Genomic DNA, 72,089 nt, shown 5'->3' on the forward strand with positions numbered 1-72,089 from the left:
TGGTGACGTACGAAAAGATTAATTTATGTGATCGAGCGATTTATGGTAAGGTTAATTAATTTAGATTTGATTTTTAGAGTTTGACCATTTTTGGTTTTTTCACATAAAGACATTACTAAATAACTTGCCCCCGCACGGAAAGTTCTGATCCGTTCAAATTTTCTCCATTGTGTGGGAAATGAGGCAAAAATTAACCCGTTAGAGGGTTGGTGGGAGGGGGGACGGAAAAAAACTAGTCAAAACAAAACTGGACGAAATTAAGTGTTGGGACGAAAAAAAACCTCGACGCAAACCTACCGACTGCTCCATTAGGAGTAGAGATTATTAATTATTGAGCATAGTACAACAAATGCAATTACAACCAAAACATCAAGGATATGAAATTAACACCACAAAAGACACAACACGTATTACCATTCCATCCCCTCTTCAGAAGATGATCTCTAATAAGTATACTATTTCAAAGAGCCAGCAATAGAAGCACTTTGATTTTCAGAGGAGTTTTAACTTTCCAAAGAAACTTAAAGGAAAAGTTCATCTCAGTTAAGATCAATTGGTTACAGAAAGATTTAAATGAATATTTTTTATCAGCACTAAGAGACCAGGTGGATCACATATTTTAGTGGTTGTAAAATATTGGTGGCTAAGCTATTTTTACCGCCATTCCAAACCACCCTTTGTTTTTACGAAAAGGAGGTTGAAACTCCCGGCTCTCTGCATCATTGTGATGCACACAAGCGTTATTACTAATTATTAAGCTGAGTACATAACAAATACAATTACAAGCAAAACATTAGCAAATATGAAATTAACACCTATCAGTAAGACACCTTATTAGTCCACAACAACTCCTTCAAGAAGGGATAAACAACCTCGCGCCATCGCCACGTCCGGACGGAGACAATCTAGACAAGGATTTTCATCCTGGTTGCCGAGATCAACCAACGAAGACCAGCACAACAAAAAGTAGACAACGCCTTCAACAAAGAAACAATACAAGTTTCTCGCTGCTGAGCCCGACCAATAAAAGCCAGGGCAAGAGTTTTTACTTCGAACATGAAGCTAGCGGTGTTCCTATCGACATCTTGAAAATCGAAAGTATGGCAGCTAGCCACATCTGTTTGCACTCCATACCAGAGCCACAAGGAACTCGCATATTGGTAGGACGTCTTTCCACTCTAAACCCCTGTGACGGTCGTCGGGAAAAGAAAAAGAAGAATCTTTTTCTTTCCAAACTGCCCTTACAGAACCATCTCCACGGAATTTCTGATTCCTCTACTCACATGCGTATGCGTTTCCCAGTTCTTGCTGTCTACACAAAATTATGATGCTACCTTTCGTTCTCTAAAGTAAATGTTTCGGAAAACATCGCTATGATTCTGAGTGGTCCAGATCTTATCCACTTAACTGAGCAGTAGTACTACTGATGGTGTCCTCTCTTCATAGGTCATCCATCTTATCAGGATATCACATATCATTAGCATCAATAATGCAAGCAAGCACTTTTGCCATACATACATATCCAGTCCCTATTCATTTCACGGTGACGTCCATGTCCGCCGCTCCAATCGGATCCATCTCCGCCACCCACATGTACGCGCCCGCTTCTATCCCGCTTCTCAACGGGCGGCCGTCGCCGTCGAACGTCGCCATGGCGCTCGTGGTGCACCGGCGTGGTCGGCGTCTCCGACGGCCCACCCACCCACCGAATTGATAACCGCGTCCATCCATCACAGCTCTGCTCACTCGCCCTACTACATGCCAGGTGCATGCATGGCGGACTGGCTTCTTGTCGGCGCCGCCTAGACATGGCATGTGCAGCACGTACGGCTACATGAAGAGCGAAACGTTCGTGAAATCAGGCCAGGGCAAATTTGACAAATTTGACCTATAGTCGAAATCAAATCACAGAATGAACTGTCCGTGAAACTATTTCACGCAGCTGATCCTTGGCGCCTAACTCTCAGGCGCTGCACTAGTGCAACGCCCAGGAGCCAGGCGCTACACCGTGTAGTGTGGCGCCTAGCTCTCAGGCGCTGCACGCTGACTTGGGTACATATGGGTGCGACGCTGGCCGTGTAGCGCCTATCTGTGAGGCGTTGCACAGTAGGGTGTGGCGCCGGCGTGGCGGGCGCTACACAAAAGGGTCAGGGGAGTGAAATAGTTTCACAACCAGTTCATTCTGTGAAATGATTTCGTCCCGAGGTCAAAATTGTCAAATTCATCTCAGGCACGTGATGATAGGTTTGCCGTTGGCCGACGCCGGGCACGGTGCAATATTTTTCTCCTAACACGATACGTGTAGCTTGAGATACTAGCATCTCGAACCATCTAGAACGGGAACAAAAATGCGGTGTAGAAAAAAATCAGAGGTACTGTGACATACAGACTAGATGCAGAACAAGAACAGATACGTACGGAGAAAAATTAGACGAGCGAAAGAAACACCCCCCGCGTCGCCTCCTCTGGCGGCACGGGGGAGACCCCATCCGCCGCCGCCGGGTAGCCACCCCCGTCCACCACCGCTGCGCCGCCGCCGGAGGGCCGGCCGGCAAAGCCGCGCCGCGCCCCGGGATGGTGGCGGCGGGGCGGATCCGTCTCCCCAACTTGCGTCTGCTTTCCCGCGCCCCTCTCGAGATCCATCTGCTGCCACCGTCGGGAGGCGCCCGCTTCTGCCGCGCCGTCGCCGGAGGGCCGGCCAGCTAGGCCGCGCCGGGGTGGATCCGTCCCTCCCGTGCTTCCCCAACACCGCCCCTCCCCCCGCGCCCCCGAGTTCCTCGCGTGCGTCGCGGGCGCACCCTCCCAGCTGCTGTGTTCCTGCTGGTCCGGCGACAGGTGCGGCGTGCTAGGCCATGGCCTTGTGCGCCTTTCCCTCCCCTGCGGTCCCCCCTTCCCTCGGCGTGGCCCAGTCCTCCTGGTGCTACTTGGGTGTGATTTGGGCGGACCTGCGGCCGGTCGCGGGGGTGTTCGTAGCCTGCCTTTTTTGCATTGGCGGACCCCCTTGTCTCCGGCGGCCCTTCCTCCCCTCAAGCCGCGGTGAAGGCTCACACGGTGGCCACGAGGCTACGGTGCTAGTGGCAGTCCCGGGGCTCCACAAGGTGGGTACTTGCTGGTGCTGCTCTGGCCCCGGTGACCTTGGACCCGCGTCTCTCGGGTGTCCATGGCTGACGGCGTCCCTTGCCGGGCAGCTCGGGCCTCGGTGACCAGGCAGTTGCGTCCCTTCCAGCTCGTCTGGCTCACCGACGTCCCGACGGCTATGGCCACGGTAGCATGGATCTGCGTCCCTCCAGTCTCTGCTTGCCGGTGTTGCTGATCGCCGTCGCCCCATCCGCTTGTGGCTTGCTTCGCCACTTGCCCTACTCTGTACGACTCAAAGCCTCCGTTTTCGCCAGATCCAACGCTTGTGGGTCGGGAAGCGGTGCCACCATCCGACAGCAGGTGCAGCCCCGCCAACCCCTCTTCCGACATGGTGGCTCCGACCAGCGTGGCTTCCTCATCCCGACTCCAGATACGGCGGCTATGGGATTGTTCAGCCTCAGGCCAAGGAGAAATCCTTACTCGGCTAGCCGATGCTGGCAGCGACGGCGTTTGCGGATGTCGTTTTCCTTCTTGGAGGCGCTGGCCCTCAGTTGCGTCCCTCTTCGAGCTCAGGGGAAACCCTAGGTCTGGTTCCTCCGGACCGGATGGCGACGACGTTTTGGCGTCGACTTCCTTCTTGAAGGCGCTATCTTGTTCGCTCGTGGTGTCCCCGGTTCTGGCTTAGGTGATGTTGGAATTCTTGCTGGTTCGGCATTGCCATTCTTGATTTGGGTTTGGTTGGTTTAGCTGTGATGTATCCCCTGTCCGGGCTGAGCATCCCTTGTGTCTCTGCTCCGGACACCATGTTTATGCCTGTATGCGTTCGTGTCATGTGTTGTACCTCTATTTGTACTCATTCTACTCCTTCTATCAATGCAATGATACGCAAGCTTTGCGTATTCGCGAAAAAAAAACAGATACGTACAAAGACTTGTGGAAAAAAAATCAGAGGTCACGGCAGATTACTACCTGCAGATGCGTACGTAGCTATCACTTTCAGGCCGACAATTTGGTGGGCGACGTCCACCGGATTCAGATAACCACAAACACTAAGAATAACAAGTCCCCAAAAGTCCAACATCTCGAACCATCTAGAACAAGAACAAAAAACGCGGTACAGAAAGTTCAGGGATACTATATCATTTAGACTAGACGCAGAAGGTGAACAGATACGTACAAACGCGAGTGCAGAAAAATCAGAGGTCGGTCACGGTAGTAGATCATTGCGTGAAGATGCGTACGTAGCTATCATTTTCAGGCGGACGATTTATGGGCGACGTCCACCGGATTCAGATAACCACAAACACTAAAGAATAACAAGTCTCCAAAGTCCAAACAATGACCACACAATCGATTAGCTCATCATCGTCGCAAGGAAAAATCTACCATGGCTCTATGCATGTGGGGCGACAAGTAAAAACCCATAAATTCTTGTAAAACAAGTCGACGGTATGAACAGAGAGATTCGAGCTTCAAAATTCGAATGTTCCATACAGACGGTAGAATAACAAGTTTCCCGGAAGTCCACATCATGAAAGAAGAATATCATCACAATATGTCAGCGTCGTGAGATATAGCTCGGCGAGAACAATAACTGAAAATCTATCGTTCTTGTTGGGGGAATGAAAACACAAAGTCTCATGCTATTTTTTATAAAACAAGTTGGCTTTTTTTTTTAAATTAACAAGTTGGCAATATTGAACAGTAGGGTGACACGTATGATGTCAACGAGATTTGAAAATTCAAATTCAACATGTCAGCATGCCAAGAAAACAAATAATACTACCCACCCACAGCTAAACTTTATATGCCGTGTCGCCATGCCATGCGGTCAAGTGGACTATCGGTCATATCAGATGCTATTACATGACATCTCGCGCACCGATTCCGCATATTCGTGATCGGACGGCGCACGGCTCCCTTTCCCCTTGGTGGGGAAGAGAAGTTGGCAGCACAATCGGTGGCGCGAAAGTAACGTTCAAGAGGCCGACAAGCAACTCACGCGCTCATGGCTGACTCAGCGGGAGCTCACACATAATCTTCTTCTTCTCCGCATCTTTGAGGAGATAAGATCGAGAGCTGGGCGTACGAGTGCCACCACAGACTCCTCCGTCCTCACCCCTGTCCCGAGGCCCTATAAATCCAGCGGCGTCTCAGCTCTCCTCGACGAGGACGGACAACGGTGCAACGAAAAAAGTATCAAGAACAGAGATAGGAGAATCGATGGCTACGTTCGCGACGTCGACGGCGGCGGTGATGGGATCGGCTCGCCCGGGGCGGGTGGCCGGGCCTCGGCGGTGCGTGGTGGCGCGGGCGTCCTCGACGATGGCGGCACCGGCGGCCCTGGCGACGGGAAGGACGCACTACGATGTGCTCGGCGTGAGCGCCGGGGCGAGCAGGGGGGAGATCAAGGCGGCGTACCGGCGTCGGGCCAGGGAGGTGCACCCGGACGCTGCTGGTGGCGTCGGCGACGAGGGGTTCATCCAGCTCCACGCGGCTTACGCCACGCTCGCTGACCCCGACGAGCGCGCTCGCTACGACAGCGACATGGCCTGCCGCGCCGCCGGGACGATGATGATGCGACGGGCGGGCGCGGCTGGGCCGTCGTTCCGGCGGAGGACGTGGGAGACTGACCAGTGCTGGTAGGACGTACGGCCGGCAAACGCGGCGGCCCTCCGGGCCCCCAACCGGCTGCCGCCCGGTTCGCTCAGGCACGGCGCTGGCGAGAAGATCCTGACGGCTATCCTGCAACGTACGATCAGGATTGGACGTCCCAGATCGGGCGATGCGGACGCGGGAGCTCTGTACACATCAAGAGGCGTTTTTAAAGATCTCTTGTGCGTCCGATCTCAGGTTGAGTCCGGTCAGCAAAATGCAAATATATAAATTAATTAGTTACCTACTGTAAATTAATTAGTTACCTACTGTAAATCTATGGCGTTTCTTCTTCCAAAGTTGCCTCTTTGATTCTGCACGATATTAATTATCACAGTACAATAATCCATGTCAGTCATTCCCTAAGCCTGTCATGTCATGGTTTTGGATAATTTCGCAAAAAACTGTCATAGTTCTGGATAGGTAGAAAAAGAAGACTGTGAGAACATATAGTCAGAGAGGCGAAGTAAGGGTAAATGGTCACTCATGTCAAGACAACTACTCTCACGTGTTTCTATTTCTTCAATTTAACTAGCGAAATCTATGTTATTTGCCATAAAAAAATACTTCATCTTAAGATTCATCATTGAATGAAGGTTCTAAACATTTTGTGTGTGTGTGTGTGGTGTATTTCACATGTTTTGTTAGTCAAATTGGAGATCTAAAGTATGACTGACTTATATTCCCATTCGGAGCGAGTAGTAACTCTAGCTTCGAGGTATTTCATTATTGGAGTCATTTTCCATGTTCAGTTTTAGGGTATATGCGTTTGCATGAGAGGCATGCATTGACATCAGTTGACCCCAGTTATACATTGTAGATCCACCCAAGAGCAAAATCATTTCTTAAGGGAGTACCGAGGTGGAAACAATTGTGTTGCTAACATCATGGAGCCAGAAACCAAATTAATTCCACTAGATTTATTATAAAACATATTATCGTGCCATATATAGTTGATGTTTTAAATATCAGCGTGTGTTTTCTTCAGACATGGTCAAAGTAGTTTGACCTACTATAATGCTAATTTTTTTATTAAAGTAATCAATAGTTTCCTCTGCAGAGTAAACAGAAGACAAAGAACAGAGAATTAGGAAAACAAAACTTTGGAGGTAATTCTTATTTTACTCCTCTTTTACCCCCAGGCGGTTTATTTTCTATGCGATTAGGCAAGCAATACAATCACGCCATTACAGTCATACGAACCGTTTGATACGGAAAAACATGGCCTAGATCAATGCTCTCGTTTACATGTGGATTTGAGTCATTTTTTTTCACATAACACCCCCTACGGTGACACTATGTGTTGGACTCTTCATCCTTAATCATCCCCAAATCTACCCCTCTCTTCTTCCTCTGGAAATTCCTTTTAGGGCTGCATTGTTTTTGTAGGCCAACAATGCAATATGAGATTCCTCTACCCACTGCCATGAGGTGGTGCTCCAAACGGTTAGGCTCAGGGCCGACCTAAATATAGGACAATAAGGCCCAACAGCGGAGCTTGAGCCAAAAACATTAGGGGGGGGGGTGATGAGCTTGAGGGGGCCAAACATAATTATTTTCAACTGATTTTTAGTGGAAAATAGGCATGTACAAAGGGATATATGCATGTTTATTTTGGGCGGGGTGGGGGGGGGGCATGGCCGAGGTTGGCCCCCATGAAGCTCTGCCACTAATATTGCTGCCTGCCCACCCCTTGTTCGTAGGACTCTAAAAAGTAGCATGCTTGTACATTAGCGTGATATACATTTTTCAAATTAGCAGATGAGGTGAATCTTGAAATCTTATCAAACAGAGTTGGTTCAAGCAAATTTCAGAGAGGCTAGTTCAACGATAATCTTGATATGGATGCATGTTTTAGGCAAGTCACACCATTTTTGTAGAAAAAATCCATGTAAAAAAGCAAACGATCAATACTACAACTTACTCGAATTTGTATTTGTAATACTCACGCAATCTAGACATTATGTATGCTCTAGATTTATCTAGTTAGTAATATCGAAACTTGTTAGTATTGATTCAAAGAATATCTACCAGGTTACTCGATTCATACATAATAAACGGTTTTGCCAAATTATATAGATATTGAGGATGCATTGAAAAATCAAAGATATTCACTAGCGTAAATTTATTTGTGGAGTATGATGATAATATTTGTTTGCGTAGATCTTTGGTGAAAACTATTGTAACAAGATATATACTTTGTTAATTATCCAAACTAATTAAAAATAGTTTGGCCGAAAAACTGCAAGTCACTTAGCACTAGAAGAGTATTTATACTAAAAAATACCACAATTTTATGAAGTTATTATAATTAAATATGTGAGCATGTTTAAATACTTAATTTTGATAGTTATACTTATAAAATAGAATTAATATAATATATCAAAATATTTTGTTAACATGAGAAATTCTTATTGTGGAGTAGAGAAGTTTAGTATAAATAAGGGAGAATAGCTCATCATAGTGTCAGAAACTTCATTCTTAATTAAACAACCCTTATGTAGGGAAAATAAGAGCATAAAAGTTTATGAAATCGAAAGATATTGATGTTTTAATGATAGACCAACATCTCCCAACTAATTGCAATCAAGTTTAGATCGCGCTAAAGGTTCTCTGTATAACTGTCGTGGTCGATAACATCCACCTCAGAAAAATCATGCTCCGTAGGAATAAAAGTATCATGCCCAACATCATCCCATCTTGCCGAGTCATCCTAAGATCCGTAAGAATAGATGAATAGCGGTTATGATTTTTCATCTCGCTATTTTGGTGATTTTATTAATCAGACACTAACAGAATATTATAGAAGCGAGAGCGACAACTATGAAGACAACGTGTAGTTGATTGCACCACTACTTAAAAAACTTTTTAGGAAAATCTCATCCTACTCAAGCACTCTGAGCAACACTTGGGAGCACAAACAAAAAAATATCCAAACTAAATAAAAATAGTTTTTGACACAAAATGCAAGTCACTTAGCACTAGAAAATTATTTATACTAATAACTATCACAATTATTTTAGGAAAAATTTATAATAAAATACATGACCATCGCCTCTAACATCTCTACTATTTCTACCAGGTGTCTGAACCAGGTACATTTATAGTAAGAGCTAGCATCGCTGGCCTGGAAGAGGTCGTTGAGGTGTTAGATACCCTTGGCAGCTTACTAGTGTGGGTAAAAGGATAAAAAGGAGAAGATGAAAGCCGTGAGCTTAAAAAAGATTCACTTTTTGATGATAGTCTAGGATCTTCGAGTTCTGTCTTTTGGCGTCTGGACACTGGGTAGGCCACAATCTGGTCCGTTCAAATGGGCTTTGGGATTTGGAATCTGTCAGGCTGGTGACAGGCTAGCTAGGCAACAAATATGGGTCGGTATACCCCCTATTAGAAGCCTAATAGAACATGTTTAGCCCATTTGCCTGCTCGTATTTGTCCGCTTAACCTTGCCGCATTGTCCTTCACCAGATGTCTTGGCTCATGCGTCTCTTTCTCTCTCCCCAAACGTGACGGAGGCGCCGTTACTCTCGAGCAAGATGTGTTTCCTGAATGTTGACGATCACAGCTACGTCTTTTTTCGATCCACCCATTATGACCGCGCTTAGAGCTGCTTCATATTTCATGGATTTGAGTTCCTTTACCTAAGCAACCCTGCTTCTGCAGGATTGTGTTTTCCCACTGGACTTAATATTTTGATTATGTTTTTTTTTCTTTTTGCTGCTAAATCCATGTGCCTGTTTAGGTTGTTATTCGTTTAGTTGGAAAAAGTTGTGGTTTCCCTATCGTTGATTCGTTTACTCCTATTGTCCTCATATCCCATATTTACGAGTGGATGTGTGCTCACAACAAGGGCTTTCACAACACTTTGGCAAGAGTATTAATTTCTAGTTTTTGGACTGGATTGTGATCACAGTTGCTACCAAAAACACTTAAAATAAAAATTGGCATGGGTATGAGGCCTTGATTCTTACAACTATATTTTTGTGGTCGAGATCATCACGATCTTAATTTGTGCTCCGGAAAACAACCATTAAGACGTTCTTACAATGCCTCGAAGTGGGGATTGTGTTCAAATTACATCTTCACCGAAACATGCCCTGCATCAAGAGTTAGTTGTCCAACCGTAGGCCCCTTTGATGTCACTTGAAGCTACGTGGGTATTTCCAAAAGAGGAAGGGATGATGCAGCACAGCGGCGGTAGGTATTTCCCTCAGATATGAAACCAAGCTTATCGAACCAGTAGGACAACCAAGCAACCCAATGTAAACAGCCCCTGCACACAGATAACAAATCTTCGCAACCCGATGTGTGAAAGGGGTTGTCAATCCCCTTCGGGTAGCGGTGCCAAAAATTGGTGCGTGACGGGAAAATGGTTGTAATTGATTGGATAAATAGATCGCAAATAAAATAAAGTGCAGAAAAGTATTTTTGTATTTTTGGATTAATAGATCTGAAAATAAATGCAAATAAAAGTAGATCGCAAAGGCAAATAATATGAGAAAGAGACCCGGGGGGCGTAGATTTCACTAGTGGCTTCTCTCGAGAAAAATAGCAAAGCGGTGGGTGAACAAATTACTGTTGGGAAATTGATAGAACTTCAAATACTCATGACGATATCCAGGCAATGATCATTACATAGGTATCACGTCCAAGATTAGTAGACCGACTCCTGCCTGCATCTACTACTATTACTCCACACATCGACCGCTATCCAGCATGCATATAGTGTGTTAGGTTCATGGAGAAATGGAGTAATGCAATAAGAACGATGACATGATGTAGACAAGACCTATCTATGTAGAGATAGACCCCATCGTTCTATCCTTAGTAGCAACGATACATACGTGTCGGTTCCCTTTCTGTCACTGGGATCAAGCACCGTAAGATCGAACCCACTACAAAGCACCTCTTACCATTGCAAGATAAATAGATCAAGTTGGCCAAACAAAACCCAAATATAGGAGAAGAAATACGAGGCTATAAGAGATCATGCATAAAAGAGATCGAAGAAACTCAAATACTTTCATGGATATAAAAACATAGATATGATCATAAACTCAAAGTTCATCGATCCCAACAAACACACCGCAAAAAGAGTTACATCATATGGATCTCCAAGAGACCACTATATTGAGAATCAAGAGAAAGAGATGAAGCCATCTAGCTACTAACTACGGACCCGAAGGTCTACAAAGAACTACTCACGCATCATCGGAGAGGCACCAATGGAGGTGGTGAACCCCATCCGAGATGGTGTCTAGATTGGATCTGGTGGTTCTGGACTCTGCGGCGGCTGGATCAATATTTCGTCGACTCCCCTAGGGTTTCTGGAATATTGGGGTATTTATAGAGCAAAGAGGCGGTCCGGGGGGCACCCGAGGTGGGCACAACCCACCAGGGCGCGCCTGGGCCTCCTGGCGCGCCCTGGTGGGTTGTGCCTCCCTCGGGGCACCCCCCAGGCGCAGCCAGGGCCCGTTTGTGTTCCTTCTGGCCCATAAAAATTCTCCGTAAAGTTTCATGGCATTTGGACTCCATTTGATATTGATTTTCTGCGATGTAAAAAACATGGAAAAAACAGCAACTGGCACTTGGCACTATGTCAATAGGTTAGTACCAAAAATGATATAAAATAACTATAAAATGATTATAAAACATCCAAGATTGATAATATAATAGCATGGAACAATCAAACATTATAGATATGTTGGAGACGTATTAGCATCCCCAAGCTTAACTCCTACTCGTCCTCGAGTAGGGAAGTGATAAAAACAGAATTTTTGATGTGGAATGCTGCCTAACATGTATCATATTTCTTTCTTTATAGCATGGTCATTTGGACTTTTATATTCTTCAAATCAATAGTCTAGTTTTGACATGATAATTTAAATACTCAAGCATATCAACAAGTAACCATGTCTTTCAAAATATCAACGCTAAAATAAGCTATCCCTAGCCCATCATGCTCAACCTTTGATCCATTCATGAAACACACTCACATATTAGCTATGTCCAATACTCAAGTACGATCATATTGCCTCCTAGTTGGTGCTTTTATAAGAGAAGATGGAGACTCAAATTCAAAAAAAAATTGCATAAAATAAAAGATAGGCCCTTCGCAGAGGGAAGTAGGGATTTGTAGAGGTGCCAGAGCTCAAAGCGAAAAACTTAGAGATAAAAACATTTTGGGAGGTGTATCCATCCCACCAACGAAAACGACTTAGAGTTCCCAATACTTTCCATGCATAGATATATCATAGGCGGTTCCCAAACAGAAAATAAAGTTTATTCATTTTTCCACCAAACTTTCACTTTCCATGGCTAACCGTATCCACGGGTGCCCTCCATACCAACACTTTCCAAGGAATTTATTATTTGACAACATAAAGTAAATTCATTTTTTTGCATTTCGGGACTGGGCATCCCTAATACCTTTGCCTTACTCTCGTGCAATGACAAGTGAATAAACACTCATCTTGAGAATAACACATCTAGCATGGAAAATATTAGCCACCCCTCACCGCTCCACGAGCGAAACAAACACACAAAAGAGAAGTTTATTTTTGAAAATTAGAGATGGCACATGCAAATTTGCTTAGAAAGGCAAAAGAATACCACATATTGCTAGATATAGTGGACTCATGTGGCAAAACTTGGTTAAAGGTTTTTGGATGCACAAGTAGAGATCATACTTAATGCAAAATGAAGGCTAGCAAAAGATTGAGAAGCGACCAACCAAGAAACGAATATTCTCATAAGCGAGCATTAAGCATAACTAACACCGCATAATGCACCATACGTAGGATATAATTTCATTGCATAACTATTGACTTTCGTGCTTGCATAGGGAATCACAAACCTTAACACCAATATTCTTACTAAAGCATAATTACTCATCAGGATGACTCACATATCTCATCATCATATCTCAAAACTATTACTAAGAATCAAGTTTATTTTGTGCAATGATCTTCATGAAAGTTTTTATTATATCTTTCTTGGATATCTACCACTTTGGGACTAATTCTCATTTGTTGCTTTTGACAATCTCAAACAAATATAAGTGAAGATAATGAGCATAATATTTCTTTCTCTCAAATTAATTTAAGTGAAGCAAGAGAGAATTTCTTGAAAATTTTACTAACTCTCAAACAAATCTAAGTGAAGCAAGAGAGCATTTCTTCGAAAATACTAAAGCACACCGTGCTCAAAAAGATATAAGTGAAGCACTAGAGCAAGTCCATAGCTTATAAAAAAATTAAGTGAAGCATAGAGAGCAATTCTAACAAGTCATGACATAATTTTGGCTCTCTCAAATAGGTGTGTCCAGGAAGGGATCAAGACTTAAAACACAAAATAAAACAAGCAAAGACTCAGATCATACAAGACGCTCCAAGCAAAACACATAGTATGTGACGAATAAAAATATAGTTCCGAGTAAAATACCGATGGTCGTTCCGAGTAAAATAAGTGAAGCACTAGAGCAAGTCCATAGCTTAGTTGGTCGCTCATTTTTGAATAATAGCTTGGGATGCCGGGTGATACGTCTCCAACGTATCTATAATTTTTTATTGTTCCATGCTATTATATTATCTGTTTTGGATGTTTAATGGGCTTTATTATACACTTTTATATTATTTTTGGGACTAACATATTAACCCAAGGCCCAGTGCAAATTGCTGTTTTTTGCCTATTTTAGTGTTTCGCAGAAAAGGAATATCAAATGGAATCCAAACGGAATGAAACCTTCGGGAGAGTGATTTTTGGAACAAACATGATCCAGAGGACTTGGAGTGGATGTCAAGAAAGAAGCGAGGAGGCCACGAGGTAGGGAGGCGCGCCTACCCCCCTGGGCGCGCCCCCACCCTCGTGGGCTCTCGCAACTCCACCGACCTACTTCCTCCTCCTATATATACCCATATACCCCGAAAACATCCAGGAGCACCACGAAACCCTATTTCCACCGCCGCAACCTTCTGTAACCGTGAGATCCCATCTTGGGGCCTTTACCGGCGCGCCGCCGGAGGGGGAATCGATCACGGAGGGTTTCTACATCAACACCATAGCCTCTCCGATGATGTGTGAGTAGTTTACCTCTGACCTTTGGGTCCATAGTTATTAGCTAGATGGCTTCTTCTCTTTCTTTGGATCTCAATACAAAGTTCTCCTCGATCTTCTTGGAGATCTATTCGATGTAACTCTTTTTGCGGTGTGTTTGTCGAGATCCGATGAATTGTGGATTTATGATCAAGATTATCTATGAACAATATTTGAATCTCCCCTAAATTCTTTTATGTATGATTTGTTATCTTTGCAAGTCTCTTCGAATTATCAGTTTGGTTTGGCCTACTAGATTGATCTTTCTTGCAATGGGAGAAGTTCTTAGCTTTGGGTTCAATCTTGCGGTGTCCTTTCCCAGCGACAGCAGGGGCAGCAAGGCACGTATTGTATTGTTGCCATCGAGGATAAAAAGATGGTGTTTATATCATATTGCTTGAGTTTATCCCTCTACATCATGTCATCTTGCCTAATGTGTTACTCTGTTCTTATGAACTTAATACTCTAGATGCATGCTGGATAGCGGTCGATGTGTGGAGTAATAGTAGTAAATGCAGAATCGTTTCGGTCTACTTGTCGGGGACGTGATGCCTATATGCATGATCATGCCTAGATATTCTCATAACTATGCACTTTTCTATCAATTGCTCGACAGTAATTTGTTCACCCACTGTAATAATTATGCTATCTTGAGAGAAGCCAATAGTGAAACCTATGGCCCCCGGGTCTATTTTCCATCATATTAATCTCCCGTCAACTAGCTATTTCTGCCGCCGTTTATTTTGCAATCTTTACTTTTAATCTTTATCATAAAAATACCAAAAATATTATCTTATCATCTCTATCAGATCTCACTTTTGCAAGTGGTCGTGAAGGGATTGATGATAACCCACAAGTATAGGGGATCACAACAGTTTTTGATAAGTAAGATCATTAAGGTAAAACCCAACCATAGCATTAAAGCATCAAGTCCTCTTTATCCCATACACAAACAACCTACTTACTCGGGTCTGTGCTTCTGTCACTCACGCCACCCACCATAAGCAAATCAAGAACATATTGCAAACCCTACAGCGGGGATCCCTCACGCTTGCGCGACACGGAGAGCACCATAGGACAGCACCAATAATAAAACATGCAACTCAAACCAATCTTGATCATCAAATAACCCATAGGACAAAATGGATCTACCCAAACATCATAAGATAGCCATACATCATTGGGAAATAATATATAGCGTTATGAAAGTGATAACTCAAGAGACTCTCTATATGAAGAACATGGTGCTACTCTGAAGCACAAGTGTGGTAAAAGGATAGTAACATTGCCCCTTCTCTCTTTTTCTCTCATTTTTTTGTTTTTTTTTCTTTTTTTTCTTTTTTTGGGCCTTCTCTTTTTTTGGCCTTTCTCCTTTTTTTCGTCTGGCGTCTCATCCCGACTTGTGGGGGAATCATAGTCTCCATCATCCTTTCCTCACTAGGGCAATGCTCTAATAATGATGATCATCACACTTTTATTTACTTACAACTCAATATTACAACTCGATACTAGAACAAAGATATGACTCTATTTGAATGCCTCTGGCGGTGTACCGGGATGTGCAATGATCTAGTGTAGCAATGACATCAAAAAATGGACAAGCCATGAAAACATCATGCTAGCTATCTTACGATCATACAAAGCAATATGACGATAAATGCTCAAGTCATGTATATGATGATGATGGAAGTTGCATGGCAATATATCTCGGAATGGCTATGGAAATGCCATGATAGGTAGGTATGGTGGCTGTTTTGAGGAAGATATAAGGAGGTTTATGTGTGATAGAGCGTATCGTATCACGGGGTTTGGATGCATCGGCGAAGTTTGCACCAACTCTCGAGGTGAGAAAGGGCAATGCACGGTACCGAAGAGGCTAGCAATGATGGAAGGGTGAGAGTGCGTATAATCCATGGACTCACATTAGTCATAAAGAACTCATATACTTATTGCAAAAGTTTATTAGCCCTTGAAGCAAAGTACTACTACGCATGCTCCTAGGGGGATAGATTGGTAGGAAAAGACCATCGCTCGTCCCCGACCGCCACTCATAAGAAAGACAATCAATAAATACCTCATGCTCCGACTTCGTTACATAACGGTTCACCATACGTGCATGCTACGGGAATCACAAACCTCAACACAAGTATTTCTACTAATCCACAACTACCCACTAGCATGACTCTAATATCACCATCTTTATATCGCAAAACTATTGCAAGGAATCAAACACATCATATTCAGTGATCTACAAGTTTTATGTAGGATTTTATGACTAACCATGTGAATGACCAGTTCCTGTCATCTCTATAAATAGATATAAGTGAAGCAAGAGAGTTTAATTCTTTCTACAAAAGACATTCCCACGCTCTAACAAATATAAGTGAAGCAAAAGAGCATTCTACAAATGGCGGTTTTCTATGTGAAGAGAAACAGGCAATCCAAACTTCAAATGATATAAGTGAAGCACATGAAGCATTCTATAAAGCCATACTCAAAAGATATAAGTGAAGTGCAAAGAGCATTCTATAAATCAACCAAGGACCATCTCTTACCAGCATGGTGCATAAAAGAAAAATGAAAACTAAATGCAAAAAGACGCTCCAAGATTGCACATATCGCATGAACGAAATGAATCCGAAAACATACCGATACTTGTCGAAGAAAGAGGGGATGCTTTCCGGGGCATACCCAAGCTTAGACGCTTGAGTCTCCTTGAATATTTACTTGGGGTGCCTCGGGCATCCCCAAGCTTGAGCTCTTGCCTCTCTTCCTTCTTCTCACATCGAAACCTTCTCGATCATCGAACACTTCATCCACACAAAACTTCAACAGAAAACTCGGTAAGATCCTTTAGTATAATAAAGCAAATCACTACTCTAAGTACTGTTCCAAACCAATTCATATTTTGTTTGCATTGTGTCTACTGTAATATAACTTTTTCATGGCTTAATCCACTGATATAAATCGATAGTTTCATCAAAACAAGCAAACTATGCATCAAAAACAGAATTTGTCTAAAACAGAACAGTCTGTAATAATCTGAACATTCACCATACTTCTGATACTTGAACAATTCTGCCAAAATTAGGAAAAAAAAAATTATAGAAATACAGTGCAATAAGAATCAGAACCATTTGACGTTCCAGTAAAAAATGTAAAATCGAGCACTACAGCCAATGTTTCTGTCCTGCACCGTACGAACCAACAAGCATTGTAAACATCCTAAAGGCAAACCTTGGCACATTATTTTTATAATACAATGGAATTGTACAAGGGGATAATTATTTTTGTTGAAAAGTTTCTGTAATCAAGATTCACAAAGTTTCCGTGAGCATGAACAAAGTTCAAGGCTAGCTCCCACTTCAACAATGCTCGTCTTTCTCACTTTCGCTTTTCTTTTTGAAAAAGTTTTAGGTTCCCCTCTTTATTTTTTTTGTTTTTAAACTTTATAAAAGCACTCAACAGAAATAAATGACTCTCTAAAACTTCCGGGTTGTCTCCCTGGCAGCACTTTCTTTAAAGCCATTAAGCTAGGCATATAGTGCTCAAGTAATGGATCCACCCAGATCCCAAGGTATATAGAAGCCAATTTTAATTAACAATGATTTGGCATTTAGTAGTGAGCACAAAGCAACATATATCAAGCAATCATGAAGTCTAAGTCTCTTCCTATGCATCGGCATGTCATAAAGAACAATTCATGCACACATAGTAAAGGCCGGTGCATAGTATAAACAATTTCTTGCAATTTTATCATATTGGAAACATAGAGAGGTGGAGATATAGTTCCTCTCTCATAATAATTGCAAGTAGGAGCAGCAAGAACATGCATATTATACTCATGAAAATCATCATGTGTAGTAGTAAAAGGCAACCCATCAATATAATCCTTAATAAGCAATAACTTCTCTGATATAGTGTAGTCGGGAGAATTCAAAAAGATAATAGGACTATCATGTGTGGGTGCAATAGCAACAATTTCATGTTTAACATAAGGAACTATAGCAAGTTCATCTCCATAAGCATAATTCATATTGGCATCTTGGCCACAAGCATAGCAAGCATTATCAAAAAGGGATATTTCAAAAGAATCAACGGGGTCATAGCAATTATCATAGCATTCATCCTTCGGTAAGCATGAAGGGAAATTAAACAATGTATGAGTTGAAGAGTTACTCTCATTAGAAGGTGGGCACGGGTGATCAATCCGCTCTTCCTCCTTTTGTTCTTCGCTCTCCTCCTCATCTTTTTCATCCAATGAGCTCACAGTTTCATCAATTTCTTCTTCCATAGATTCCTGCAAAATATTAGTCTCTTCTGGGACAGCGGAGACTTTCTCAATAAACGCATCAATATCGGAATTGTATTCACAATTCTCATAACAATATTTAAGGATAGCTAAATTTTCAGGTCTGTAAACAGCATCATAAAGATTTTCATATTCTTTGAACATAGATTCAATTTCATAAGCACCCATAAAAGCAACAAATTCTTCTATTTGTTCCACATCATAGTAATCATATATACCTTTAGAATAAGAAGCCAAGGTTTCATTATCATTAAATTTGCATGAAAAGGGAAGGTGTGGAGACTACATCCTAGAGCAACAAGTATAATCATATCTCAAGCATAGTTGCCTAGCATACCACTTCAACATATAAATTTGATCCCATAATATTTTCCCTTTTTGAGTCAAGCGATAATCCCTAAAGTATTCACGTTGATCCAATGTGTCCCCCAATACATAATTGAATGGGGTTTTCTCAGGATTATCAAAGTAATACATAATATCTTTCACATAACCAGCATCGAGGGTTTTAGGAGGTTCCCCATCTCCATGAGTAGCAAGTACACCTAATTTTTTTTTGGTATTTCATGTTCCATATCCATAACTAAAGATAAAGAACAACTAAGAACAGCAAATAAAAATTACTTAGTGATAAAGCAAACAAGAACACACGAGAATATTCACCCCATGCTATTGCTCACCGGCAACGGTGCCACAAAAAGGTCTTGATAACCCACAAGTATAGGGGATCGCAATAGTTTTCGATAAGTAAGAGGGTCGAACCCAACGAGGAGCTAAAGGTAGAACAAATATTCCCTCAAGTTCTATCGACCACCGATACAACTCTACGCACACTTGACGTTCACTTTACCTAGAACAAGTATGAAACTAGAAGTACTTTGTAGGTGTTGTTGGATAGGTTTGCAAGAAAAAATCACGTAAATAAAAGCTAGGGGCTGTTTAGATAAAGACACAACTAAATTAGTTTTAGTAGGGAGCTTTTTGTTACGAGAAAGTTATTTGTCCCTAGGCAATTGATAACTAGACCAGTAATCATTATTGCAATTTTATTTGAGGGAGAGGCATAAGCTAACATACTTTCTCTACTTGGATCATATGCACTTATGATTGGAACTCTAGCAAGCATCTGCAACTACTAAAGATCATTAAGGTAAAACCCAACCATAGCATTAAACATCAAGTCCTCTTTATCCCATACACAAACAACCTACTTACTCGGGTATGTGCTTCTGTCACTCACGCCACCCACCATAAGCAAATCAAGAACATATTGCAAACCCTACAGCGGGGATCCCTCACGCTTGCACGACACGGAGAGCACCATAGGACAGCACCAATAATAAAACATGCAACTCAAACCAATCTTGATCATCAAATAACCCATAGGACAATACAGATCTACTCAAACATCATAAGATAGCCATACATCATTGGGAAATAATATATAGCGTTGAGCACCATGTTTAAGTAGAGATTACAGCGGGTAAGAGAGAGGTTACACCGCTGCATAGAGGGGGGAAGAGTTGGTGAAGATGGCGGTGAAGTTGTTGGTGAAGATTGCGGTGATGATGATGGCCACAGCAGCGTTCCGGCGCCACCGGAAGAGAAGGGGAGAGGGGGCCCCTTCGTCTTCTTCTTCCTTGACCTCCTCCCTAGATGGGAGAAGGGTTTCCCCTCTGGACCTTGGCCTCCATGGTGTGGGAGGGGCGAGAGCCCCTCCGAGATTGGATCTATCTCTCTGTCTCTCTCTGTTTCTGCGTTCTTTCTGGCTGCCCTTTCACCGTTTCGTATATATATGGAGATCCGTAAATCCGATTGGACTGAAATCTTCGCCTCGATTTTTTCCTAAAAATTAGCTTTCTTGCGGCTGAAGAAGGGCATCAACCGCCTTACGGGGGGTCCACGAGGGTCAAGGGCGCGCCCCCTGCCTCGTGCCTCCCTCAGGCACCGTCTCGCGTGGATTTTCCTTCCCATATTCTCTGAATATTCCAAAAATAATATCCGTCCGTTTTTATCCCGTTTGGACTCCGTTTGATATGGATATTCTGCGAAACATAAAACATGCAACAGACAGGAACTGGCACTGGGCACTGGATCAATATGTTAGTCCCAAAAATAGTATAAAAAGTTGCCAAAAGTATATGGAAGTTGTATAATATTGGTGTGGAACAATAAAAAATTATAGATACGACGGAGACGTATCAATTGACAACCCCTTTATCGCGTTGGTTGCAAGGTTCTTATTTGATTGTGTAGGTACGAGGGACTTGCGTGTGGCCTCCTACTGGATTGATACCTTGGTTCTCAAAAACTGAGGGAAATACTTATGCTACTTTGCTGCATCACCCTTTCCTCTTCAAGGGAAAACCAACGCATGCTCAAGAGGTAGCAAGAAGGATTTCTGGCGCCGTTGTCGGGGAGTCTATGCACAAGTCAAGACATACCAAGTACTCATCACAAACTCTTATCCCTCGCATTACATTATTTGCCATTTGTCTCTCGTTTTCCTCTCCCCCACTTCACCCTTGCCATTTTATTCGCCCTCTCTTTCTGTTCGCCTCTTTTTCGCTTGCTTCTTGTTTGCTTGTGTGTTGGATTGCTTGCTTGTTACGATGGCTCAAGATAATACTAAATTGTGTGACTTTTCCAATACCAACAACAATGATTTTCTTAGCACCCGGTTGCTCCTATTACCGATGCTGAATCTTGTGAAATCAATGATGCCTGAATCTTGTCATGAAAGATCAATTCGCCGGCCTTCCTAGTGAAGATGCCGCTACCCATCTAAACAGCTTTGTTGATTTGTGTGATATGCAAAAGAAGAAAGATGTGGATAATGATATTGTTAAATTGAAGCCATTTCCTTTTTCGCTTAGAGATCGTGCTAAAACTTGGTTTACATCTTTGCCTAAAAATAGTATTGATTCTTGGAATAAGTGCAAAGATGCTTTTATCTCTAAGTATTTTCCTCCCGCTAAGATCATCTCTCTTAGAAATGATATTATGAATTTTAAGCAACTTGATCATGAACATGTTGCACAAGCTTGGGAGAGGATGAAATTAATGATACGTAATTGCCCTACACATGGTTTGAATTTATGGGTGATTATACAAAAAAATTATGCCGGATTGAATTTAGCTTCTAGAAATCTTTTAGATTTGGCCGCGGGAGGCACTTTTATGGAAATCACTTTAGGAGAAGCTACTAAACTCCTAAATAATATTATGGTTAATTATTCTCAATGGCACACTGAAAGATCTACTAGTAAAAAGGTGCATGCAATTGAAGAGATTAATGTTTTGAGTGGAAAGATGGATGAACTTATGAAATTGTTTGCTAATAAGAGTGTTTCTTCTGATCCCAATGATATGCCTTTGTCTACTTTGATTGAGAATAATAATGAATCTATGGATGTGAATTTTGTTGGTAGGAACAATTTTGGTAACAACGCTTATAGAGGAAACTTTAATCCTAGGCCGTATCCTAGTAATTCCTCTAATAATTATGGTAATTCCTACAACAACTCTTATGGAAATTTTAATAAGATGCCCTCTGATGTTGAGACTAGTGTTAAAGAATTTATGATTTCTCAAAATAATTTCAATGCTTTGCTTGAAGAAAAATTGCTTAAGGTTGATGAGTTGGCTAGGAACGTGGATATAATTTCTCTTCATGTTGATTCTTTGAAACTTAGATCTATTCCACCTAAGCATGATATCAATGAGTCTCTCAAAGCTATGAGAATTTCCATTGATGAGTGCAAAGAAAGAACCGCTAGGATGCGTGCTAAAAAATATTGCTTTGTGAAAGAGTGTTCTTCTAGTTTTCATGATAATAAGGATGAAGACCTAAAAGTGATTGATGTTCCTCCTATTAAATCTTTGTTTTGCAATATGAATCTTGATAATGATGGGACTGGAGATGAGTCAACTTTAGTTAAAAGGCGTCCCAATGATTCAGAGTTTTTAGATCTTGATGCAAAAATTGGTAAAAGTGGGATTGAAGAGGTCAAAACTTTACATAGCAATGAACCCACTATTTTGGATTTCAAGGAATTTAATTATGATAATTGTTCTTTATTAGATTGTATTTCCTTTTGGCAATCCGTGATAAATTCTCCTCATGCTTATAGTCAAAATAAAGCTTTTACTAGACATATCGTTGATGCTTTAATGCAATCCTATGAAGAAAAGCTTGAATTAGAAGTTTCTATCCCTAGAAAACTTTATGATGAGTGGGAACCTACTATTAAAATTAAAATTAAAGATCATGAATTCTATGCTTTGTGTGATTTGGGTGCTAGTGTTTCCACAATTCCAAAAACTTTGTGTGATGTGTTAGGTTTCCGTGAATTTGATGATTGTTCTTTAAACTTGCACCTTGCGGATTCCACCATTAAGAAACCTATGGGAAGAATTAATGATGTTCTTATTGATGCAAATAGGAATTATGTGCCCATAGATTTCATTGTTCTTGATATAGATTGCAATCCCTCATGTCCTATTATTCTTGGTATATTTTCCTTAGAACGATTGGTGCAATTATTGATATGAAAGAAGGGAATATTAGATTCCAATTTCCGTTAAGGAAAGGCATGGAACACTTTCCTAGAAAGAAAATTAAATTACCTTATGAATCTATTATGAGAGCCACTTATGGATTGGATGCCAAAGACGATAATACCTAGATCTATCCTTGCCTTTATGCCTAGCTAGGGGCGTTAAACGATAGCGCTTGTTGGGAGGCAACCCAATTTTATTTTTGTTTTCTGTTTTTTGGTTATGTTTAGTAATAAATCTTTGATCTAGCCTCTGGTTAGATGTGTTTTCATGTTTTAATTAGTGTTTGTGCCAAGTAGAACCATCGGGAAGACTTGGGTGAAGTCTTTTTGATCTTGCTGTAAAAAACAGAAACTTTAGCGCTCACGAGATTAGCTACAAATTTTTACTGGAGAGTGATATTTAGTTGATTCTTTTTGCAGATAATTAATAGATAAATTCCTCACGTCCAGAAATTTATTTTAGAATTTTTGGAGTTCCATAAGTATACGTTTGATACAGATTACTACAGACTGTTCTGTTTTTGACAGATTCTGTTTTTTGTGTGTTGTTTGCTTATTTTGATGAATCTATGGCTAGTATCGGAGGTTATGAACCATAGAGAAGTTGGAATACAGTAGGTTTAACACCAATATAAATAAAGAATGAGTTCATTACAGTACCTTAAGGTGGTGGTTTGTTTTCTTTCACTTACGGAGCTCATGAGATTTTCTGTCAATTGATGGGCATCTCCCTAGCCCGTTGATTAGCCGCGTCAATGTGAGACTTTCTCCTTTTTGTCTTCTCCACATAACCCCCATCATTCTATTCCACCCATAGTGCTATATCCATGGCTCATTCTCATGTATTGCGTGAAAGTTGAAAAAAGTTTGAGATTACTAAAGTATGAAACAATTGCTTGGCTTGTCATCGGGGTTGTGCATGAGGAGAGCATTCTTGTGTGACGAAAATGGAGCATGACCAAACTATATGATTTTGTAGGGATGAACTTTCTTTGGCCATGTTATTTTGAGAAGACATGATTGCTTATGTTACTATGCTTGAAGTATTATTATTTTTATGTCAATATTAAACTTTTATCTTGAATCTTTTGGATCTGAACATTCATGCCACAATAAAGAAAATTACATTGAAGAATATGCTAGGTAGCATTCCACATCAAAAATTCTGTTTTTATCATTTACCTACTCGAGGACGAGCAGGAATTAAGCTTGGGGATGCTTGATACGTCTCCAACGTATCTATAATTTTTGATTGTTCCATGCTATTATATTATCTGTTTTGGATGTTTAATGGGCTTTATTATACACTTTTATATTATTTTTGGGACTAACCTATTAACCCAAGGCCTAGTGCAAATTGCTGTTTTTTTGCCTATTTCAGTGTTTCGCAGAAAAGGAATATCAAACGGAATCCAAACGGAATGAAACCTTCAGGAGAGTGATTTTTGGAACAAACGTGATCCACAGGACTTGGAGTGGACGTCAAGAAAGAAGCGAGGAGGCCACGAGGTAGGGAGGAGTGCCTGCCCCCCTGGGCGCTCACGAGATTAGCTGCAAATTTTTACTGGAGAGTGATATTTAGTTGATTCTTTTTGCAGATGATTAATAGATAAATTCCTCACATCCCGAAATTTATTTTAGAATTTTTGGAGTTCCATAAGTATACGTTTGATACAGATTACTACAGACTGTTCTGTTTTTGACATATTCTGTTTTTTGTGTGTTGTTTGCTTATTTTGATGAATCTATGGCTAGTATCGGAGGTTATGAACCATAGAGAAGTTGGAATACAGTAGGTTTAACACCAATATAAATAAAGAATGAGTTCATTACAGTACCTTAAGGTGGTGGTTTGTTTTCTTTCACTAACGGAGCTCATGAGATTTTCTGTTAAGTTTTGTGTTGTGAAGTTTTCAAGTTTTTGGGTAAAGATTTGATGGATTATGGAACAAGGAGTGGCAAGAGCCTAAGCTTGGGGATTCCCATGGCACCCCAACGTAAAATCCAAGGACCACCAAAAGCCTAAGCTTGGGGATGCCCCGGAAGGCATCCCCTCTTTTGTCTTTGTCCATCGGTAACTTTACTTGATGCTATATTTTTATTCACCACATGATATGTGTTTTGCTTGGAGCGTCTTGTATGATTTGAGTCTTTGCTTTTTAGTTCACCACAATCATCGTTGCTGTACACACCTTTTGGGAGAGACACACATTAATCGGAATTTATTAGAATACTCTATGTGCTTCACTTATATCTTTTGAGCTAAATAATTTTGCTCTAGTGCTTCACTTATATCTTTTAGAGCATGGTGGTGGTTTTATTTTATAGAAATTATTGATTTCTCATGCTTCACTTATATTATTTTGAGAGTCTTTTAGAACAGCATGGTAATTTGCTTTGGCTATAAAATTAGTCCTAATATGATAGGCATTCAAGATGGATATAATAAAAACTTTCATATAAGTGCGTTGAATACTAAGAGAAGTTTGATACTTGATGATTGTTTTGAGATATGGAGATAGTAATATTAGAGTTGTGCTAGTTGAGTAGTTGTGAATTTGAGAAGTACTTGTGTTGAAGTTTGCAAGTCCCGTAGCATGCACATATGGTAAATGTTGTGTAACAAATTTGAAACATGAGGTGTTCTTTGATTGTCATCCTTATCAGTGGCGGTCGGGGACGAGCGATGGTATTTTCCTACTAATCTATCCCCCTAGGAGCATGCGTGTAGTGCTTGGTTTTTGATGACTTGTAGATTTTTGCAATAAGTATGTGAGTTCTTTATGACTAATGTTGAGTCCATGGATTATACGCACTCTCACCCTTCCATCATTGCTAGCCTCTTCAGTACTGTGCATTGCCCTTTCTCACCTTGAGAGTTGGTGCAAACTTCGCCGGTGCATCCAAACCCCGTGATACGATACGCTCTATCGCACATAAACCTCCTTATATCTTCCTCAAAACAGCCACCATACCTACCTATTATGGCATTTCCATAGCCATTCCAAGATATATTGCCATGCAACTTTCCACCGTTCCATTTATTATGACATGCTTCATCATTGTCATATTGCCTTGCATGATCATGTAGTTGACATTGTATTTGTGGCAAAGCCACCATGCATATTATTTCATACATGTCACTCTTGATTCATTGCCCATCCCGGTACACCGCCGAAGGCATTCATATAGAGTCATATTTTGTTCTAGTATCGAGTTGTAATCATTGAGTTGTAAATAAATAGAAGTGTGATGATCATCATTAATAGAGCATTGTCCCAATTAAAAAAGAGAAAGGCCAAAAAAAGGAAAGGCCCAAAAAAAAGAAAAAGAAATAAAAAGGGACAATTCTACTATCCTTTTTCCACACTTGTGCTTCAAAGTAGCACCATGATCTTTATGATAGAGAGTCTCTTGTTTTGCCACTTTCATATACTAGTGGGAATTTTTCATTATAGAACTTGGCTTGTATATTCCAACAATGGGCTTCCTCAAATGCCCTAGGTCTTCGTGAGCAAGCAAGTTGCATACACACCCACTTAGTTTCTTTTGTTGAGCTTTCATACATTTATAGCTCTAGTGTATCCGTTGCATGGCAATCCCTACTCCTTGCATTGACATCAATTGATGGGCATCTCCCTAGCCCGTTGATTAGCAGCGTCAATGTGAGACTTTCTCCTTTTTGTCTTCTCCACATAGCCCCCGTCATTCTATTCCACCCATAGTGCTATATCCATGGCTCACGCTCATGTATTGCGTGAAAGTTGAAAAAAGTTTGAGATTACTAAAGTATGAAACAATTTCTTGGCTTGTCATCGGGGTTGTGCATGAGGAGAGCATTCTTGTGTGACAAAAATGGAGCATGACCAAACTATATGATTTTGTAGGGATGAACTTTCTTTGGCCATGTTATTTTGAGAAGACATGATTGCTTAGTTAGTATGCTTGAAGTATTATTATTTTTATGTCAAGATTAAACTTTTATCTTGAATCTTTCGGATCTGAACATTCATGCCACAAAAAAGAAAATTACATTGAAGAATATGCTAGGTAGCATTCCACATCAAAAATTCTGTTTTTATTATTTACCTACTCGAGGACGAGTAGGAATTAAGCTTGGGGATGCTTGATATGTCTCCAACGTATCTATAATTTTTGATTGTTCCATGCTATTATATTATCTGTTTTGGATGTTTAATGGGCTTTATTATACATTTTTATATTATTTTTGGGACTAACCTATTAACCCAAGGCCTAGTGCAAATTGCTTTTCTTTTGCCTATTTCAGTGTTTCGCAGAAAAGGAATATCAAACGGAATCCAAACGGAATGGAACCTTCGGGAGAGTGATTTTTGGAACAAACATGATCCAGAGGACTTGGAGTGGACGTCAAGAAAGAAGCGAGGAGGCCACGAGGCAGGGAGGCGTGCCTGCCCCCCTGGGCGCGCCCCCCATCCTCGTGGGCCCCTCACAGCTCCACCGACCTACTTCTTCCTCCTATATATACCCATATGCGTTGTATTGTATTGTTGCCATCGAGGATAAAAAGATGGGGTTTATATCATATTGCTTGAGTTTATCCCTCTACATCATGTCATCTTGCCTAATGCGTTACTCTGTTCTTATGAACTTAATACTCTAGATGCATGCTGGATAGCGGTCGATGTGTGGAGTAATAGTAGTAGATGCAGAATCGTTTCGGTCTACTTGTCGCGGATGTGATGCCTATATACATGATCATGCCTAGATATTCTCATAACTATGCACTTTTCTATCAATTGCTCGACAGTAATTTGTTCACCCACCATAATACTTATGCTATCTTGAGAGAAGCCACTAGTGAAACCTATGGCCCCGGGGTCTATTTTCCATCATATTAATCTCCCATCAACTAGCTATTTCTGCCGCCGTTTATTTTGCAATCTTTACTTTTAATCTTTATCATAAAATACCAAAAATATTATCTTATCATCTCTATCAGATCTCACTTTTGCAAGTGGCCGTGAAGGGGTTGACAACCCCTTTATCGTGTTGGTTGCAAGGTTCTTATTTGTTTGTGTAGGTACGAGGGACTTGCGTGTGGGCTCCTACTGGATTGATACCTTGGTTCTCAAAACTGAGGGAAATACTTACGCTACTTTGCTGCATCACCCTTTCCTCTTCAAGGGAAAACCAACGCATGCTCAAGAGGTAGCACCGGGGCATCCCCAAGCTTAGGCTCTTCTACTCATTATTCCTTCATCCATCGTAAGATAACCCAAACCTTGAAAACTTCAATCAGACAAAACTCAACATAACCATCGTGAGATCTGTTAGTATAAGAATAATAAATCACTACGATAAGTGATGTATCAAACCAATTCATATTTTGTTCTTGTATTATATCTAATGTATTCCAACTTTTCTATGGCAGATCATCAAACAAAACCATAGAGCCATCAAAATAAGCACACAACACAAGGAAAACGGAATCTGTCAAAACAGAACAGTCTGTAGCAATCTAACTATTTCGAATACTTCTGTAACTCCAGAAATTCTGAAAAATTAGGACGACCTGAGAAATTTGTATATTGATCTACTTCAAGTGGAATGGTTATTTTATCGCTCTGTGATAAAAAATGATAATTATTTTCGTGAGCGCAAATGTTTATGTTTTTTCAGCAAGATCAAACAACTATCACCCAAGAAGATCCTAAAGGCTTTACTTGGCACAAACACTAATTAAAACATAATAAACACAATCATAACAGTAGCATAATTGTGCTAACACTCAAAAACAGGAAACCAAAAACAAAAATAAACTTTATTCATTGGTTGCCTCCCAACAAGCGCTATAGTTTTACGCCCTTAGCTAGGCATAAAGCAAGGATCTAAGTTTTGTCATCTTTGTCCAACTCTTCAGTCAAACACTTAGAATCCTTCAAGGATTGAGCATAAAGATTTTCAATGACAACACTTCTAGGAATAAATCCAAAGATTTCATTCTTGCAAAAAGGATCTCTTATCACTTCAACAAAATCCAGGTCGATACCAATCATCTTAAGATCTTCTTTATTATTATCACCAGAGGTTGCACCCTTGTTCTTGGAAGCTCTACCAATTTTAACGGGAGTTATTTTGATAGTTTTAGCGGAAGCGAAAGCCGTACTTAGATTACTAAAAATTTCTTCTAATTTATAAATCCAAGAAGGGCTTTCTTCTATTCTTTCATGAATTATGGTACCCTTTTCCCTTAGCAACTTAAGAATATCTCCCGCTTTTGACCCCATATTAGTGGCAAAATTATGTATCTTTTTATCTATAATTCCCATATGATCTTCGATGAGCATTTTCTTTTCCATAGCATCTAGTCTTTCCATAACATGCTCAAGAGTCAAAGTTGTTTCATTAATCATAAGGGGTGGTGAGCCCATTAAATTTCCCATAGCATTAAAGGCATCAAGAGAAGGACACATCAAGAAATTTCCACCGGTAATCGTATCAAGGATGAATCTATACCAAGTGGTGATGCCAACATAAAAACAACGAAGAAGAACAACAGTGGATTGCTTACGGGTAGATCTATTATGAGCATTGCAAATCCTATACCAAGCATATTTTAAATTTTCTCATCCCCTTTGTTTAAAGTCGAGAACCTCGTTCTCGGGAGTGCAAGCAATAGAGGAAGAACTATCCATAATGATAACAACGGCAAACAAGGCAACACACAAAAACAGATCCGGCAAGAAAATGGCGAACGGAAAAGAGGGGCAAATAAAACGGCAAATTTTTGTGAAGTGGGGGAGAGGAAAACAAGAGGCAAATGGCGAATAATGCAAATTGCAAGGAGATGAGATTTGTGATTAGGAACCTGGGATATGTTGAAGATCCTCCCCGGCAACGCCGCCAGAAATTCCTTTTGATGTCGCTTGAAGCTACGTCGGTATTTCCTGAAAGAGGAAGGGATGATGCATCATAGCGGCGGTAGGTATTTCCCTCAAATATGAAACCGAGGTTATCGAACCAGTAGGAGAACCAAGCAACACAACGTAAATAATCCCTGCACACAGATAACAAATCCTCGCAACCCGACGTGTTAAAGGGGCTGTCAATCCCTTTCGGGTAACGGTGCCAGAAATTGGTGCGTGAAGGGAAAAAGGTTGTAATAGATTGGATAAATAGATCGCAAATAAAAGAAAGTGCAGCAAAGTATTTTTGTATTTTTTGGATTAATAGATCTGAAAATAAATGCAAATAAAAGTATATCGCAAAGGCAAATAATATGAAAAAGAGACCCGGGGGCCGTAGATTTCACTAGTGGCTTCTCTCGAGAAAAAATAGCAAAGCGGTGGGTGAACAAATTACTATCCAGGTAATTTTCTTCGTTTCAAAATTTTCATGATCTTCAAAATCCATCCTCTCCAAGACATAGCGTCTTGCATGGCATGGGATAAACTATACTCGAATTGTAAAAGATGAAATTACACGTTGAAATAGTTGAAGTCATGCTTAATTATGAAAAAAACACTTGTCGTCGTTGCGTACCGTTTCAACTTCGAAGGTCTCCTCGAGCTTAATGCTGAAGCGCCGATCATCGTCCAGGTGAGGCCTGTCGCACAGACCTCGACCGTCGTGGCACCAGTCGCACTCCCCCGGGAGACTTTCGTCGTCCGATGACGACATTTCCTATGTTCATAATTCAAAACTACATCATCTCTGTTGGGTCCAATAAGATAATCCACAGTGTGGTGAAAACACGCCCTTCGAACTGGTTTGAGCAATTGGTGAATGGAGATGCTCTATGATTTTCAGTGGTAAGAAGTGAAGTGGTAATTTTGAGAGCTAATGGTTAGGATGAGTGGTTCCTCTTTCCTGTTTAGCTTTACAATAGAATATTGTTATTCATGCAGGCTTGTGCATTTTCAGCCAGGCCCAGTGGAGTTGGCCTAAAAACATTTCTTTCTTTAAGCCTGCTACATCCATCTCAAGTATTTATGGTCAAGGGTTAGCAGGGCCATCCAAATAGAATATGTGGTATGGGCTTTTTTAGTAGGTCATCCTACCAGATTAGGGTTTATCGATGACGAGCAACTGACATTAGTAATAACTATGAGTAGATATCACACTTCTATATGTATAACACAAGAGGCAGTTGATCCTACTTAATTAAGTACGAAGATACCCCGGCCCATGCATTAGTCAGAAGTGCCCCATATGTCCTATTTTTTAGCAAAGTCATGCTAAAATTCACGGAAAATTTCAGCATGACCTTTGCTGAAAATAGGACATATGGAGTACCCGAATTTGCCGGAATGGAAGTTAATCAACATTCCGGCAAACTCAAGGGCCTCTCGGGGTACCTGCAAAATCATCACGACACGATGGTCGGAGACAAAACCCAGCAAACTAGCACCACAATGTGCCTCTACTTTCATATGGACTGTGAGCAAACTACCTATTGAAGCAAAGGCAAATATCTCTGAAGTCTGAACTAAAGCACGGTTTCCTTGCTAATGATCCACAGTCCCACACTACTGAATGGGTTTTTGCAGAAACAAGACAGACATCACAGGAGAGAAGTCCCAGTGGACAAGTCAGAATGGCATAAAAACATGACTGCATACATTAGGGCAGATGTGATTTTGGTACAGCTACACTACTGCAGGCTGCATACATTCAGCCATTCTAAAATTTATTTTAGTCTACTACTAAAATTCAGCACTAGCATATCTTCAACACTCCAATTTCTTTCGGTTTTGGCAGTTTATTTCCAACTTCGAAATTTATGTGCCTCTGTATGTATGTGTGTGATGTCTAGATGCCAGCCACAGATCACAGAAAAAATCTGGAGTCACCAAGCTGGCTAACAAACTCCCAAATTCCACTAGCAGATCCAAGATCTAATTCTATTACACACAACATAGCAATTTAAGAGAATTAGAATAAGGATAGTAGGAAATGAAAAAGAATTATGCTCAAAGAACAATGGTAACAGCAAAATATTGAAACCTTTGGTAAGCATTATATTACAAAAAAAAAACAAGATATGCAGTACTATACAATATCCATAACCAGAAAACAAGACATGCATAGGCTATATTTGAAACAAGATATTCTGCCAATCTTAGTTAACTGAAACTATCTACAATTCATGTGTTCAAAAATTCAGTTACATTCAGCTGTTGTGCAAAAACTATCCTCACTTTGCTTGAGCACTGCAAAATACCTTTCCTATGCAGCAAGAGAAAGCTGTAAAGCAGGTGATCTCACCTGCAAGGCACCAGGGTTGAGAAGCAACACACAGATGTCTTCTTTTGGGGAGGAAACAGCAGCCCAATTAGTAGTGCCTCATTGTTAAGGTGCTGTTCAAGCTTCTTATATGGATGAGATGGTATGATTTGTGGTCCTAGGAGATTTAGTTTGGGGGTCATAATCTCCAACCTCATCACAAAATACTACTACCACTGCTGCATATGATTCATGTCCTAAGCACAATATACTACTACTACTGCTGCATCATATCATAGGAAATAATTGCCACTGATATCATTCCAGCCTCTCAAGTGGAAGATGACCCAGCTAACTGAATTTAGTTTCAGTAAGGTTTTCAGTAAAGCCAAGTTAACTGAATTTTCTGTGAATTTAACAACAGGAATTTTCTTGCTGGCATATCTGAGAAACTTTAATTTCTCATAATTTATCAGCATGCTAGTCAACATCAAAGCTCTCCTTGTTTCGAAAGTAACTAGAACAACAATTGTGCAGACCTGGAAATTTTTTTGCACTGCAAATTCACACTGGCATTGCAAATCGTCAGGTGTAGTACTGGCATTGCATTGCAAATTCACCATAATCCCTCATGACAGTTAGATGGAGTAGCACTCTTGATTAACAGGACAGGAACATGGTGGCAGCACTGTTAGATGGAGTAGCAACTAACAGGTGTATCTAGACTTTGTGTACTCTTGATTGCAGTGACTTTGGTAGATGGTGTAGGTGGATGAGCATACCTGCACTGGACGCAGGTGGGTAGGGCTGGAGCTCGCCCCGGTTCTGCTCGATGATGGAGTTCGTCCGATCCTGCAGAGAGAAGGGAAGGTGGAGGAGTCAGGAGGGAATGGAGGGGAGGAGGAGGTCGAGGTGGACGCCGGCGGGTCAGGAGGGATTTACCTAGCCGCCGCTCGATTTGGCGCGTGGAAGACGAGGTGGGGCGGCGGGTAGACGCGGGGGGGGGGGGGGGCGCGGGGGAGCAGCAGTGGTGGGGCGCGCGGTGGCGCGGGGGCGGCGGCGCGGGGGAGCTGCAGTGGTGGGGGGCGCGGGGGCGGCGGGGATCGGGGCGGCGGCGTCGTGGGTCAGGCCGGTGAGCGCGCGGGTGGACTGGCGAGGGAGAGGGAGGAATTAGCTAAGGAGGGAAACTTACTAATGGCGCACACGGGAGCGGTGCGCCATTAGAATGTTTTTTCTTGCAATGCCGCACCCACGATGGGTGCGCCATTAGTAATTTTTTTATATAGCAATGGCGCACCAGCCAGAGGTGCGCCATAAGTAATTTTTATTATTATTATTATTTATTAATATTTATGAATATGAAAAAATATCATCAAATTTATTATTTGAAAATATCATCAAATTTGTTATTTGAAAATATAATCAAATTTGTTTTTTTTTGCAATTTTAGTTGCATTCATTTGTGACGGTGGAGCGGGCCGGGGAGGGTGCGGGGGGTCGTCGGCGGCGGTGGAGCGGGCCGGGGAGGGTACGGTGGGTCGTCGGCGGCGGTGGAGCGGGGGAGGATGCGGTGGGTCGTCGGCGGCGGTTGAGCAGGGAAGGGTGTGGTGGGTCGTCGGCGGCGGTGGAGCGGGGGAGGGTGCGGGGGGTCGGCGGCGGCGGCCGGTGGAGCGGGGTAGAGGGTGCAGGGGGTGCTCGGCAGCGAGGGGGACCAGATCTGGCGAGGTGGGATAGCGATCGAGATGCAGGGGGATCGAGATCAATGTCCATAAAATATACACTAATAGCACACCGTGGAAGAGTGCGCCATTACTAGCTTAAACTAGTAATGGCGCACTGTGCCCTGATGCACCATTAGTATATTTGAAAAAATAAATAAAAAATGTTACTAATGACGCACCGTGTTTCTGGTGCGCCATTAGTGTCTTTTACACTAATGGCGCACGAGCACATGGTGCGCCACTGCTACATAGCAATGGCGCACCACATGTCTGATACGTCATTAGTGGCCATTCCATCTATAGCCCTTTTCCTAGTAATGCACATATCCTTTCCAAATTCATTTCACGGGGATGTCCACGTTCATGTCCGCCGCTCACCTCCGCCCCAGGCCCCAGCTCCGCCACTCATGTCTACGCGGCGCCGAGAGAGACGAGACCCCGCCCCCGGCCGTACGTCGCCGTCGACGCCGCGATGGCGCAGTTGTCGTCCGCGTCGTCTCCGACGACCCACCTGTCGAATTGATAATGCTATAATCGCCGACGGGCTCTGCCGCCAGCTGCATGCATGGCCGAATGGCTTCTTGTCGGCGCCGCTAGACAAAAGCATGTGCAACACGTACGACTATGAGGATACGTATCTGAACTCGGGTCAGCTTATTTTCTTCTACCCGGTCGTAACGTAAGTGGTGATGAGCAAGATGCTACTAGTATCTCGAACCATCTAGAAGACGAAGAAGAACAGGCTAATTCCTGGCGATGTCAAGACAAACTCGGTGTGAAAAAGTCGGAGGTACATCTATCATGTAGACTAGAGGCAGAATGAAAACATATATACGTACAAAGACAAATGAATGCAGAAAAATCAGAGGTCAGTCACGGTAGATCATTGGCTCATTGCGCTATCACTTTCAGGCTGACGAGTTGGTGGGCGAAATGCACCGGATTCAGATAACCACAAATCACTGGAATATTGTCAAGTCCCCAAAAGTCCGACCAATGAAAAATATGTGACCACACAATCAATTGGCTCATCGACGTCTCAAGGAGCTATTGCTCAGCTAGGGTGAACCTTTGAGAGCAAGCAAAGATCTACTCACCCAAGGAGCTACACTTCCGAATTCGAAATCGCTAGACAACCATAAACGCGGGAATAACAAGTCCCCCAAATGACCACACGATGAAAGAACATCGGCACCGTCTGTCCGCGTCGCGAGAACAATGATGAAGAATCCAGAATGGACAAGTGTGTGTGCGCAACAGTGCAACAAGTTAGGAATCCAAAACATATTCTCATACTATCATTTAGTTAAAACAAGTTGATCATATTGAAACCAGAGTCCACACGCACCTGCATATGAATGAGTGGATGCGGCAATAGAACATCTGTCGACACGCAATCAATTAGCTCAGCCGGCGGCTGGGACCTTCCAGAACAATGGAAAAATCTATGGTGACTCCACGTGGAGGTCCCAGGAAAGTGTCACGAATTCTGGTAAAACAAGTCGACAATATAATGTATCTAAATCTTTTTCACAAAGAAAAGTCACAATATCAAAAGAGAGAAACGAAATTCTAATGTTCCTGATAACCACAGACACTAGAATAACAAGCTACCCGGAAGCAGAAGTCCACACCATGAAAGAATATCGCCACCATCTGTCGGTGTCGCGAGACTAGTTAAGGGAGGCTGATAACGCTCGCAAAAAAAAGAAGGGAGACTGAGATAACAATAACGGTAAATTTGCCGTCCAAGTGAGGACAAGTTGGCGAGATTCAAACCATGGCCCGACACGTATGTATTATGTTATGTGACGATGATTTGAAAATTTCAAATTCGATATGTCAGCACGCCAAGAAAACAAATAGAACTATCCACGGCTAAAGCTTATACATGACTTGTCATGCCATGCCATGTGGGCCATCATATGGGATGCTACATAGCATCTCGCGCGAGTCCCTTTCAACATTGTTGGGGAAGAGAAGTTGGCACCACAATTGGTGTCACGAAAGCAACGTTCAACGCGAGGTCGACAAGCAACTCGCACCGGGTGGCTGACTCAGCGGGAGCTCACACATAATCTTCTTCGCTTCGATGGGGATAAGATCGAGAGCTGGACGTATGAGTGCCACCACAGACTCCTCCGTCCTCACCCCTGTCCGGAGCCCTTATAAATCCACCGGAGTCTCAGCTCTCTCCTCAACGAGGACGAACAACAGTGCAACGAAGAAATACTCTGCTTTGTGTCAAGGAATTCATGGCTACGTTCGCGACGTCGTCTTCGGCGGTGATGTGGTCGGCTCGCCCTGGGCAGGTGGCAGGGGCTCGGCGGTGCGTGGTGGCGCGTGCGTCCGCGGCGATGGCGGCACCGGCGGCGGTGGCCACAGGCAGGACGCACTACGAGGTGCTCGGGCTGGGCGCCGGGGCCAGCAAGGGCGAGATCAAGGCCGCCTACCGGCGCCTTGCCAGGGAAGTGCACCCTGACGCCGTCGGAGGTGGCGGCGACGAGGGGTTCATCCGGCTGCACGCTGCCTACGCCACGCTCGCCGATCCCGACGAGCGCGCTCGCTACGACCGGGACGTCACCTGCCGCGCCGCGGGGATGATGATGCAGCGGGCGGCCGCGGCCGGGCCGGCGTTCCGGCGGAGGACGTGGGAGACCGACCAGTGCTGGTAGGACAGGCGGACTCACGCGGCTGTCCCCCGGGACCATCGGCCGGTTCGATCAGGTACGGCGCATCATGGAGGCTGCGCTCGTTGGAGAGAAGATCCCGCCGACTGCCTTGGACCGCCACCGCCCGGTCAGAATTGGACGACTCAGATCGGGTGTGCGGACGCGGGAGCTCAGTACACGGCGGCAAGAGTCGTTTTTTAAAGATCTCTTGTGCGTCCGATTAGCCAAATGCAAATATGTAAATGAATTAGTTACTACTGTAAATTAAAGGCCATCGAATATAGTATACGTACTCCCTCTGGTTCATATCAACTGTCCCTGATTTAGTTCTTTAGAGCATCTCCAACGGTGGCTGTAAAAAACGCAAGCGCGCGGTAATGGTTTTGGCGCGCGCGGGGCGGTTTCGCGCGCTCCAGCGGGCGCGGGAAACTAATTCATTTACATATTTGCATTTGGCGGAGAGGAACGAGATGAGGGCGCCTATCGTGAGGACAAACGTACACGGAAGCAGGCCACGCTCTTCAACATCGAGCTAGGAGCAGCGTCGTCCTGGGACTCCGAGGACGATCGCTATCTTGACGCCTTCATTCAAACGTCGGAGCAGGACATCACCGAGGCGGAGTGAGAGTCGGAGGAGTCGGACCAGGAGTAGTCGGACGAGGAGTAGTAGTAGAACTATCTTTTTTTTTTATCTATCTATGCTAGAACTATCTATGTATCGTTTTATCTATCTATGTATCTTTTTTTATTTTAGTCTATCTATGCCTATCAATGAAGTTTCGAGTCGGAGTCGAGTGCGTATCTAGTTGGAGTAGACGGAGAAGACAAACAAATTTACCGCGTCTGCTGGAGCGACGCGCGTAGCGGCGAGCAAAAATCGGCTACACCGGCGCTGTAAAAGGTTTTTTAGCGCGCCGCGCATTACACCTGTTGAAATTGCTCTTACTAATATTAGGAATTAGTTACCTTCTAGTTTTTGCAGGAAATTAATTACCACTAAGCTCATTTGGCTAATCGTTACTTAATCATCATACCACTAAGGCTAACATGAAAATTATCTCTTTGAGATACTAAGCTCATTTGATTTGAAGCCTCATGCTACTTCGGGGAGCCTCACTTATAAGAGGATGTGTCGCTGGTTGAGAGCAAAGCACATCTATATAGCTAAAATGTGTCGGACGGTTTTCTTAGTTTTGAGAAGGTTCCAGACGATATTGTCTAGTTTTTATTTATTTTTTTGTCGGTTTTAATAGTTTTTTTATTTTCCTTTTCTGTTTCTTTCTTCTTCTTTTTTCTATTGTAACTTTTCGCATTTTTAGTCATGAACATTTGAATAAAACGTGAACATTTATAAAATTTCATTAACATTGTTTAAAATTTAAATTAATGGTTTTTAAATTTTATGATTGCTTTTTTAACATTTGTGAGTTTTTTTTCACAATTTATGATTTTTTTAATTGATAACATTTTTTAAAATCTAAGAGAGGTACATCCATTGACTAAAGTAATCACAAATACAACAAATCTACCATTTGTATTTATTTAAATGTTGCATCAACACAAATCTTGCCTTCTAGACCGTGGCCTCCCTTCCATGTGCAAAATTATTCAGCTAATTCTAAGTAATACCCCTGTTCAAGAATTCATCCAATTAACAAGTTAACTTACCGATTAATCCCTACTCATAGGGTCACCGAGTAACTGATAAATTAGTCGATTAACTACCAGATTAAGTTATTAATTTCCTGCTGACCAGCTAACCGAGCAGCTACCAGTTAACATTTTCATTTAGGTTATTAGTTTATAATTTATATTTTTAGGTTATTTTTAATTTATTATAAATTTATATTATTATTTTTATCCGGGTTACTTTAAAATTTATGTTTTATTTAGGTTATTTTCATTTGGGTTACATTACTTTTTTATGGGAAGGTTCTATTACTAATAAAACGTAGGGTGGCCAGAATGTAAGATTTGATAGAGGTTCCCGGAGTCTTTAGTAGGTGTAGTTTGGTAGTGTTGTAAAAGATCATATAATATTTTATATGAAATTGGAGGGGACGGCCCTCTTTCGCTAAAAGAGAGCACTGGATGTCCAAATGTATATCAGAAAAGAAAATATCGCCATGATTCGGGGTGGTGCAGAGCTTATCCACTGGCAAATGAGTAGTACTACTACTGATAGTGCCTTCTCTTCGCCAGATCATCCATCTTATCAGGATATCACATATCATTAGCGTCAATAATGCATGCAAGCAAGCACTTTTTCCATATATATCCTTTCCTTATTCATTCCACGGCGACGTCCACGTCCACGTCCGCCGCTCCCCTCCGGCCCAGCTCTGCCACCCACGTGTACGCGGCGCCGAGACGGCAAATTTGACAATTTTGACCTGAAAACGAAATAAATTCACAGAATGAACTGGGTGCGAAACTATTTCACACCCCTAACCCTTTTGTGTAGCGCCCGCCACGCCGGCGCCACACCCTACGGTGCAGCGCCTAGCTCCGGGGTGTTGCACCTCTGTCCACCGTGGCAGCCCATGGGCCCGCACCCAGCAGTGCAACGCCTCCGAGCTAGGCGTTGCACCTGTAATGTGCAGCGCCTAGCCGCTAGGCGCTACACGTGTAATGTGCAGCGCCTAGCGGCTAGGCGCTGCACTGTGACTTATGTGCAAACGCGCCAGCCCTCTCCTCCCCCACCCTCCCCATTGGCAGTTACAGAAAAACAGGGCGGCGGCCATCTGCACTCACCCTCTCAATCCCCTCTCCCAAATCCTTCCGATCCGACGATTTGGTCCGTGCATTTCTTCACCAATCCATCGTAGAAGGTACTCTCCTCCGATCCCCTTCTTTCTATCCATAGAAAATATTATATTTTGAAGATTTGGGGAACCCTTGTTTGAATCTTGCATGTATTAGATTTGGGCAACTTTTGTTTGAATCTTGCATATATTAGATTTGGGGAACCCTTGTTAGATTAGAATGTGGTTTGGATAGATAGGTTGACATGTTATTTATATAGTTTGGATACATAGATTGACATGTTATTTCTATGGAGAAGTTATTTGTATGAAGTAGGCCCAAGTAGGGGGAAGCACCATATGCTTTGAATCTTGCATGTAGTAGGCCTACTTTAGTTTTTTTGAATTGAAAAGATAATCGTGTTGACAAGAATGCTTTGTTGAAATTGTTAGGATGGTTTGGCTTCTCGATGATCATTGGGACAAACAACACCGGTCGTACGCTATATCGGTGCAGCAGCGGGTAATACTGAAAGTGGCCGGTGTTATGAATTTCTTATGTTTTTTCAAACACAAATGCCCCATATGTAATGTTATGATTTGTTTGTTTGTAGGAGCTTGCACCTCTGAAGCTTCGGTCTCACGGGATCAGCCTTGGAGGGATGCGCTATGATGAGCGGTACACACCTTATGTTAGGGAGGCAGGACTTCTCCCTTTCATTGAGTTGGTCCGCCGGTCGACGCCACCCAACAATGCTGCAGCACTCACCGCGCTTATTGATCATTGGAGGCCGGAGACACACACTTTCCATCTTCGGACCGGGGAGATGACCGTGACGCTGCAGGATATTGCTATGATCACCGGTCTTCCTATCGATGGCAATCCTTTATGTATGAACACCGATTCTGAAGGGTGGCGCGCGCAGATGCAAGCCCTTATCGGTATGGTTCCTCCGGAGCCTCGGGAGCCAGAAAGGGAAGATAAGAAGAAGGAAAGAGTCGCAGCGGGCGCTACTTTCACGTGGATATCATCGAACTTCTGTCATTGCCCCGATGATGCTAATGAGGACATGGTGAAGACATATGCTCGTGTCTACATGTGGTACGTGATATCGAGGACACTGTTTGCTGATGGCACAGGCAAGAATGCTCCATGGATGTGGCTGAAGGCGTTGACCGTCTTCGATAGCAAATGGAGTTGGGGTTCGGCGACACTAGCTTATTTGTATCGACAGGTATGAAGTTGTTTCCTTTTCACTTCATTGATACATTATCAATGCGCTCTTGCGGCAAATTTGACCATGTTCTTTTTTATGTGCAGTTGGACGATGCCAGTTGTAGGTACACTGGAGGTATTGGTGGTTGTCTGCTCGCACTTTCCATATGGAGCTGGGAGCGTTTGCCGGTTGGACGACCTAAGACCGTGAAGTACGAGGATTGGGACGATAAAGACGAACCACTACGGCTCCCCACTTGGGCTTACAAGTGGGATGTGTTAAATGAGACGACGGATGATCCCTCGGTAATGTACAAGTTGTACAAGAGCGAGCTGGACGCGATCACGCCTGAGCAGGTGAACCGACCTTGCATAAGTGATTATCATGCTTGTATCTTCACTCGATATCAATTTTGCATTCAATCCCATTTTGCAGGTGGAATGGGAGCCGTATGGAAAAGGAGAGAGTTTTGGTAACCCTATAGAGTTCAGGCTTAATCCGATGTGCATTAGGGATAGGGATCTCTGGCATATGCGGTGCCCACTGATATGCAACTGGGCGGTTGAGCTTCACCTGCCACATCGGGTGTTCCGCCAGTTTGGTTTGTTCCAGCCACACCCGCCGGAGTGGGAGGACACGGACAAGTTGCTACACGTGTAAGATATAATTAACCTTGAGCACTTAGCAGCTTCTCGACGGTTTCGATGATGCTAATATTCTGTTTCTAACTTGCAGGTTGGATAGGAAAAAGCAGCGGAAGATCAAGGATTGGGCCAGCCATCACAGGAAGTATGTCGTGCAGTTCGCTCTTAGTGTGGAGCAAGCAAGGGCTGGAAAACGAGCCCAGCTTCGTGAGCACTGCCCGATCGCGTTCAACAACTATCTCGCATGGTTTCTTGCAAGTACCCGCGTGGAGGTATGCCAGCCGGCGTATGCTGAGGAGATTCTGGAAGAACCCACCGTTTTTGATGAGGTAGCCCAGCACCAGTACAACGCATTAGTCAGGAAAGGCAACTCGGTGATCCCTTCAGCTCCAATGATGAACTTTGTGGTTAGCCCTTTTTGCTTTTCCATTCGCACTTTTCACATCTTCGCTTGCCTAACACTTTGATACCGTTTCTATTCATAGCGTGCCCAGATCAAGAAAGCAGCTGACGAGACCGAGACTATTCTGGAAACAACCCCGGCTGGCAAAAGCGATGGGGAAGGTGCACTTCGAGAATTCATTAAGGTTCACATCTCCTTCAAACTAGCACTTAACATTTGTTGGTACGTTCCATGTCTCATTCACTTGTACATGTTGCAGCGTCAGGGCCAAAAGTTAAGGCGGCTATCAAACCTTTTCGGTTGTCGTGACCCCGAGTATGTATCACCAGAACGGTCTAGGCCGGCGACACCATCAGATCCCGCTTCGGGGCAGAGCCATGGTGAACCTTTCGAGGATGAGGATGTGGGTGTGGTCACCCAAGAGGTATGTCATGACGATATATATCCATTTGTTGATGCATTGCTAACTATATCCTCACACACGGCCTTTCCATATCTTTTGTTGATGCATAGGTTGCTGATGATATGACCTTGGGGACGTACTGGGCTCGGTCTGTTGGGAATCGTAGCATAATTTTAAAATTTTCCTACGTTCACCAAGATGCATCTATGGAGTATACTAGCAACGAGGGGAAGGGAGTGCATCTACATACCCTTGTAGATCGCGAGCGGAAGCGTTCCAATGAACGTGGATGACGGAGTCGTACTCGCCGTGATCCAAATCACCGATGACCGAGTGCCGAACGGACGGCACCTCCGCGTTCAACACACGTACGGTGCAGCGACGTCTCCTCCTTCTTGATCCAGCAAGGGGGAAGGAGAGGTTGATGGAGATCCAGTAGCACAACGGCGTGGTGGTGGATGTAGCGGGTCTCCGGCAGGGCTTCGCCGAGCTTCTGCGGGAGAGAGAGAGGTGTTGCAGGGGAGGAGGGAGGCGCCCAAGGCTGTTGTGTGCTGCCCTCCCTCCCCCCCTTTATATAGGCCCCCTGGGGGGCGCCGGCCCTAGAGATGAGATCCAAAGGGGGGGCGGCGGCCAAGTGGGGGGGAAGGGGTGCCTTGCCCCCCAAGGCAAGGGGGAAGATCCCCCCCCCTAGGGTTCCCAACCCTAGGCGCAGGGGGGAGGCCCAAGGGGGCCGCCCCAGCCCACTAAGGGCTGGTTCCCTTCCACTTTCAGCCCACGGGGCCCTCCGGGATAGGTGGCCCCACCCGGTGGACCCCCGGGACCCTTCCGGTGGTCCCGGTACAATACCGGTAACCCCCGAAACTTTCCCGGTGGCCGAAACTTGACTTCCTATATATAATTCTTCACCTCCGGACCATTCCGGAGCCTCTCGTGACGTCTGGGATCTCATCCGGGACTCCGAACAACTTTCGGGTTTCCGCATACATATATCTCTACAACCCTAGCGTCACCGGACCTTAAGTGTGTAGACCCTACGGGTTCGGGAGACATGCAGACATGACCGAGACGCCTCTCCGGTCAATAACCAACAGCGGGATCTGGATACCCATGTTGGCTCCCACATGTTCCACGATGATCTCATCGGATGAACCACGGTGTCGAGGATTCAATCAATCCGTATGCAATTCCCTTTGTCAATCGGTATGTTACTTGCCCGAGATTCGATCGTCGGTATCCCAATACCTTGTTCAATCTCGTTACCGGCAAGTCTCTTTACTCGTACCGCAATGCATGATCCCATGACTAATGCCTTAGTCACATTGAGCTCATTATGATGATGCATTACCGAGTGGGCCCAGAGATACCTCTCCGTCACACGGAGTGACAAATCCCAGTCTCGATCCGTGCCAACCCAACAGACACTTTCGGAGATACCCGTAGTGCACCTTTATAGTCACCCAGTTACGTTGTGACGTTTGGCACACCCAAAGCACTCCTACGGTATCCGGGAGTTGCACGATCTCATGGTCTAAGGAAAAGATACTTGACATTGGAAAAGCTCTAGCAAACGAAACTACACGATCTTTTATGCTATGCTTAGGATTGGGTCTTGTCCATCACATCATTCTCCTAATGATGTGATCCCGTCATCAATGACATCCAATGTCCATAGTCAGGAAACCATGACTATCTGTTGATCAACGACCTAGTCAACTAGAGGCTTACTAGGGACACGTTGTGGTCTATGTATTCACACATGTATTACGATTTCCGGACAATACAATTATAGCATGAACAATAGACAATTACCATGAACAAAGAAATATAATAATAACCATTTATTATTGCCTCTAGGGCATATTTCCAACACGGTCTGCATACGAGTTGAAGCCTAGGAGGGGAATCAATAAGTACACACCTGAAGACTTCACCCAAAGAGGCAAAAGGACGGTCGGCACCTCGCGGTTGACGGCTTTGGATGACTATTTGGATGACGATGTCGAACCGGAGGCGGAGCCGGAGCCGGAGCGGGTTCCTCTTCCTAGGAAGGTGAAGAAGATAAGCGTCAAGAGGGGGGGAGGACCCAGCAAGCGTGGAAAGCACTAGTCATCTTAGTTTTTTTATAATGTTGAACTTCGAGTGCGATTTGTTATGTCGTTGAACATGGAGTGGTCGTACCTTTTATGTCGTTGAACTTGGAGTGGTGGTAGCTCTATGGTAAACTGGAACTTATTGTGATGGTTCTTTTCTAAGAAATGATGTCTTTTGTGAACCCTTTTTGAACCTGAATGTTTGTTATACTAATTGTTGAACTGTGGCTGAAAAAGACCCAGTAGAGGGGGGGAGGAGGCACAGTAGGTAGGCCTCAAGTTTCAGGCAAAAAAATTGCTAAGTGTTTGTGCAGCGCCTAGCACGGAGGCGCCACACTCTACAGTGCAACGCCTGCGAGCTAGGCGTTGCACTGTAGAGTGTGGCGCCTCCGTGCTAGGCGCTGCATATGTCTGTAACTAGCCATACTTCTGTTGCTTTCTGGATAGCTACAGACATATGCAGCGCCTAGCTTGGAGGCGCCGCACTCTATAGTGCAACGCCTAGCACGCAGGCGCTGCACTATAGAGTGTGGCGCCTCCGTGCTAGGCGCTGCATATGTCTGTAACTAGCCATACTTCTGTTGCTTTCTGGATAGCTACAGACATATGCAACGCCTAGCTTGGAGGCGCCGCACTCTACAGTGCAACGCCTAGCACGCAGGCGCTGCACTATAGCGTGTGGCGCCTCCGTGCTAGGCGCTGCATATGTCTGTAACTAGCCATACTTCTGTTGCTTTTCTGGATAGCTACAGACATGTGCAGCGCCTAGCTCGGAGGCGCCGCACTGTACAGTGCAACGCCTAGCACGCAGGCGCTGCACTATAGAGTGTGGCGCCTCCAAGCTAGGCGCTGCACATGTCTGTAACTAGCCATACTTCTGTTGCTTTTCTGGATAGCTACAGACATGTGCAGCGCCTAGCTTGGAGGCGCCGCACTCTACGGTGCAACGCCTAGCGCGCAGGTGCTGCACTATAGAGTGTGGCGCCTCCAAGCTAGGCGCTGCACATGTCTGTAGCTATCCAGAAAGCAACAGAAGGTATGCCTCCAGTTTCAGGCAAAAATTTCGCTAAGTGTTTGTGCAGCGCCTAGCACGGAGGCGCCGCACTATACAGTGCAGCGCCTAGCCCCCAGGCGCTGCACTGTACAGTGTGGCGCCTCCTAGCTAGGCGCTGCACTGGTCTGTAGCTACGCAGCCAGAACAGAAGGTGCTTTACAGTTTGAGGCACTTGGACTTGGACTTAGTGAATTTTTTAGCTATCCAGAGAGCCACAGCAGCTAGGCGCCACATGGTAGATTGCAGCGCCCAAGTACTTCACGACACATAGTAGTTCATAACACATAGTACTTCACGACACATAGTAGTTCTTACAACCAAATCAAGGAGGAGACATAGTAGTTCACCGCACATAGTAGTTCACACAACCAGATCGAGGAGGAGACATAGTAGTTCATGGCACATAGTAGTTCACAACCAAATCACATTGGAGACATAGTAGTTCACAACCAAATCGAAGAGGAGACATAGCTCTATTGCGTAGAGCAAGGCCCCTTTCCCTTCTTCTTCTTCCTCGCTTCTTCCTCTTCCTCCTCCCTTTTTCTTATGAGGTGAGCCTCCTTAACCACCCTCTCCATGAATATCTGATTGTCCCTCTCTTCTTTTTCAGCTGCAATTGCCAAAGCTTCATGGTTCTTTCTTCAAAATCATGTTGACGCTTCTTCTGTGCCTCCTCAACTTTCCTCATCAACGCTTGCTCCCTAGCGCGCATCGCATTTGCCGCACTCTGTTTTCGCTTCCTCTCCTTCTCAAGCTCCTCTTCCTTCTTCTTCTTTAGCTTGGCTGCATCCTCCTCTCTAAGCTTCTTCGCAGCCTTCTCCCACCATCCGGCCATCTCATCTCCGCCATCCTCCTTCATCGTTGGTTTGTTGGGTTGGGAAGCCGCCATACCTACAATGAGTGGAACATAACGGTTAGTAAGGACAATAAGAACAAATGGAAGCACATATGAAAAAGAAGAACATATGAAAAAACAAGAACACATGATACATTATAGTTAGTGAGGAACATACGGAAACGGTCCATCTAGGTATCCAAACATTCCTCTATAACGAACTTGCGCTTGTCCATCACCACGGCCAAGTCCACCACCAAGGCCAAGACCATCACCAAGGCCGAGACCATGACCACGACCATTACCACCACGTCGAGCTCTTCCACCACCACGGCCGAGACCACCACCACCACCTCTACCACCACCACGGCCTCTTGTAAGTCCAAGTTGCCGACCTCTTTGTTGCCTAGATCCTCTTTGGCTAACACTTGGTTGGCTAGGCACTTGTTGGCTACCACTTGGTTGCCTTGGCACTTGTTGGCTACCACTAGGTTGGCTAACACTTGGTTGGCTAGGCACTTGTTGGCTACCACTTGGTTGCCTTGGCACTTGTTGGCTACCACTAGGTTGGCTACCACTTGGTTGGCTTGGCACTTGTTGGCTACCACTAGGTTGGCTACCACTAGGTTGGCTACCACTAGGTTGGCTACCACTTGGTTGGCTCCCTTGTGTAGCTCCATGTTGGCTTGTGCTTGCATCATTTTTCTTGGACCTTTTCCTTGGTTTGGTACATTTTCTTTTGTTGTGGCCATGACCTTTGCACTCCCCACAACGGGAGCTCTCACGAGGCTCTTGGAATTGGTCGTTGCCCGCTTCGCGGCGCCCACCATGGCCCCATCCGTCCATGTCGCCTCTAAGACGCTTTGTCTTACGTCTACCCCGTTTAACAACCTTCAACTCCGGATCCGGCCATAGTTGAACTCCATGATACTCCGGCCATTGTGATTGGTCAAAGTATGGGTGAAAGCGGGGAGCCCACGTTTTCTTGACCATCATGATTGAGAACTCCGACTCCCTCACGGTGCGTGGGTGATTGATGTCCACATTCCTAACGCGGCCGGCGGCATACAAATGTCAGCATGGGAGATGAAGCAACAATGGCCTCCCGCAAGTGCAATCACATTGTGTTAACGACACCTTGAAAGCCCGACCTCCATGTTGCCGGCCATCATTTGTGGTTCCTCCTGGCTCTTTCACTTCGTACTTCCACTCTTCATTGTCATATAATATAGCTTCTTCTGAGTCCGCCTTCCGTGATTGAAATAGCAACCAATCATCAACTTTGGGTGGGAACTTGTACTTGTACTTCCGTGGGTTCTCACCCGCTGTCTGTGCATCGGTTTCCATCGAGTACTTTACAAAGTACGCATTCATCTTGTCAAATGTGTATTGAACTATTGCCGTCACGGGTAATCCACGTGCACCTTTGAGCACCCTATTGAAGCATTCGGCCATATTGCTTGTCATTTGACCGTATCTCCGGCCATCTTCATCAAAAGCACGTGCCCACTTGTTCCGGTATTGAATGTGCCTATTGAGAAACTCTTGACCCCCGGGATCAAGTTTTTTGTGTGCGAGCAATTTGTTGTACAAAGTGGCGAAGCGCTTATCGGAGAAAGCGAGACAACAATCTTGAAGATCATCGGCCAACTCCTTAAGGCCACATGCCCTATAGAAGTTCGAACAAAAGTGCCTCATGCACCAGCGATGGTGCAACGGAGCATGCCCGGGAATGTCAATCTCCACGGCGTTAAGAATTCCTTGATTCCGATCCGATATGACACAAATTTCCCTTTGAGCGGGTAACACCTTCGTCCTCAAAAGATGCAGAAACCACTCCCAGTTGTCATTGTTTTCCACCTCAACCAAAGCAAATGCCAATGGCAACACCCGGTTATTGGCATCACTTGCTATCGCAACCAACAAGGTGCCCTTGTATTGTCCGGTCAAGAACGTGCCATCAATTGCGATGACTGGCCTACAATGTTCGAAAGCCCTCACACATTGCTCGAACGCCCAAAAAGCACGGCCAAATACTCTGACTTTCCTTCCTTCATGAACCGTTGTTTGGTGCCCATGAGGCTCGACCACATGAACCATGCCCGGGTTTGTCGCGGCCATGGCTAACAACAACCTAGGGATTCGGTTGTATGCTTCCTCCCATGTACCATACAACATCTTAAATGCGGCTTGCTTCGCCTTTCATGCCTTGCCGTATTTCACCTTGTAATGAAAGATGGCTTTCACAAGGTCAATGACATGTTGGACGCTCATTGTTGGAAGTGTGGATATTGAGTTGGAGAGCCTGTAAGCGATGAACTCGGACGTGAGTTGTTTGTGGTCTTCGGACACAATCTTGCCATCCACCCTTTTGCCTTGGCACATGTGAGTTGGCACACAACTCACCACATGCCAAGTAGGACCTCCTTTCCATGGTCTTGCACGCACAATCCACGGACAACCGCCACGGCGTCTTGCCACTCCTTGTTGGACCTCCTTTCCACGACCTCTACCGCCACCACGGCCTCTTGTAAGTCCAAGTTGGACCTCCTTTTCATCTTCACATGCACATGCAACCATGTAGCGCACATTGACGTCCGAGTGCACCACCTTGTGTGGACGATAATGCGTAACCGAGTAGTTGTCGAGCCACATCTTCAAATCCAACAAGCTGTCGAACTTAGAACCTTTAGCAATCCGGTTCTTGTCGTCTACCAAATCACGGTGAGAGCTTGGCCTAACCCCAAGAGGTACACATTGGCCACCATCTACCACGGCTCCATCCGCGAGACTAACATCCTTGAACAATGTAGTCCGATGATCCCGACCAAATACCTTCTCGAAAGGTTCGGCCTCCTTCACCGTGAACCCCTCCGCATCAACTTGTTCATCGGGACCATCGTCATCCGAGTCCGATGCATATGCACGGGAAAAAGGGATGGAATGGTCCATTGTCTCTTGCAAATGATATTTGTCGAGATCACCCACATTGTTGTCATGGAGATCAACTTCATTGTCATCGTCCGCATACTCATTATTGTCCTCTTGCAAAGATTCATCTTGGTTGTTTCTATAAGGGCTCAATGTTGGCCTCACTTCTTGGGTCAAAAGAGGTTCAACAATTTCATCTCGCTTCAAGGATGGGGGGCTACTAGCAACCAAAGGGGAGGGGTTCCGGTTCAAGTCCAAATGCAAACTTGAATCAACCTTCTTCGTTGCAAATAACTCAAGAGCCTTGTCTAGTGATTCGGCCACCGTCTCCTTGTATGCAACCCAACGTTGCTCCGAGTTTACACGCATTGTCTTCCAACGGATGTGCATTCCAAAACCAACATTATGCCTTCCCTCCAACTCAATGATATCACTAGGGTCCATCCAATTCAAATCTTTCCTAACTTGTTGCAAGAGCTCCACATAGCTAGGACTACTATCAAACACCATGTCAAACTCATTCGGGTCCGGTTCTTTATTGCCTTTCAAAAAGGCGTCTTTGTCCCCATGATGAACAAACACACATGTTCTTCCCATCCCTATAAGCAATGAACACAAGGTAACATTGCTTCCATGAGTACTAATCCATGGATTAACACCGAATACAAACCCTAATATATATATGAAACAACAACCCTAACCCTAACCATAACCCTAACCCTAACCATAACCATAACCCTAACCATAACCCTAGCCCTAAACCTAACCCTAGCACCAACATAAGAACACCCATAAGAATAACCCTAGCATACTAACAAAGCCTAATCATAGAAATTGGCAAAAAAACATCTCACATCTCCATGCAAATCTCTAGATCCAAACAAAACTAGGGTTTCCCCAAACTACCAACAAATGAGCAATGGAAGAACTTTACTTCGATCAAAACAAGGGGATCGGAGATTATTAACTTGAGGGAGGGTTTGACTTCAAAATCCACGGACAAATTCTTCAAATTTGCAAGATTTGGAAGAAGATTTGAGAGGGGGGAGAGTGGGAGAGGGGGCAAAGCTCGGGGAGAGAGTGAGAGAGTGTGTGGTGGGGGGGGGGGGTGGGGGAGGGGGCCCAGCCAAGTGGCTGGATAAGTCACAGTGCAGCGCCTAGCCGCTAGGCGCTGCACATTACACGTGTAGCGCCTAGCGGCTAGGCGCTGCACATTACAGGTGCAGCGCCTAGCTCAGAGGTGTTGCACTGCTGGGTGCGGGCCCATGGGCTGCCACGGTGGACAGAGGTGCAACGCCCCGGAGCTAGGCGCTGCACCGTAGGATGTGGCGCCGGCGTGGCGGGCGCTACACAAAAGGGTCAGGGGTGTGAAATAGTTTCGCACCCAGTTCATTCTGTGAATTTATTTCGTTTTCAGGTTAAAATTGTCAAATTTGCCCGGCGAGACAGACGAGACCTCCCGGCCGTACGTCCCCGTCGGACGTCGCCATGGCGCGCGTGACGCAATTGATAACGCCGTCCATCACGGGCTCTATAGCCAGCTGCATGCATTGGCGCATCGCCGGCTGGCTTCTTGTCGGCGCCGCCCGCCTAGTCATGGCATGTGCAAGCCCGAGCTAGGCGGCGCACGACCACAGGAGGGCATCTTCTTTGAAGTTTGAACACGTACGAGACGAGAGTAGCTTCGGAGATGGTACTAGCATCATAGCATGCATCTCGAACCTTCTAGAACATGAAGAAAAACTGGCTAATCAATTATGGATTGGTGACGTCGAGACCAACGCGGTGCAGAAAAAATCAGGGGTACCTGTGTCATCTAGACTAGACTAGGCGCGGAACGAAAACAGATACGTGCAAACACGAACGAGTGCAGGAAAATTAGGAGATCGATCACGGGCGATATCACTTTCAGGCGGACGAGTGGACGACATGCACCGGATTCAGATAACCACAAACACTACGGAATAACAGAGTAACTAAAAGTCCAAACAGTGAAAATATATGGCCACACGATCGATTAGCCCATCATCTATCGCCGCAAGGGCAAGTTGGGAATCCAAAACAAAGTTTCATCCTAACATTTTGTTAAAACAAGTCGATCGTATTATTGAAACCACAGGCACCTGTATATGCATGAATGGAACACATCTGTCAAACATGCAATCGATTAGCCTAGCCGGCGGAGAGGGACCTCCCAGAACAACGAAAAATCTATGGTCACTCCACGTGGTGCATCCAGGAAAATGTCATGAATTCTCTTTTAAAACAAGTCGACAACATGAAACGAGAAATTCAAACTTTGAAATTTGAATGTTCCAGATAACCAGGAACGCTAGAATAACAAGTTCCCCGGAAGTCCACACCATGAAAGAAGAATATAATCATAATCTGTCAGCGTCATGAGACCTACCTCGGCGAGAACAAGAAAGGAAAAATTCTACTGTCCATGTGGGGGAATCTGAAACAACTTCTCATAATACTCCCTTTGTTTCGAAAATTCCCTAGTCGCGGGGGAACCCTAGCAGCCGCCGCCAGGCCCCCCCAACCCCGCCCTCTCCCGCGCCGCCGCCGCCGGAGGGCCGGGCGGCGAAGCCGCGCCGGGCCCTGGGATGGTGGCTGTTCTCCCTCGACGCGTCGCCCCGCGCTGCCGTCCCCGTCCACCTCCGCCCATCCACGCGCCGCCGGCGACGAAGGGCTGGCTGGCGCGGCCGCGCCGGGCCCTTGGCCTCCTCCGACGCGCACCTCCCCTCCGTTCGCGCTATGGCGTCAGCCCCACCTGCCCCCTTCCCCTCGAGCTACGGATCTCCGGTGCCCTTGGTTGCCCGGCGGCGGCTGCCCCTGCAGCTCGCCCGGCCGGGAGTGCGGCTGGCGTGCCATCCCCTCGCGCGCTTCCCAGCCTGCAGGTGCGGCTTTGGCCCTGGAATTCATGGACATGCGCCCCCTCCCCTGTCCATGATTGTCCAGCGCGGTTCCAGATCTGGCCCCCGCATGAGCTGCGTCCCTTCTAGCTCCTCCGGCTTGTCAGCATCTTGGTGGCTTCGCAACCCCCCCTGCAGATGTCTTTGTTGGCCGGTCCATCCCGGTGCGGCTCCGGCTTCGGCGTGTTCCTGGAGCTGCGTCTTCTTCCGGCTCCTTTGGCATGTCGGCGCCCCTGTTGCTCCGGTCCCGGCGGCCCGGATTTGCGTTCTCTCCAAATCTTGGCTTGTCCGGGTCCCCCGGCCACCTTGGCTTCCCCTGTGCCATCCCACCCGATCGCCCAACCTTGCCCACCTCCATGCCCCCCCCCCCCCCCACATCCGCCCGATTCGTAGCTCTCACGTCCGGCGATGTCTGGTGCCTCCTTCGGTAGCGGACGCAGCTCCCCTTTTTGTGGTGGCAGTTTCAACTGACGACTTGGCTTCCTCTTCTCTGAATCTTGCTCCGATGGCTTGGGATTGCTCAGACTGTGGCCAAGGCGAAACCCTTGCTCGATTTTTCGATGCTGGCAGCGGCGACACCTATGGGTGCCGTCACCTTCTTGAAGGCGCTGCCATGGCCGTCATTTGTGCCCCTCTTCGAGCAGCAGGGGAAACCCTAGGTCCGGTTATCCGGATCGGACGGCGACGGCGTCTCGGCGTCGTTCTCCTTCATGAAGGCGTCGTCTTGTTTGTTTGCGGCGTCCTCGGTAGTGGATTTAGAGATGTTGGCCGCCATGTTCGATTGGTTTGGGCTGCTTACAGGGTGGCGAGTTTAGCTGTGTTGTGTCTATGTCTGGGTTGAGCATCCCATGTCTCTGCTCCGTGCACCATGGTAACGCCTCTGCGTTCGTGCCATGTGTTGTACTACCGCTTGTATTCACCCTTCTTCTATCAATGCAATGATACGCAAGCTTTGCGTATTCGCGAAAAAAATACTCCCTTTGTTTCTTTTTAGTCTGCATAGAAGATTTGGTCAAAGTTAAACCACACAAAGTTTGACCAAATTTATATCAAAAAATATGAACATCTATAATACTAAAGCTATATGATATGAAAATTCATTCCATGATGCATTTAATAATATTGATTTTGTATTGTGATTTTTGATATGTTTTCTTATATGATCAAATTTTACAAAGTTTGATTTTGCCCAAATTTTATATGCAGGCTAAAGAAACGGAGGGAGTATATGTACTTTGACACAAGTTGGCGATGTCGAAACCATAGGGTGACACCAATGTATATGGTGTCATGAAGATTTGAAAATTCAAATTTCACATGAGCACGGCAAAAAAACAAATAGTAGTGTCCACTGCTCGATCTCTCATTTTGACCTGAAGTTTTATTGATTTTTTTATGAAGCGTCCACAGAACACCACAGTCAAGACACATGAAGAAATCGTATTACCTCCGTCTGTAATTATTTGTCGCTCAACAGGATGTAGGAGTAGTATAATACCATCAACAGCGAAAGTTTATATATGACCTGTCATGCCACGTGGACTCGGATGCTACGAGTACAAAGTATCTGGCGCGCCGATTCCCGATCGGACGGCGCGCAAGTCCCTTTCAACCTTGTTGGGGGAACAGAAGCAGGCACCACAACTGTTGGCGTGCGAAAGCAACGTTCGAGAGGCCGGCAAGCGACTCGCACCGGTGCCACCACAGACTCCTCCGTCCTCACCCCCTATATAAATCCGCCGGCGTCTCCGCTCTCCTCGACGAGGACGGACAACAGTGCAACGAAGAAATACTGTGCTTTTGGATAAAAGAATCAAGAAATTCTTAGAAATACTCTGCTTTGGACTAGAACCTTAAGATATTTTTTATGTTGGTGTTTGATTCATAGGATTGAATGTGTTATATAGACATTTTTCCTAAGAATTTCTTTGTACTATTTCTCATAGAATTTCTAGCATCCATTGAAACCTCTTTGAAATAATCATTTGTTTATTCTATGATGCAATCAAACAACACCAAATCCTGTCCTATGTTTTTTCTAGTATTTTCGATTTTTCAGAATCCCACGAATTAATCAAAGAGGCCCTAAATCTCTTTTCTTTTAAGCTTTTTGTTTGTTTGTTTGTTTGTTTTACTGGAGAGCGACAAAAAAAATAAGTAACAACGGTGCGCTACTTAGGAATTGATCTTGTGAGCTCACATTGGTAAACGACAGCTGCTACCGCTCCCACCAACAGCTATTAATGACAATAAGCAAACTGAAACCATTTAACAACAGAGCACAGCGTGCAGATTAGAAAACATGTTTCACTTTTTTTGAAACTTTTCTTTTACAGATTGTGATTTATTTTTTTAAATGTCCGCTATTTTTTAAAACACAAAATATTTTGAAAATTTTCAAAATGTATTTTTCAAATGTGAATAAACTTTATAATTCCATTTTTTCTTAAAATAAGCACAAAATTTGGTATTCCAAACAATTTCTTCTCAAACAAAATTTGAAAACATGCATAACTTTTGAAAATCCCTAAACAATGTTTAGAGTGTGGGCATTTTTTGAAAAACATGAATAAATGTATTCTATTTTCATTTAATAAATTTTCAATAAAAAATTGTCTGCATAATTTATAAAATGTTGAAATTCTGAAATGTCCATGCATTTCAAAATAATGTTTGTGGTGTTTAAGAAATGTATTAGACAATGGAAAAATTGTAACATTCAAAGAATTGTTCGTGAATTTTTTTTAAAGAAACTTCACGCATTTCACAAAAATCATGACATTTTCTAGAATTTGTTTATGCAACATAAACAAATGTTCGCATAATTATTTTAAACAATTTCATTCCATTTAGAAAAGTGATCAGTATCAATTTGGAAAATGATTACCATGTATTCTAAAAAATGCTTGGGCATGTATTTGAAAAATTATTCATCATGCATTTCAAAAACAATCATTGTGTGTTAAAAAATGTTCCCGTGTATATAGAAAAAATATAAAATGTTTATTAGAAAAGTGGACATGTATTTGTAAAAAAATACAACTATATAGGGTACTAGGTTGGAACTAGTTGCGTGTCGAGAGTGGACGTACAACTATGTCACGCATGAGTTGCATGTTTCGCTTGAAAATGGAACTGGGTCGGGTGGGTTTAAATATTGAGGTTGGACATGGAACTAGATAGGTGTCGGGGCAAGTTGCGCGTTAAAAAACAAAGCACACGCCTAGTTGCGAGTCAAAGGGTGAGCTTGCAACTGGGAGAACTATGAGCTGAGTTGCAAGTTGAGGATGGACTTACAACTGGAACAACTACAAACTATGAGAACAGTTGCGAGTCAAGGATCAACTTGCAACTGGGATAAAGCAAACTACGGTTCCAGTTGTGAGTCAAAGGATGGATTTGCAACTAGGATGAAAGACAAAAACACAGGCACAATTGCGAGTCAAGGGTTGGCTTGCAACTAGGATAAAACGAATTACATGCCTAGTTGTGAGTCGAGGGTGGACTTGTATATAAGACAAGTATATAAAACAATGATACGAGTTGCAGGTTGAGGATGGACTTGCAACTGAGATAAAAACAAAACACATCCTAGTTGCGAGTCGAGAGTGGACTTGCAACTGGGACAACAACATATTTTGGGCTCCAGTTGCGAGTCGAGGGTTGACTCGCAACTGGGACAACAGTTGCGAGTCGAGGACGGACTTGCAATTCAGACAACTACGAAACAATGAGCCCAGTTGTGAGTCAAGGGTCGGCTTGCAATTGGGATGAAAGAACATATGGTCCCTAGTTGCGAGTCAAGGGTGGGCTTGCAACTGTGAGAACTACGAGCTCAGTTGCGAGTTGAAGGTGGACTTGCAACTAGGACAACTACGCAACTACGAGCCCAGTTGCGAGTCAAGAGTCGACTTGCAACTAGGATGAAACAAACTATAGTCCTAGTTACAAGTCAATGGTGGACTTGCAACTAGGACGAAAGACAAAACACATGCCTAGTTGCGAGTCAAGGGGTGGGCTTCCAACTGGGAGAATTATGAGCCTAGTTGCGAGTCGAAGGTGAACTTGCAATTGGGACACCTATGAAACTACAAACCCAGTTGCGAGTCAAGGGTCGACTTGCAACTAGAATGAAGGAAACTATAGTCTGAGTCACGAGTCAATGGTGGACTTGCAACTGGTTTGAAAGACAAAGCACATGGCCAGTTGCGAGTTAAGACTGGGCTTGCAACTTTGATGAAAAAACTATAGCTCTACTTGCGAGTCAAGCGTGAACTTGCAACTGGAACAACTACACAAAACTACGATACTAGTTGCGAGTAGAGGATGGACTTGCAACTAGGAGAACTACAAACTACGAGCCGACTTATGAGTCGAGGGTGAACTTGGAACTCGGATGAAAAATAAGCTATGGCCCAGTTATGAGTCGAGGATAGACTTTTAACCCGGACAAGCAACATAACCTGCCATTCGACTTGTACAACACACGCCAGATAAAATGGGCACACAAGAGCGCAAGCAATAAAATGCTCGACAAAAAAAACATACATACAACACGAACGAGCTGACAAATGAACAAAAAGAAACAAGGTGACACAGGAATACATTGGTCGACGACACAAGACCAAGATTTTGCACTAAAATTACAGGAGCAAGATCCAACTGATAAAAACCTTAGATGACTCATTGCTAAATCTCGTCTTGATAAAGTTTAAAAGAAATGGGAGACAGTGTCAAAATGAACCGATAAGGTAACGGCCGCGATAGAGCCTCTCTTTCCTTGTTTCTTCCAATTCTATGTCACGGCCTAGAAACAACACGGCGAAACGAGTTGCCAACATGCCGCGATAATAGGCCAAAAAAGTGAAGTCAATCGGGCTAAGAAACTAATGTGCGACAAACAAAACATCAACCAACGAGGGGATCGAGCACTTGCACAAAAGTTAAAGAAACTAAATCAAGTGATGACAAACTTAGATGAGACATCCTCAAAAATCATCTAGATGTGATTCAGAAATTCCATATAAAAATATCCACGAATTTGACGGTTTCTACAATTTTTTTAAAAAAATTATAAAAGAATGCACGAATTTGACAAGAAAAGAAAAAAAATGAAAATAAAGAACAAAACCGGATAGAGAAAAATGGAGAACATGAAGAAAAAAACCATCATGGAACCTCTCAAACTTAACAAAACTGTGAAAACATGAGAACATAGACATTGTTCCATAATTAAAAGGTGTTCATGAACTTTTTTTTTCAAATTTTATAAAAAAATATTCACAAAAAACCTTATTCATGAATTTGAAAAAAAAGTAAAAATACAAGTGAAAAAGAAAATAAAATTAAATATGACAAAAAAGAAAAAAAATGAAAGAAAGCCCGGATAGAGAACATAAAATAGAAAGAAAAAAAGGAGAAAAACCAAGGTGGCTCACACGTGTTTTTTATATAGAGAAAATATGGCTTATAAGTAAAAAAATTGAGAGAAAGAAGTAATTTCCTCCGCAGAACTCTCCTCAAATTCATGAACGGACAAAACAAATAGGCCATGGATAAATATATGGTGAGGATAGAGAAATCTCAACAACTGCCAATCTCCACACACAAAAAAGAAACACAGTCAATGTTCAAAAAAACGCAGTCAAAGAAAACACAAGTTATCAATGGTCCGCACAAACATTTGATTGTGCAGCCACAAAGACGTTGAAAAGAGCCCACGGGCCAATATACAAAAAAAAAAGAAAACCAAAAGACACACAAAGCCCGAGGATTTGCTAAAAAAAACAGAGCTCGTGGCTCACAACAACATAAAAAGATAAAAAACAAGCCAGCTGGGTCCACAAGGTCAGGTCACGTGAAACAAGAACACGTCAGTTTAGGGATAATAGCACGAATCTGAAAACTTCTATCCAATGGTTGGACATTTAGATGTGAGATAGTATATTTACATCTAGATGTGAAATAGCAATCCTGCAAAGTTTATACGGACTTGTCATGCGTGGACTGTGACCATATCGGATGCTGCATGGTATCTGGCCCGCCGATCTGCGATCGGACGGCGGGCAAGTCCCATTCAACCTTGTCGGGGCAAGAGAAGCAGGCACCACAACTGGTGCCGCGAAAGCAACGTTCGAGAGGCCGGCAAGCGACTCGCACAGGTGGCTGATTCAGCGGGAGATCACACATAATAATCTTCTTGGCTTGGATGGAGATAAGATCAAGAGCTAGACTCCTCCGTCCTCATCCCCTGTCTTGATTCTCTATAAATCCACCGGCGTCTCAGCTCTCTCCTCGACGAGGACGAATAACAGTGCAACGAAGAAATACTCTGCTTTGGATCAAAGAATCAAGAACAGAGATCGGAGAATCGATGGCTGCTGCGTTTGCGTCCACGCCGGCGGTGATGTGGTCGGCTCGCCCGGAACGGGTGGCCGTCGCTCGGCGGTGCGTGGTGGCGCGGGCGTCCGCGACGATGGCGGCACCGGCGGCGCTGGCGGCGGGAAAGACGCACTACGATGTGCTCGGCCTGGGCGCAGGGGCGAGCAGGGGTGAGATCAAGGCGGCTTACCGGCGCCTCGCGAGGGAGGTGCACCCGGACGCCGTCGGCGGCGGCGGAGACGACGGGTTCATCCGGCTGCACACAGCCTACGCCACGCTCACCGACCCCGATGAGCGCGCGCGGTACGACCGGGACGTGACCAGCCGCGCCGCGGGGATGACGATGCGGCGGGCGTCGGCGACGACCCGACCAGCCTTCCGGCGGCGGACGTGGGAGACGGACCAGTGCTGGTAGGACGTACGGCCGGGCAAACGCGGCTGCCTTCCGTGGGCTCTGAGCCCCTGGCCGGCGGCCGCCCGGTTCGCTCAGGCACGGCGCTGGCGGAAAGTTCCTGGCGACTATCTTGTAACGTACGATCAGGATTGGACGTCCCAGATTGGGTGATGCGGACGCGGCAGCTCTGTACACAGCAAGAGGCGTTTTTTAAAGATCTCTTGTGCTTCCGGTCAGCAAAATGCAAATATGTAAATTAATTAGTTTTTTGCGGGTAAATTAATTAGTTAACTACTGCAAATTAACAGCCAAGGAATATATAGTAGCTCTCTTTGTAATAGAAGAAACTAGTTAACTCCATGTCGGTTGTTTCTTCTTTCAAAGTTGTCTCTTCTCTTCTAGAGGTAATCAATTAACAGAGTACAAAAGTGTAAAAAGAAAATTGGTCCATGTGAGTCATTTCTTCTTCTTCTTCTTCTTCTTCTTCTTCTTCTTCTTCTTCTTGGTTATGACAAATTGATGCAAGACACACCTCCAACTAAAGACGAAACAAGGTTGCGCCCCGCTATATTAATATAGACAACCCCGATACAACAACGATAGGTGCTAGGGCGGAAGCAGTACAGTCACATCCAAAAAAACGAAAAAGAAAATACAAAAAGGAACAAATGCCGACAACGATGGATCAATAAAAACGAAGAAGCCTCGTGACCGTTGCGCCCACAGTGGATCTTCCACCACGCTCCTGTACTCTAAAGCGCCGGTATCAATCAACACCTCCAAGAAGGGACGCGACAATGACGACGCTGATGTCAAGGGTTTCCCCGGTACGCGGCGAGGAGAAAGGAAGGGTACCACCTGACGCCCTCCAGGAAGGTCTAGCGGCACCCTCAAGCGCCACCGCGCACGTAGGTGTCGGACATGCCAACAGAGATTGCTCCCGATCCCAACAATCACCTCGGGCATTCCGGAGCACACCACCATACCGTCCACCACCCTGCTCCACCATGGTCTCAAGGCCTCCCACGCGGTCTCACCACGGCACCGCGAAGTAGGTCCTTGATACGTCTCCAACGTATCTATAATTTTTTATTGTTTCATGTTGTTATATTATCATTCTTGGATGTTTTAAAATCATTTTATAGCAGCTTTATAGCATTTTTTGAAACTAACCTATTGACATAGTGCCCAGTGCCCGTTGCTGTTTTTTGCTTGTTTTTTACTTCGCAGAATATCAGTACCAAACGGAGTCCAAATGTCACGAAACTTTTTGGAGATATTTTTGGACCAGAAGACAACTTGGGAGTCAAGGAAGCACCTTGGATGAGGCCCGTGGGGCCCACAAGACACCAGGGCACGTCAGAGGCCCCCGGCGCGCCCTTATAGGTTGTGGGGCCCACAAGGGTCTCCTCCATTGCCTCTTCGCTCTATAAATCCTCAGAAATCCCAGAAACCCTAGGGGAGTAGACGAGAAACATTTCAGCCGCCGCAAGTTCCAGAACCACAAGATCAAATCTACACCATCACGGACGGGTTCATCATCCTCATTGGTGCCTCTCCGATGATGCATGAGTAGTCCACCATAGACCTACGGGTCCGTAGAAAGTAGCTAGATGGCTTTCTCTCTCTCTTTGATTCTAAATACAATGGTCTCTTGGAGATCTAGTTGATGTAATAACTTTTTACGGTGTGTTTGTTGGGGTCCGATGAAGATCGAGTTTATGATAAGTTTCTATCCATGAATTGTTGGAAATATGCCCTAGAGGCAATAATAAAATGGTTATTATTGTATTTCCTTGTTCATGATAATTGTCTATTGTTCATGCTATAATTGTGTTATCCGGAAATCGTAATACATGTGTGAATACATAGACCACAACATGTCCCTAGTGAGCCTCTAGTTGACTAGCTCGTTGATCAACAGATAGTCATGGTTTCCTGACTATGGACATTGGATGTCATTGATAACGGGATCACATCATTAGGAGAATGATGTGATGGACAAGACCCAATCCTAAGCATAGCACAAGATCGTGTAGTTCGTTTGCTAGAGCTTTTCCAAATGTCAAGTATCATTTCCTTAGACCATGAGATTGTGCAACTCCCGGATACCATAGGAGTGCTTTGGGTGTGCCAAACGTCACAACGTAACTGGGTGGCTATAAAGGTGCACTACGGGTATCTCCGAAAGTGTCTGTTGGGTTGGCACGAATCGAGACTGGGATTTGTCACTCCGTATGACGGAGAGGTATCTCTGGGCCCACTCGGTAATGCATCATCATAATGAGCTCAATGTGACCAAGTGTTTGGTCACGGGATCATGCATTACGGTACGAGTAAAGTGACTTGCCGGTAACGAGATTGAACAAGGTATTGGGATACCGACGATCGAATCTCGGGCAAGTAACGTACCGATTGACAAAGGGAATTGTATACGGGATTGATTGAATCCTCGACATCGTGGTTCATCCGATGAGATCATCGTGGAACATGTGGGAGCCAACATGGGTATCCAGATCCCGCTGTTGGTTATTGACCGGAGAGTCGTCTCGGTCATGTCTGCATGTCTCCCGAACCCGTAGGGTCTACACACTTAAGGTTCGGTGACGCTAGAGTTGTAGAGATATTAGTATGCGGTTAACCGAAAGTTGTTCGGAGTCCCGGATGAGATCCCGGACGTCACGAGGAGATCCGGAATGGTCCGGAGGTAAAGATTTATATATGGGAAGTCCTATTTTGGCCACTGGAAAATGTTCGGAATTTTTCGGTATTGTACGGGGAAGGTTCTAGAAGGTTCGAAGTGGGGCCCACCTGCATGGGGGGACCCACATGAACGTGGGTAGTGGGGGCAAGGCCCACACCCCTGGTCAAGGCGCACCAAGATCCCACCTTAGAAAGGAATAAGATCATGTCCCGAAGGGATAAGATCAAGATCCCTAAAAAAGGGGGATAACAATCGGTGGGGAAGGGAAATGATGGGATTTCTTTCCCCCACCTTTGCCAACGCCCCAATGGACTTGGAGGGCAAGAAACCAGCCCCCTCCACCCCTATATATAGTGGGGAGGCGCATGGGAGCAGGACCCCAAGCCCCTGGCGCCTCCCTCTCCCTCCCGTGACACCTCTCCCTCTCACTGAGCTTGGTGAAGCCCTGCCAAGATCCCCGCTGATTCCACCACCACGCCGTCGTGCTGCTGGATCTCCATCAACCTCTCCCTCCCCTTGCTGGATCAAGAAGGAGGAGACGTCTTCCCCAAACGTACGTGTGTTGAATGCGGAGGTGCCGTCCGTTCGGCGCTCGGTCATCGGTGATTTGGATCACGACGAGTACGACTCCATCAACCCCGTTCACTTGAACGCTTCCGCTCGCGATCTACAAGGGTATGTAGATGCACTCTTTTCCCTCTCGTTGCTAGAAGACTCCATAGATTGTTCTTGCTGATGCGTAGAAATTTTTTAATTTCTGCAACGATCTACAACAGTGGCATCATGAGCTAGGTCTATGCGTAGTTTCTATGCACGAGTAGAGCACAAACTTGTTGTGGGCGTAGATGTTGTCAATTTTCTTGCCACTACTAGTCTTATCTTGTTTCGGTGGCATCGTGGGATGAAGCGGCCCGGACCGACCTTACACGTACGCTAACGTGAGACAGGTTCCACCGACTGACATGCACTAGTTGCATAAGGTGGCTAGCGGGTGTCTGTCTCTCCCACTTTAGTCGGATCGGATTCGATGAAAAGGGTCCTTATGAAGGGTAAATAGAAGTTGGCATATCACGTTGTGGTTTTACGTAGGTAAGAAACGTTCTTGCTAGAAACCTATAGAAGCCACGTAAAACATGCAACAACAATTAGAGGACGTCTAACTTGTTTTTGCAGCATATGCCTTGTGATGTGATATGGCCAAAAGGATGTGATGAATGAAATATATGTGATGTATGAGATTGATCATGTTCTTGTAATAGGAATCACGACTTGCATGTCGATGAGTATGACAACCGGCAGGAGCCATAGGAGTTGTCTTTATTTTTTGTATGACCTGCGTGTCATTGAATAACGCCATGTAAATTACTTTACTTTATTTCTAAACACGTTAGCCATAGAAGTAGATGTAATCGTTGGCGTGACAACTTCATGAAGACACGATGATGGAGATCATGGTGTCATGCCGGTGACGAAGATGATCATGGCGCCCCGAAGATGGAGATCAAAGGAGCAATATGATACTGGCCATATCATGTCACTATTTGATTGCATGTGATGTTTATCATGTTTTACATCTTATTTGCTTAGAACGACGGTAGCTTAAATAAGATGATCCCTCGCAATAATTTCAAGAAAGTGTTCCCCCTAACTGTGCACCGTTGCGAAGGTTCGTTGTTTCGAAGCACCACGTGATGATCGGGTGTGATAGATTCTAACGTTCGAATACAACGGGTGTAAGCCAGATTTACACAGGCAATACACATAGGTTGACTTTACGAGCCTAGCATGTACAGACATGGCCTCGGAACACGGAAGACCGAAAGGTCGAGCATGAGTCGTATAGAAGATACGATCAACATGAAGATGTTCACCGATGTTGACTAGCCCGTCTCACGTGATGATCGGACACGGCCTAGTTGACTCGGATCATGTTTCACTTAGATGACTAGAGGGATATCTATCTGAGTGGGAGTTCATTGAATAATTTGATTAGATGAACTTAATTATCATGAACTTAGTCTAAAATCTTTACAATATGTCTTGTAGATCAAATGGCCCACGCTAATGTTGCCCTCAACTTCAACGCATTCCTAGAGAAAACCAAACTGAAAGATGATGGCAGCAACTATACGGACTTGGTCCGGAACCTGAGGATCATCCTCATTGCTGCCAAGAAAGATTATGTACTAGAAGCACCGCTAGGTGACGCACCCATCCCAGAGAACCAAGACGTTATGAACGCTTGGCAGCAGTGTGCTGATGATTACTCCCTCGTTCAGTGCGGCATGCTTTACAGCTTAGAACCGGGGCTCCAAACGCGTTTTGAGCAACATGGAGCATATGAGATGTTCGAAGAGTTGAAAATGGTTTTCCAAGCTCATGCCCGGGTCGAGAGATATGAAGTCTCCGACAAGTTCTTCAGTTGTAAGATGGAGGAAAATAGTTCTGTCAGTGAGCACATACTCAAAATGTCTGGGTTACACAACCGCTTGACTCAGCTGGGAGTTAATCTCCCGGATGACGCGGTCATTGACAGAATCCTTCAGTCGCTTCCACCGAGCTAGAAGAGCTTTGTGATGAACTTCAATATGCAGGGGATGGAAAAGACCATTCCTGAGGTATATTCAATACTGAAATCAGCGGAGGTGGAGATAAAAAAGGAACATCAAGTGTTGATGGTGAATAAAACCACTAAGTTCAAGAAAGGCAAGGGTAAGAAGAACTTCAAGAAGGACGGCAAGGGAGTTGCCGCGCCCCGGTAAGCCAGTTGCCGGGAAGAAGCCAAAGAATGGACCCAAGCCTGAGACTGAGTGCTTTTATTGCAAGGGAAGTGGTCACTGGAAGCGGAACTGCCCCAAGTACTTGGCGGACAAGAAGGCCGACAACACCAAAGGTATATGTGATATACATGTTATTGATGTGTACCTTACCAGTACTCGTAGTAGCTCCTGGGTATTTGATACCGGTGCGGTTGCTCATATTTGTAACTCAAAGCAGGAGCTGTGGAATAAACGGAGACTGGCAAAGGACGAGGTGACGATGCGCGTCGGGAATGGTTCCAAGGTCGATGTGATCGCCGTCGGCACGCTACCTCTACATTTACCTACGGGATTAGTTTTAAACCTCAATAATTGTTATTTAGTGCCAGCTTTGAGCATGAACATTGTATCAGGATCTCGTTTAATTCGAGATGGCTACTCATTTAAATCCGAGAATAATGGTTGTTATATTTATATGAGAGATATGTTTTATGGTCATGCCCCGCTGGTCAATGGTTTATTTTTGATGAATCTCGAACGTGATGTTACACATGTTCATAGTATGAATACCAAAAGATGTAAAGTTGATAACGATAGTCCCACATACTTGTGGCACTGCCGCCTTGGTCACATTGGTGTCAAGCGCATGAAGAAGCTCCATGCAGATAGACTTTTGGAGTCTCTTGATTACGAATCATTTAACACGTGCGAACCATGCCTCATGGGTAAGATGACCAAGACTCCGTTCTCCGGAACAATGGAGCGAGCAACCAACTTATTGGAAATCATACATACTGATGTGTGCGGTCCAATGAGTGTTGAGGCTCGCGGTGGCTATCGTTATGTTCTCACTCTCAATGATGACTTGAGTAGATATGGGTATGTCTACCTAATGAAACACAAGTCTGAGACCTTTGAAAAGTTCAAGGAATTTCAGAGTGAGGGACAGAAAAATAAAGTTCTTACGATCAGACCGTGGAGGGGAATATTTGAGTCACGAATTTGGCACACACTTAAGGAAATGTGGAATAGTTTCACAACTCACGCCGCCTGGAACACCTCAGCGAAATGGTGTGTCTGAACGTCGTAATTGCACTCTATTGGATATGGTGCGATCTATGATGTCTTTTACCGATCTACCGCTCTCATTTTGGGGCTATGCTTTAGAGACTGCCGCATTCACTTTAAATAGGGCTCCGTCGAAATCCGTTGAGACGACACCGTATGAATTATGGTTTGGGAAGAAACCTAAGTTGTCGTTTCTAAAAGTTTGGGGATGCGATGCTTATGTCAAGAAACTTCAACCTGAAAAGCTCGAACCCAAGTCGGAAAAATGCGTCTTCATAGGATACCCTAAGGAAACCATTGGGTATACCTTCTACCTCAGATCCGAAGGCAAGATCTTTGTTGCCAAGAACGGGTCCTTTCTGGAGAAAGAGTTTCTCTCGAAAGAAGTAAGTGGGAGGAAAGTGGAACTTGATGAAGTACTACCTCTTGAACCGGAAAGTAGCGCAGCTCAGGAAGATGTTCCTGTGGTGCCTGCACCGACTAGAGAGGAAGTTAATGATGATGATGATGATCAAGGTACTTCGGATCAAGCTCCTACTGAACTTCGTAGGTCCACAAGGACACGTTCCGCGCCAGAGTGGTACGGCAACCCTGTCTTGGAAATCATGTTGTTAGACAATGGTGAACCTTCGAACTATGAAGAAGCAATGGCGGGCCCAGATTCTGACAAACGGCTTGAAGCCATGCAATCCGAGATAGGATCCATGTATGAAAACAAAGTGTGGACTTTGACAGACTTGCCCGATGATCGGCGAGCGATAGAAAACAAATGGATCTTTAAGAAGAAGACAGACGCGGATGGTAATGTTACCATCTATAAAGCTCGATCGCTAAGGGTTATCGACAAGTTCAAGGGGTTGCCTACGATGAGACTTTCTCACCCGTAGCGAAGCTGAAGTCCGTCTGAATCATGTTAGCAATTGCCGCATACTATGATTATGAGATATGGAAAATGGACGTCAAAACGGCATTCCTTAACGGCTTTCTTAAGGAAGAATTGTATATGATGCAGCCGGAAGGTTTTGTCGATCCTAAGAATGCTAAGAAGGTATGCAAGCTCCAGCGCTGCATCTATGGGCTGGTGCAAGCATCTTGGAGTTGGAACATTCGATTTGATGAGATGATCAAAGCGTTTGGGTTTACACAGACTTATGGAGAAGCCTGTGTTTACAAGAAAGTGAGTGGGAGCTCTGTAGCATTTCTCATATTATATGTGGATGACATACTGTTGATGGGAAATGATATAGAATTCTTGGGAAGCATAAAGGCCTACTTGAACAAGTGTTTTTCAATGAAGGACCTTGGAGAAGCTGCTTATATATTAGGCATCAAGATCTATAGAGATAGATCAAGACGCCTCATTGGTCTTTCACAAAGTACGTACCTTGAGAAGATATTGAAGAAGTTCAATATGGATCAGTCCAAGAAGGGGTTCTTGCCTGTATTGCAAGGTGTGCAATTGAGCACGTCTCAATGCTCGACCACGGCAGAAGATAGAGAAAAGATGAGTGTCGTCCCCTATGCCTCGGCCATAGGGTCTATTATGTATGCCATGCTGTATACCAGACCTGATGTAAACCTTGCCGTAAGTTTGGTAGGAAGGTACCAAAGTAATCCCGGCATGGAACACTGGACAGCGGTCAAGAATATCCTGAAGTACCTGAAGAGGACTAAGGATATGTTTCTCGTTTATGGAGGTGACGAAGAGCTCGTCGTAAAGGGTTACGTCGATGCTAGTTTCGACACAGATCTGGATGACTCTAAGTCACAAACCAGATACGTGTATATTTTGAATGGTGGGGCAGTAAGCTGGTGCAGTTGCAAGCAAAGCGTTGTGGCGGGATCTATATGTGAAGCGGAATACATGGCGGCCTCAGAGGCAGCACAAGAAGCAATCTGGGTGAAGGAGTTCATTACCGACCTAGGAGTTATTCCCAATGCGTCGGGCCCGATGACTCTCTTCTGTGACAACACTGGAGCTATTACCCTTGCCAAGGAGCCCAGGTTTCACAGGAAGACCAGGCATATCAAGCGTCGCTTCAACTCCATTCGTGAAAATGTTCAAAATGGAGACATAGATATTTGTAAAGTACATACGGACCTGAATGTAGCAGATCCGTTGACTAAACCTCTCCCTAGAGCAAAACATGATCAACACCAGAACTCTATGGGTGTTCGATTCATCACAATGTAACTAGATTATTGACTCTAGTGCAAGTGGGAGACCGTTGGAAATATGCCCTAGAGGCAATAATAAAATGGTTATTATTATATTTCCTTGTTCATGATAATTGTCTATTGTTCATGCTATAATTGTGTTATCCGGAAATCGTAATACATGTGTGAATACATAGACCACAACATGTCCCTAGTGAGCCTCTAGTTGACTAGCTCGTTGATCAACAGATAGTCATGGTTTCCTGACTATGGACATTGGATGTCATTGATAACAGGATCACATCATTAGGAGAATGATGTGATGGACAAGACCCAATCCTAAGCATAGCACAAGATCGTGTAGTTCGTTTGCTAGAGCTTTTCCAAATGTCAAGTATCATTTCCTTAGACCATGAGATTGTGCAACTCCCGGATACCATAGGAGTGCTTTGGGTGTGCCAAACGTCACAACGTAACTGGGTGGCTATAAAGGTGCACTACGGGTATCTCCGAAAGTGTCTGTTGGGTTGGCACGAATCGAGACTGGGATTTGTCACTCCGTATGACGGAGAGGTATCTCTGGGCCCACTCGGTAATGCATCATCATAATGAGCTCAATGTGACCAAGTGTTTGGTCACGGGATCATGCATTACGGTACGAGTAAAGTGACTTGCCGGTAACGAGATTGAACAAGGTATTGGGATACCGACGATCGAATCTCGGGCAAGTAATGTACCGATTGACAAAGGGAATTGTATACGGGATTGATTGAATCCTCGACATCGTGGTTCATCCGATGAGATCATCGTGGAACATGTGGGAGCCAACATGGGTATCCAGATCCCGCTGTTGGTTATTGACCGGAGAGTCGTCTCGGTCATGTCTGCATGTCTCCCGAACCCGTAGGGTCTACACACTTAAGGTTCGGTGACGCTAGAGTTGTAGAGATATTAGTATGCGGTTAACCGAAAGTTGTTCGGAGTCCCGGATGAGATCCCGGACGTCCCGAGGAGTTCCCGAATGGTCCGGAGGTAAAGATTTATATATGGGAAGTCCTATTTTGGCCACCGGAAAATGTTCGGGATTTTTCGGTATTGTACCGGAAAGGTTCTAGAAGGTTCTGAAGTGGGGCCCACCTGCATGGGGGACCCACATGAACGTGGGTAGTGGGGGCAAGGCCCCACACCCCTAGTCAAGGCGCACCAAGATCCCACCTTAGAAAGGAATAAGATCATATCCCGAAGGGATAAGATCAAGATCCCTAAAAAAGGGGGATAACAATCGGTGGGGAAGGGAAATGATGGGATTTCTTTCCCCCACCTTTGCCAACGCCCCAATGGACTTGGAGGGCAAGAAACCAGCCCCCTCCACCCCTATATATAGTGGGGAGGCGCATGGGAGCAGGACCCCAAGCCCCTGGCGCCTCCCTCTCCCTCCCGTGACACCTCTCCCTCTCACTGAGCTTGGCGAAGCCCTGCCGAGATCCCCGCTGCTTCCACCACCACGCCGTCGTGCTGCTGGATCTCCATCAACCTCTCCCTCCCCTTGCTGGATCAAGAAGGAGGAGACGTCTTCCCCAAACGTACGTGTGTTGAATGCGGAGGTGCCGTCCGTTCGGCGCTCGGTCATCGGTGATTTGGATCACGACGAGTACGACTCCATCAACCCCGTTCACTTGAACGCTTCCGCTCGCGATCTACAAGGGTATGTAGATGCACTCTTTTCCCTCTCGTTGCTAGAAGACTCCATAGATTGTTCTTGGTGATGCGTATAAATTTTTTAATTTCTGCAACGATCTACAACATGAATATTATTTGATTTTTCTTTGATCTCTTATATGCATGATTACGTATAGCCTCGTATTTCTTCTTCAAATCTTTGGTTTAGTTGGGCCGACTAGATCATTTTTTCTTGCCATGGGAAGAGGTGCTTTGTGATGGGTTTGATTTTACGGTGTTCTCACCCGGTGACAGAAGGGGTAGCAAGGCACGTATGTATCGTTGCTATTAAGGACAACAAGATGGGGTCTATTCCTACATGAATAGATCTTGTCTACATCATGTCACCGTTCTTATTGCATTACTCCGTTTCTCCATGAACTTAATACACTAGATGCATGCTGGATAGCGGTCGATGTGTGGAGTAATGCTAGTCGATGCAGAATCGTTTCGGTCTACTAATCTTGGACGTGATGGCTATATAATGATCATTGCCTGGATATCGTCATGATTATTTGATCTTATATAAATTGCCCAATAGTAATTTGTTTACCCACCGTATGCTATTTTCTTGAGAGAAGCCACTAGTGAAATCTACGCCCCCCGGGTCTATCTTTTATCATATTGCTTTCCGATCTATTTTTCACTGCTTTTGTTTTCAGATCTATTATTCCAAAATTCCAAAAATACCTTGCTGCATTTTTTATTTGCATCTATTATTTGGTGTTTTTTTCCAGATCTCTTTATCCAAACTCATACTATTTAATCTATCTTCTTATCCGGGAGGGATTGACAACCCCTCTTACGCGTTGGGTTGCGAGGAATTGTTCTTTGTGTGCAGGTACCGTTTACATAGTGTTGCTTGGTTCTCCTACTAGTTCGATAACCTTGGTTTCATAACTGAGAGAAATACCTACCGTAGCTGTACTGCATCATCACTTCCTCTTTGGGTAAATACCGACGTGGATACGAGCAATCAAAAGGAATTTCTGGCGCCATTGCCGGGGAGACATCGTCAACATCTATCTGGTTCCTCACAAATCCCATCTCCTTGCAATTTACATTATTTGCTATTTGCCTCTTGTTTTCATCTCCCCCACTTCACAAAAATATTTGCCTTCTTTCTGTTTGCCTTTTTGTTCGTTTGCTATCTTGCTTGTGTGCCATGTACCTTCTATTTGCTTGCATCTTCGTTTGCTAAAAATCTATTGAGATGGATCCTCACCACTTGCTAATCTTTTCAAAAGATCCAATTATGATGAACCAATTGCTAGTGAGTTGAGTGCACTTGATTATCTCTATGAAGTTTTGCTTGAAATTCATGAATCGGAAGATTTTGATGAAGTGTCGAAAGAAGAAGTTGATAAAGTGATTCATGATATCTCTTTCAATGAAAAGCATGATTGCAATGATGTTATTATAAATTCTATTAATGTCAATTGTGTTAATGATATGCAAAACCCCAAACTTGGGGATAAATACGTCTCCAACGTATCTACTTTTTCTCACGTTTTCCCTCTTGTTTTGGACTCTAATTTGCATGATTTGAATGAAACTAACCCCGGACTGACGCTGTTTTCAGCAGAACTACTATGGTGTTGTTTTTGTGCAGAAATAAAAGTTCTCGGAATGGAACGAAACTTTGCGAGGATTTTTTATATCAATAATAAGAATTTCTGGAGCCAAGACCTGCCGGAGAGGGGCACCTGGGTGGGCACAACCCACCAGGGCGCGCCCCCCTCTCCTGACGCGCCCAGGTGGGTTGTACCTACCTAGTGGCCCCGCAGATGACCCCCCTGATACTATAAAATCACACATTTTCAAAAAAAAAAAACAGGGAGAAAGAATTATCGCGATCCATGAGACGGAGCCGCCGTCAAGCCCTGTTCTTCCTCGGGAGGGCAGATATGGAGTCCGTTTGGGGCTCCGGAGAGGGGGATCTTCGTTCTTCATCATCACCAACCAATCTCCATCGCCAATTCCATGATGCTCCACACCGGGAGTGAGTAATTCCTTCGTAGGCTCGCTGGTCGGTGAGGTGTTGGATGAGATTCATCATGTAATCGAGTTAGTTTTGTTAGGGCCCAATCCCTAGTATCCACTATGTTCTTAGATTGATATTGCTATGACTTTGCCATGCTTAATGTTTGTCACTTTGGGCCCGGGTGCCATGAACTCAGATCTGAACCTTTTATGAATTCATCATTATATCCATGTTTTAGATCCGATCTTGCAAGTTATAGTCACCTACTACGTGTTATGATCCGACAACCCCGGAGTGACAACAACCGGTCCCACTTTCGGTGATGACCGTAGTTTGAGGAGTTCATGTATTCACTATGTGTTAATGCTTTGTTCCGGCTCTCTATTAAAAGGAGGCCTTAATATCCCTTAGTTTCCAATATGGACCCCGCTGCCACGGGAGGGTAGGACAAAAGATGTCATGCAAGTTCTTTTAATAAAGCACGTATGACTATTTACGGAATACATGCCTACATTATATCGATGAACTGGAGCTAGTGTCGTATCGCCCTAGATTATAACTATCACATGATGAATATCATCCAACAAGTCACCGATCCAATGCCTACGAATTTATTTATATTGATCTTGCTGCGTTACTAGTGCTATCATCACGGTTACACTTGCTACAAAATTACTGCTATCACTGTTACTGTTACCGTTCTTGTTGTCACTACTATCAAAACTATCATATTACTGTGCTACTGATCACTTGCTGCAGATAATTAATCTTCAGGTGTGGTTGAATTGACAACTCGGCTGCTAATACCTTCAAATATTATTTGGCTCCCCTTGTGTCGCATCTATAAATTTGGGTTGAATACTCTACCCTCGAAAACTGTTGTGACCCCATATACTTGTAGGTTATCAAGACCTTTTTCTGGCGCCGTTGCCGGGGACCATAGCTATATTTGTTGAGTCACTTGAGATTATTATCATATTATCACTATGAAAAACTTTGTGCATGCCGACTTGCAGAGACAACGCATAGCACCGACCCTCAAGAGTCTAGACATGATAGAGCATTTCCAAAGGCATAAAAATTCTATGTGAACTACTCCCTCCGTAAAAAGTATAAAAGCGTTTAGATCACTAAAGTAGTGATCTAAACACATTTATATTTCTTTACAGATGAAGTAATTGTTGTGTGACGAAAAGCAACCAAGTCCAACAAGTTGGGAAAGCACCGGCTGCAAGTTTTGCACGATTTCTTCAGATACCATACTCTATTGGTAGTTGTTTAGAAGTATCTTGGACCATCTAGACGTGGAAGAAAACGGGTAATTGGTCATCACGATCAAAGTGCAGAAGAATGAGGAGAGTTGTATTAGAATCTAGATGAAGA

General features: G+C 44.4%; 3 protein-coding genes across 5 annotated transcripts; all 3 read left to right on the plus strand.

Annotated features, from left to right (window-relative positions):
- The first annotated feature begins 5,113 nt into the window (after positions 1 to 5,113).
- On the plus strand, positions 5,114 to 10,689 carry LOC109746089 (chaperone protein dnaJ 11, chloroplastic). 3 transcript variants are annotated; one of them, XM_073505482.1, is made up of 3 exons: positions 5,114 to 5,931; positions 6,794 to 6,842; positions 8,816 to 10,689. In XM_073505482.1, the coding sequence occupies exon 1, from the start codon at positions 5,302 to 5,304 to the stop codon at positions 5,722 to 5,724; it is 423 nt and encodes a 140-aa protein (XP_073361583.1). In that variant the 5' UTR covers positions 5,114 to 5,301; the 3' UTR covers positions 5,725 to 5,931; positions 6,794 to 6,842; positions 8,816 to 10,689. The 3 variants fall into 3 exon arrangements, with proteins under 3 accessions (XP_073361583.1, XP_073361584.1, XP_073361582.1); XM_073505483.1 differs by having other exon boundaries at positions 9,202 to 10,689; XM_073505481.1 differs by having other exon boundaries at positions 6,794 to 9,150.
- Positions 10,690 to 35,696: 25,007 nt separating this feature from the next.
- Positions 35,697 to 36,607, plus strand: LOC109746104 (chaperone protein dnaJ 11, chloroplastic). Its single transcript, XM_020305220.4, has one exon. It carries the CDS (start codon positions 35,885 to 35,887, stop codon positions 36,302 to 36,304), a length of 420 nt encoding a protein of 139 aa, XP_020160809.1. The 5' UTR covers positions 35,697 to 35,884; the 3' UTR covers positions 36,305 to 36,607.
- A 21,127-nt stretch (positions 36,608 to 57,734) lies between these two features.
- On the plus strand, positions 57,735 to 58,757 carry LOC109746095 (chaperone protein dnaJ 11, chloroplastic). The gene has a single exon (XM_045231917.2). The coding sequence runs from the start codon at positions 57,914 to 57,916 to the stop codon at positions 58,334 to 58,336; it is 423 nt and encodes a 140-aa protein (XP_045087852.1). The 5' UTR covers positions 57,735 to 57,913; the 3' UTR covers positions 58,337 to 58,757.
- The last annotated feature ends 13,332 nt before the right edge of the window (positions 58,758 to 72,089 follow it).

The sequence above is a fragment of the Aegilops tauschii genome, chromosome 7 (genome assembly GCF_002575655.3).
Source record: "Aegilops tauschii subsp. strangulata cultivar AL8/78 chromosome 7, Aet v6.0, whole genome shotgun sequence".
Taxonomy (NCBI): Eukaryota; Viridiplantae; Streptophyta; class Magnoliopsida; order Poales; family Poaceae; genus Aegilops; species Aegilops tauschii.

Excerpts from the sequence above, each read along its gene's own strand:
- LOC109746104 (XM_020305220.4), top strand. The coding sequence starts at position 35,885 with ATGGCTACGTTCGCGACGTCGTCTTCGGCGGTGATGTGGTCGGCTCGC.
- LOC109746095 (XM_045231917.2), top strand. The coding sequence starts at position 57,914 with ATGGCTGCTGCGTTTGCGTCCACGCCGGCGGTGATGTGGTCGGCTCGC.
- LOC109746089 (XM_073505482.1), top strand. The coding sequence starts at position 5,302 with ATGGCTACGTTCGCGACGTCGACGGCGGCGGTGATGGGATCGGCTCGC.